The 72,089-nt window shown below is 41.8% G+C and overlaps 1 protein-coding gene across 1 annotated transcript; it reads left to right on the top strand.

Annotated features, from left to right (window-relative positions):
• Nucleotides 1-22,649: 22,649 nt before the first annotated feature.
• On the top strand, nt 22,650-40,095 carry LOC126203271 (endocuticle structural glycoprotein SgAbd-4). Its single transcript, XM_049937526.1, has 3 exons — nt 22,650-22,796; nt 37,193-37,311; nt 39,639-40,095. Exons 1-3 carry the CDS (start codon nt 22,788-22,790, stop codon nt 39,925-39,927), a joined length of 417 nt encoding a protein of 138 aa, XP_049793483.1. The 5' UTR covers nt 22,650-22,787; the 3' UTR covers nt 39,928-40,095.
• Nucleotides 40,096-72,089: the final 31,994 nt, after the last annotated feature.

Here is a 72,089-nt window from a genome sequence, read left to right as displayed (position 1 = left end):
GAACCCAGTATCCCAGGACCAAATGCAGTTAGATTTTTAGCAATATGTTTTGAGCTGTTGCCGAGTCTTGATGTGTTGCTGTTTCTACCAGTACTTCAATTTGCAGGTGAGATTTATAATACGTGATTCTTTCGTCTCCTTTGCGCGATGTGGGTTCTCTCCGTTTCTTTTTTTACAAGGGCCATATGTCAGTGCAGAAATTTGCGTATGTTCCAGGTTACATTCTTATACAAGTGACACTATAGTTTTTTCATACAGTTACGTTTTTTCCCAACCAGTTCGCACTGACTAAGTCAACTGAGCGTGAAATTATTGGTTTGCTGATTAATCTGCTTGTGAATGAGATCGGTTTTCACACTCACATAAACAGTAATGAAATCCTAAACTCAGATTGGAATGTATACCGCGGAGACAGGCTGGACAGTGAAGGGGGAGGCGTGTTTATAGCGATAAGAAGTGCAATAGTATCGAAGGAAATTGACGTAGATCCGGAATGTGAAATGATTTGGGTGAAGGTCACGGTTAAAGCAGGCCCAGACATGGTAATTGGATGTCTCTATAGGCCCCTGGCTCAGCAGCAGTTGTGGCTGAGCACCTGAAGGATAATTTGGAAAATATTTCGAGTAGATTTCCACAACATGTTATAGCTCTGGGTGGAGATTTTAATTTGCCGGATATAGACTGGGAGACTCAAACGTTCATAACGGGCGGCAGGGACAAAGAATCCAGTGAAGTTTTTTTAAGTGCTTTATCTGGAAACTACCTTGAGCAGTTAAACACAGAACCGACTCGTGGCGATAACATATTAGACCTTGTGGTGACAAACAGACCCGAACTATTTGAAACAGTTAACGCAGAACAGGGAATCAGCGATCAGAAAGCGGTTACGGCATCGATGATTTCAGCCGTAAATAGAAATATTAAAAAAGGTAGGAAGATTTTTCTGTTTAGCAAAAGTGACAAAAAGCAGATTACAGAGTACCTGACGGCTCAACACAAAAGTCTAGTCTCAAGTACAGATAGTGTTGAGGATCAGTGGACAAAGTTCAAAACCATCGTACAATACGCGTTAGATGAGTATGTGCCAAGCAAGATCGTAAGAGATGGAAAAGAGCCACCGTGGTACAACAACCGAGTTAGAAAACTGCTGAGGAAGCAAAGGGAACTTCACAGCAAACATAAACATAGCCAAAGCCTTGCAAACAAACAAAAATTACGTGAAGCGATATGTAGTGTGAGGAGGGCTATGCGGGAGGCGTTCAATGAATTCGAAAGTAAAGTTCTATGTACTGACTTGGCAGAATTTTGGTCTTATGTCAAAGCGGTAGGTGGATCAAAACAAAATGTCCAGACACTCTGTGACCAAAATGGTACTGAAACAGAGGATGACAGACTAAAGGCCGAAATACTAAATGTCTTTTTCCAAAGCTGTTTCACAGGGGAAGACTGCACTGCAGTTCCTTCTCTAGATTGTCGTACAGATGACAAAATGGTAGATATCGAAATAGACGACAGAGGGATAGAGAAACAATTAAAATCTCTCAAAAGAGGAAAGGCCGCTGGACCTGATGGGATACCAGTTCGATTTTACACAGAGTACGCGAAGGAACTTGCCCCCCTTCTTTCAGCGGTGTACCGTAGGTGTCTAGAAGAGCGTAGCGTTCCAAAGGATTGGAAACGGGCACAGGTCATCCCCGTTTTCAAGAAGGGACGTCGAACAGATGTGCAGAACTATAGACCTATATCTCTAACGTCGATCAGTTGTAGAATTTTGGAACACATATTATGTTCGAGTATAATGACTTTTCTGGAGACTAGAAATTTACTCTGTAGGAATCAGCATGGGTTTCGAAAAAGACGGTCATGTGAAACCCAGCTCGCGCTATTCGTCCACGAGACTCAGAAGGCCATAGACACGGGTCCACAGGTAGATACCGTGTTTCTTGACTTCCGCAAGGCGTCCGATACAGTTCCCCACAGTCATTTAATGAACAAAGTAAGAGCATATGGACTGCCAGACCAATTGTGTGGTTGCATTGAAGAGTTCCTAGATAACAGAACGCAGCATTTGATTCTCAATGGAGAGATGTCTTCCGAAGTAAGAGTGATTTCAGGTGTGCCGCAGGGGAGTGTCATAGGACCGTTGCTATTCACAATATACGTAAATGACCTTGTGGATGACATCGGAAGTTCACTGAGGCTTTTTGCAGATGATGCTGTGGTGTATCGAGAGGTTGTAACAATGGAAAATTGTACTGAAATGCAGGAGGATCTGCAGCGAATTGACGCATGGTGCAGGGAATGCCAATTGAATCTCAATGTAGACAAGTGTAATGTGCTGCGAAGACATAGAAAGATAGATCCCTTATCATTTAACTACAAAATAGCAGGTGAGCAACTGGAAGCAGTTAATTCCATAAATTATCTGGGAGTATGCATTAGGAGTGATTTAAAATGGAATGATCATATAAAGTTGATCGTCGGTAAAGCAGATGCCAGACTGAGATTCATTGGAAGAATCCTAAGGAAATGCAATCCGAAAACAAAGGAAGTAGGTTACAGTACGCTTGTTTCCCCACTGCTTGAATATTGCTCAGCAGTGTGGGATCCGTACCAGATAGGGTTGATAAAGGAGATAGAAAAGATCCAACGGAGAGCGGCGCGCTTCGTTACAGGATCATTTAATAACCTCGAAAGCGTTACGAAGATGATCGATAAACTCAAGTGGAAGACTCTGCAGGAGAGACGGTCAGTAGCTCGGTACAGGCTTTTGTTAAAGTTTCGAGAACATACCTTACCGAAGAGTCAAGCAGTATATTGCTCCCTCTTACGTATATCTCGCGAAGAGACCATGAGGATAAAATCAGAGAGATTAGAGCCCACACAGAAGCATACCGACAATACTTCTTTCCACGAACAATACGAGACTGGAATAGAAGGGAGAACCGATAGAGGTACTCAAGGTACCCTCCGCCACACACCGTCGGGTGGCTTGCGGAGTATGGATGTAGATGTAGATGTAGACTGTTTTCAATTTCATGTTGTTGTTGTTGTGGTCTTCAGTCCTGAGACTGGTTTGATGCAGCTCTCCATGCTACTCTATCCTGTGCAAGCTTCTTCATCTCCCAGTACCTACTGCAACCTACATCCTTCTGAATCTGCTTAGTGTATTCATCTCTTGGTCTCCCTCTACGATTTTTACCCTCCACGCTGCCCTCCAATGCTAAATTTGTGATCCCTTGATGCCTCAAAACATGTCCTACCAACCGATCCCTTCTTCTGGTCAAGTTGTGCCACAAACTTCTCTTCTCCCCAATCCTATTCAATACCTCCTCATTAGTTACGTGATCTACCCACCTTATCTTCAGCATTCTTCTGTAGCACCACATTTCGAAAGCTTCTATTCTCTTCTTGTCCAAACTGGTTATCGTCCATGTTTCACTTCCATACATGGCTACACTCCATACAAATACTTTCAGAAACGACTTCCTGACACTTAAATCTATACTCGATGTTAACAAATTTCTCTTCTTCAGAAACGCTTTCCTTGCCATTGCCAGTCTACATTTTATATCCTCTCTACTTCGACCATCATCAGTTATTTTACTCCCTAAATAGCAAAACTCCTTTACTACTTCAAGTGTCTCATTTCCTAATCTTATCCCCTCAGCATCACCCGATTTAATTTGACTACATTCCATTATCCTCGTTTTGCTTTTGTTGATGTTCATCTTATATCCTCCTTTCAAGACACTGTCCATTCCGTTCAACTGCTCTTCCAAGTCCTTTGCTGTCTCTGACAGAATTACAATGTCATCGGCGAACCTCAAAGTTTTTACTTCTTCTCCATGAATTTTAATACCTACTCCGAATTTTTCTTTTGTTTCCTTTACTGCTTGCTCAATATACAGATTGAATAACATCGGGGAGAGGCTACAACCCTGTCTCACTCCTTTCCCAACCACTGCTTCCCTTTCATGCCCCTCGACTCTTATAACTGCCATCTGGTTTCTGTACAAATTGTAAATAGCCTTTCGCTCCCTGTATTTTACCCCTGCCACCTTCAGAATTTGAAAGAGAGTATTCCAGTTAACGTTGTCAAAAGCTTTCTCTAAGTCTACAAATGCTAGAAATGTAGGTTTGCCTTTTCTTAATCTTTCTTCTAAGATAAGTCGTAAGGTTAGTATTGCCTCACGTGTTCCAACATTTCTACGGAATCCAAACTGATCTTTCCCGAGCTCCGCTTCTACCAGTTTTTCCATTCGTCTGTAAAGAATTCGCGTTAGTATTTTGCGGCTGTGACTTATTAAACTGATAGTTCGGTAATTTTCACATCTGTGAACACCTGCTTTCTTTGTCATCAGTAGTTCTAATGGAATTTTGTCTACTCCCGGGGCCTTGTTTCGACTCAGGTCTTTCAGTGCTCTATCAAACTCTTCACGCAGTATCTTATCTCCCATTTCATCTTCATCTACATCCTCTTCCATTTCCATAATACTGTCCTCAAGTACATCGCCCTTGTATAAACCCTCTATATACTCCTTCCACCTTCCTGCCTTCCCTTCTTTGCTTTTTCATGTAAGTGACTGAAATCAGTAGGAGATTTAGGTTGCCAGTTCACATTCCTAGATTTGTAACTATGATAATACACACACAAGTAAAGGCTAGTCACTTACAAACATAAAACATTTTCTTTAACCTAACGCAACGGAAACAAGCAGCACAGTATGGCCTCATGGAGAGAAAAACAATGTTTTGCCGTACCTCATATATTCCTAACTCCATTGTCTGATGCACCAGAAAGTGACCTGGAAGGCTCGAAGTAAAAGAATTAATTCAGACCTTCGGATTCATTAAATTACTTTTACATGAAGGTAATGTTGATCGTATAACAACCAGTGTTCTTAAAGGCTACTGTCCCTAATGACATGAAGACTTGACAATATCTTAGCACACAAAATTATGAGCATGGCGTGTGCCTCTGTCTATATGAACACGGAAAAGGATTTTACAAGATTGTGCGTGAGCCACCATGCTGTAACAGAGATAAGCGTTGCTGAGGGCAAAAGAACAAGAGAGAAAGTTGCTTTTTCCCTATCACAGATATTCGCAGGTCTGAAAACTTATAGTTTCCTTAACAGATTTACACGGAACAGGAGCAGAGCGAGAGAAAACTAGATGAGAGTTACAGTTATAAAATCAAGAGTACAAACATATACAATATATATAAATGACCTAGTAGATAGTGTCGGAAGTTCCATGCGACTTTTCGCGGATGATGCTGTAGTATACAGAGAAGTTGTAGCATTAGAAAATTGCAGCGAAATGCAGGAAGATCTGCAGCGGATAGGCACTTGGTGCAGGGAGCGGCAGATAATGTATTGCGAATACATAGAAAGAAGGATCCTTTATTGTATGATTATATGATAGCGGAACAAACACTGGTAGCAGTTACTTCTGTAAAATATCTGGGAGTATGCGTGCGGAACGATTTGAAGTGGAACGATCATATAAAATTAATTGTTGGCTGGCTCTGAGCACTATGGGACTCAACATCTGAGGTCATAAGTCCCCTAGAACTTAGAACTACTTAAACCGAACTAACCTAAGGACATCACACACATCCATGCCCGAGGCAGGATTCGAACCTGCGACCGCAGCAGTCGCGCGGTTCCGGACTGAAGCGCCTAGAACCGCTCGGCCACCGCGGCCGGCAATTAATTGTTGGTAAGGCGGGTACCAGGTTGAGATTCATTGGGAGATTCCTTAGAAAATGTAGTCCATCAACAAAGGAGATGGCTTACAAAACACTCGTTCGACCTATACTTGAGTATTGCTCATCAGTGTGGGATCCATACCAGATCGGGTTCACGGAGGAGATAGAGAAGATCCAAAGAAGAGCGGCGCGTTTCGTCACAGGGTTATTTGGTAACCGTGATAGCGTTACGGAGATGTTTAGCAAACTCAAGTGGCAGACTCTGCAAGAGAGGCGCTCTGCATCGCGGTGTAGCTTGCTCGACAGGTTTCGAGAGGGTGCATTTCTGGATGAGGTAACGAATATATTGCTTCCCCCTACTTATACCTCCCGAGGAGATCACGAATGTAAAATCAGAGAGATTCGAGCGCGCACGGAGGCTCTCAGACAGTCGTTCTTCCCGCGAACCGTACGCGACTGGAACAGAAAAGGGAGGTAATGACAGTGGCACGTAAAGTGCCCTCCGCCACACACCGTTGGGTGGCTTGCGGAGTATAAATGTAGATGTAGATGTAGATATGGTCCACATAAAGCAAGGCGATGTAAAGAATTTTACATTCGATACACTTGACAAAGATTTCAGCAGTTCGGAAAGCATTTAGTCAAAGAATTATGACTACGAACAAGTTCTGATCGCGACTTAATTAGCACTACGCCAGCAAGTAGTTGCGTTGCTTCTCATCGCCATTGCCACGCGGTGCAGCTGCCCAACGGGTCCCCATTGACCGTCATCTCCAACATGTCCAAACTAGCTCGTCCTGTCTTACACTGCGTACTGTTCACTCATGAGCATCACAGAGAGGACGTACTTCTTGGCCCACATGCGGACCAATCATGAGCCTAGCTTCCGCGCGCAACACAACAGTCCAACAGGCTCGAGTCAAAAAGGGCGCCCTACAGATCACTTGTTCGTCCGTTTCAACTGACAGATTTTCCAGAAAGAACTCAAACCTTCAATTGCGAACTTCTAATAACCAATGCAAGCACTCGTCACGAATTCGGCGGGAATGGTCTTTCCACCTATGCGCTCCAAGTCACGTACGCCATGACAGAGAAAGCTGGGGTCCTCTGCAACCAGTACTCTCCTTGTTCTTTGATTCCTCTCCTCCGTGCTATTGTCCTGTGCATTCCAATGGTCCAGCCTTCAGTTTATAAGCTCAGAGGGAGCAGAAAATTTCACCTTAGGCCGCATCCAAACTAACACAATTAATTTTTTGAACATAGCGAGTGTTCATGAAATAGAAGCTGTTGATCGTAGAAGGAAAGTTAGGATTAAATAAAACACATACCCCACGAATGACTTCCTATAGGCACTGGTCCGAGGATAATATGGAAAATATGGTATACAAATATGATAAAAGGCCATACCTTGTTGTTAGCATAAACTCTAATGAAAGATGTACTCAAATTAAAGTACGTCTTTTAATGTCTTGACAGGTGGTCACTTTAATGTGATGAACAGAGTAAAACATAATTTTTTAAATTTTGACTGTACCTTCTATTTAGCGATCGAATAGCCCTCTTATTTTAATCGAAGTATGGGCTACATATTTCCTGAACAGCTCTCAATGCAAGTAACTTGAGTACCGGCGTTTGACCCCAGACGTAATTAAACGGGTAAAAAGAACCATTAATGTTAAGCTATTGATGACAGCTGATAAAAATCTATAAAAAAGCCCTAGGAGTAACTGCTTATTGCTACCTAACAGCACATACAACAATAAACTTTAGGAAAGGCAAGAGACAAGCAGAGATTCTTGGGAAGACACTTAACGTAATATATCTTATCCTCGCAAGAAGTGACTTACGAAATATTTCGTCGTCCGATTCTTGAGAGTTTTTTATCATACTGGCCCACTTAATAAGTATGATTAATGGGAGAAATATTGTAGAGAAGATTCAACGAATAGCAGCGCATTTCGCCCCGGAATAGCTAAGTTGGAGCCAGAGAATTACGGAGATCCGCAACAAAGGTCAGTGGCAGTCGACACACTAGAAGCACTGTGCATTAAGGATAGGTTTAGTATTGAAATTTCGAGAACGTTTGGTCTAAGAAGGGTCACGTAACATATTGCTTCCTCTCACATACTTCTCAACAAGTGGCTTCGACGAGAAAACCAGACAATTGTTTTTTCCAAGCGCCATTCGCGAACAGGGAAGATAATAAAGAATAGTGGTACCAAAAATCCCCTGCGCCACAATCCATTAGGTGGCTTGTGGAGTATGCCCCGTTTGCCCAGAAGGTTCAGAAACTGATTTTATACCTGGTTTATGAACTATGTCAGCGCAGTAACCACGGCGGCAGCTCGAACTAAACACTGCAAACAACAGACGAGCATTCGAGCAGTTAGTTCTGATCAGGCAGTGTTGAGTAGTGAACGTGTGGCCACACGTTGTGTTTCAACGTTGTTGTATCACAAATAATCGTAATAGACTAACGAACTGAGCGTCTCTAAATCAAGCGTTCAATACATCATCCAGAATGTTTTTATGAAGAGAACAGTGTACAAAGTATGGCCCACAGACCTTGATTCCCGAACAGAAACAACGACGTGTGGTCGTCTGTCATGCTTTATTGAAATGCGAACATTTCTTTTTTGGAAAACATTGTCATGGATGACGAGACTTGGTGTTATCAACAATAACCTACCACAAAACGACCAAGTGAAGAAATTCAAATGAAGGCCCGACTCTTTTACGACATAACCGACATTCTATGGAAATTGACGCGCGAGTTAAACGCCATCCCAAAGAAAGACTTTTCTGAAAGTTTCACGTTGTTGTATGAATGTTTGGTGCGTTGTACCCAAGTGTTTGTGGGAGGATGGGGGTTGGAGGAAATGGAGTAGGGGGAAGAGAATAGGCGAAAGGCTATGTAAAACACCTAAATTACTAGAACCACCATGTTATAGGTTCTCTATTTTTTTATTGATCAAGTCTCGTAACGTTTTGGACTGATGGGCTAGATGTTGAGACAACGGATGGAAACAACGGCTACGTAAACACTGCACATCTAACGCTATGGCGTTAAAATGTGGATAACAAGAACTTCGAAAAACTATTCAAAGATAACAAAAAGAAAAAACGCTTGAGGCAAATTTTCAACGTCGTTTTTGTTACTTTTCCAGCACATAGTCTGACACAATATAAAATTTCGCATTCCCTATAATATCATTGCAGCTCATTGTTGTTAGGTTCACTCTTTTGCATCTACACCTACGGCTATGTACTGTTGGCTGCTTAACGGATATTCCACCTGTGCGAGAGGTTTTTGCCAGTCAAATAAGACCATTAGAGCGGATGCTGCTAATAAGGCGTTTCTAACGCTCATTAGCTGCAGACAGTGTTTTCTTTACCTGAGATATTCGCAACAGCCGGAGCGGTTGCGCTACGCAGCTGTTATCTCAACGTGCATTGTTTCGGCGAACAAAGGTACACTTACTTCTCTCTCCAAGACGAACGAATGTGCAGCGTCCGGTAGCGTAACTCTGCTGGATACGAGAAGTTCTAAAGCGCATTCCTGTAAGAGGGTACTAAACTGTAAACGCATGCTGCTACCTTCCAGCATTAAAGGCCAGGCTCACCTATGAGTTAACGGTTTTAGCTATAGAAAATCAGTGGGATAGCAGTTGATCTCTGAAACTGAGGATGATAATAGATGCTGTCAAGGTTTAACAACAATAATGAATGATTCTAACTATACTAAATACCACTGTGATTAACATTAATGTGAGAAACATAGTTCTGACAAATGCAGAAAGCTGCTTGGTCTCATGTAAGACCATAAGAATAGCAGAGTTATACTAGGGGCGTTCAATAACTAACACCACTTTTTTCCGTCAGTTTCGGTTGAAAAAATGAGGAGTTTGTTGTGGAGCATCGCGGAATATTCTCGCTTTAGCCCCTATAGTTTCATGTAGTTCTGATTGGTTGCGGCGATATACGAAGACTTCATAATGGCATAAGGTGCCTTCAAAGCAGAGAACTGTCGCTGAGTTCCTCTTAGTGGAAAACCGAAGCATCGGAGATATTCATAGGCGTTTTCAGAATGTCTTTCGACAATGTTACTCACAAGCGTCTTATAACCAAAGTGCGTGCCTATGGAATATCGCTTCAGTTCATCGACTGGATTCGTGATTTCCTGTCAGAAAGGTCACAGTTCGTAGTAATAGAAAGTCATCGAGTAAAACAGAAGTAATATCCAGCTTTTCCCAAGGAAGTGTTATGGGCTCTCTATTGTTCCTGATCTATATCAACGACATAGGACATGTCGGTCTGCCGAGACTCTGACTGTCTCAAGTCCTATTAGATTGTTTGCAGGTGATGTTGCCGTTTATCGTATAGTAAACTCATCATATCACCAAAATGAATGAAAAATGATTTAGATAAGATATATGTATGGTGAGAAAAGTGGCAATTGACCTTGAATGGCGGAAAGCGTGAATTTATTCACATGAGTACTAAAAAAAATTTCCTAAATTTCAATTACGCGGTAAGGCACACAAATTTTAAGGCTGTAAATTCAATTAAATAGTTAGGGATTACAATTACAAATAACCTAAATTGGAACCATCGCATAGATAATGTTGTGGGTAGAGCAAACCAAAGACTGCGATTCATTGGCAGAACACTTAGAAGGTGCAATAGGTCTATTAAAGAGACTGTTTACACCACGCCTGTCCGCCCTCTTCTGGAGTATTACTGCGCGGTGTGGGATCCGCGTCAGGTGGGACCGACGGATGACATCGAAAAAGTCCAAAGAAGGGCGGCTCGTATTGTACTATCGAGAAATAGGGGAGATCGTAGCACAGACACAATACGTGAATTGGAGTGGCAGTCATTAAAACCAAGGCGTTTAACGTCGCGGCGGGATCTTCTCACAAAATTTCAATCGCCAGTTTTCTCTTCCGATTGCGGAAACGTTCTGTTGGCACCCAACTACATAGCGAGAAATGATCATCACGGTAATATAAGAGAAATTAGGACGCGCACAGAAAAATTTGTGCTCGTTTTTCCCGCGCGCCGTTCGAGAGTGGAACGGTAGAGAGACAGCTTGAAGGTGGTTCACTGAGCCCTCTGCCAGGCACTTTACTGCGAATAGTAATCACGTAGACGTAGATGTAGATGTCTAAGGAGGTCTGGCACTGTGAGTCATTGAGCGAGGCTTCTGCCATCATGGCAATAAGGTCACGCAAACAGTTCCGATCTCTCACGTGGCGGCCAGCCGCAGACAGCTGTAACTCCTGCAATGTTGGTGCATGCGGAAACCCTCATTCGAAGTGATTGACGCATCGCAATCAAACATATCGCTGGTCAACTGGTTGTAACTGTTGAAAGTGTTAACACACTCGTGCACCAGCTGCGCTACTCAAAGGTGTGTACCCGATAGGTTCCTCGCAGCCTGACAGAAGACCGCAAAGAGTAACGAGGCCCTCTGTGAGGAATTGCTTGCACGCTACGAGGTTGATCGTGGTAATTTTTTGTCTGACATCGTCACAGGCGATGAAATGTGGGTTCAGAATTTCGAACTGGAAACAAAACGGCAATCTATGGACTGGCACGACACCAGCATTCCTCCGCAAACCTCAGCGGGTGAAGCCAAGACAATGATGGTCTTCTGAGACTCTGAAGGAGTATTCTGTCTGATGTCCTCTCTCATGATGCAACGGTGGACTCTGCAATGAAATTTGTTACTCTCGGGAAACCGAAGAAAAGACTTCAACGTATTTTCGCCACAAAACTGCAAACTAACTTCTCCTTGAAAACGCAAGGTCCCACAAATTTGCGCATCCGAGGAGAACTCGCAAAACTGCATTGGACTGTTCTTCTTCATCCATCCTACAGCCTAACCTGGAGCCATCCGACTTTGTTAGGCCCAATGAAGGACGCACTCCGAGAGAATAAGTACATGGATGACGGGAAGGCAATTGATGCAGGAGATTATTGATGCATAAAAATGTTGGCTCCAACATCGACCACACAGTACAATGCTGGCACACCGGCCATCCCAGTAAGATACCGTAAGGCCGTCGCATTGGACGGAGATAAAAAAAAATAGTGTTTCGTAGCAAAAAGATTGGGGAAAAAGATAGTTTAATGATATCATAAAAAAACCTGCTTTCAGAAGAAAAGTGTTGCATTTCTTATTGAAAGCCCCTCATATTCGATGGTACCAAACTGCTGACTGAACATTCAGCAGCAAATCATACCACGATCCATTGATATATTGATTGTGATTGTGTGCGCTTTCGTGTCGAACGTGGAATTTGGAAATTCAGTACCAGAAACGCAACCGCCAGTATCTGAAGTCGATGCCTATTGCAACTGCTATTGTCAATATTTCTGCATATGACCACTGTGGGACATGAATTAATTGGCATACTAGGTCTAGTTTAAGGTGTAATGGAACGGCTAGAAACGGAGAATGAAAACGAAGTCTGTGTCAAGCCGGAATTGAACCTGGGTGAGAGTCTCTGAACCATTCGACAGTTGCAGAAACAGTTTATGCCTATAGACAGCAAGTTTAAGCTGCCAAAAAACTTTTTACCGTTAGGTGGCCATAAAAAAATTCAGCAACAGCCGCATGTCTTTTGTTCCATCCAATACTCTTTTCGTTGGTTAAACCATTATCATAAGTGGTAAGGGGTCCCATTCCTAACTGTATTTAGAAAAAAAATTGGCAGTTTCCTGTAGAAGAACGCGAGGTAGATATGACGCTACGTTGCAACTTGCTGGTAACAATTTACTGAATTAGCCACAGAATTTATAAGTGTGGCATAGCAGTTAGTTTACAGCTATAAAAAGTACCTACAGATCTAGAAGAACTGAATGTAAGAACATCCTACGTCAGCAAACTAGTTGCTATATGACATCCATACATGTTGCTGCTAATTACTTAATTATTAACGGTAAGACGCAACACTAGGTCATAGCTACCTCGACCTGCTGATATAAACCGTCATTTCTTTCCTCTGAAATAGTGCGTACGGTTATGTAAGACGCCCCTTTAACCTCACGTTTATGGTTTAAGTACCGGTACCGTAAAGGCATTAAGTGCAACAAAAACTTCGCGACTGAAGTAGAACAGCAATTTTCCTCATTTAGTTTAGGGTATCAGTCTTCTAAACACAACCAGTAATGAATGTAATTCATAATTATTGATAGTGAAGACAAACATGACAACGTGATTTCTTGGTACAAAAACTAAGAGTATCACTTCACTAATCTATTTAACAGCACTAAGGACATGTGAAAGCTGTAAATTAGAAACAACTGTGTGATATCTTCAGCACCAAGTGAAGAAGCATAATACACACAAAAATTCTCTCCGATAGTTCAAAATATTTAACAAAGCAACGTATTGGAACTGCATTATAATTATGTACAACATAATGCTCTATTCTGAAGTATTGTGCAAAGACTTATGTAACGCAACAACGAATATGTGGTGAACATGCCAGTCCATAAAATCCTTAAAGAACAGTGGATATAATGCAATAACAAAGCAATTTATGGAGTGAGATCATGGTTTGTTTACAAGACACATCTAATGGAACGTATACATCGTTTTCAAGAAGAATTATGTTACTATAGCAAACGATACTAACTATACAATTGGACAACTATTAGGACATAAAATAAGGACTATAGGACCTAAAACTATAGAAGAGCTATCTACAAAGTTTAGTGTAGTATCTTCTACGTGTCGTATACACATTATTAGATGAAAGTTTAAAGAATGAACCCAGAGAGCTAAAAGTAGTGGTGCGATTAAACTGAGAAATTCATGAATCGCGACCATTTCGGACCGAAATCACAATATTCCAGAAATAAATAAATTATTTGACATAACGCACACCACAGCAAAATTCAAAAACCTTGTTTTACTGCCAGAGCTAAAAATATATTTACTCCAATCCCTACAACATTCTATTTTTTTTAAAAAAAAAAGAAGGAAGTGAAACGTATAAAGACTTTTAGACCAGATGGCTAAGATCTTCTGTTGCCTTCTTACCAATATTCTTCATCAGATGACTTCTCGAGTTCATATGTACAAATGTTAGTCTGAAGTTCGAATGTACTGTATTATTCAGAAAAAGTTAGATCTCTACCGAAAATAGCATCAAATGTATCACCTAGCTTATTTCAAATTTCTGCTGTGACCCGTCACATGTGGCTCAGTCTTCCTTTGAGTTTATATTATCTATGATCCGTAGCTTATTATTTCGTCTTGCGCTATCAAAGTTCAATATGACCGAATCGGACTGGCACGGGAATGTGTACCTTCTACATGAGACGACTCTTACATATTGAGAATAGAATATTTTAAGAATTTCAGTGGGTATTCCAATCGTGCAGCGCCTAGTTAAATACCTTTCTGTGAGCAGAAATGGTCAGATACGTAACAGAAATCTACCACATTAATGAAATAGAAAAGTATTTCTGTGTATTACATGGCACAATTCTCAACCTAAATCAATTTCTTTTGTGGATAATCTCATCATTAATGTGTGCATTCTTTGGAAGAACTATGGGAGCAACTATGGAAACACAATCTGATAGCTAACAAACAAGCAACACTCTTTTACTAAATTTTTGCTTCAAAATTTCTGAAGAAAGCGCATGTGTGTGAAGACGACAACTGGGACTGCCACTCTTCCAGTCTCCAATTCTTTCCTGAGGGCTATGTTCCTGCCCGGAGTTCGCAGAGGATTAAAAGAAGAATGTGTTGCCAGTCCTAGATGGCTACTTCAGTGAAAGAGATAGTATCAGACACTACTCGTATTCCACGTAACACCTCATGAAGTATTTGGTCCAGGGTTTCGTTCATTTCATGTTCCGGAGCCACTGAAGAAGGAACATCCGTATTTCCATTTTCCAGTCAAAAAAAAAAAAAAAAAAAAAAAAAAAAAAAAAAAAAAAAAAACAGATAGCAACATGTAGTTACTTGTGAGCAGAAGATTTATTTGACTATTCAATATTCTCCCCGCCTACCTATCTCCTTCGGCTCCTACGTAACCTTTCAGAGTTCACAGTGTAAGGTGAATGTGTTTTGTGAAGAACACAAACGATTATCATAGGTGGCGATATGCAAATGGAGTATGTAGTGGTCATGAAAGTACTTTTGACGCTAATGTGATTCATAATAATACCTCCAAGGTAGCCACACGGAAGATAGTTTCGTATAACTAATGCAGCTGAAGAAAATGGCCGGCATACCTCAGTCAGTGCATATTGGAAGGAATGGGTGATACTAATTTGAGCTAGCTTTTCACTTGTAATAATCCGCGTTGTAGTGGGGCTGTTTCCCTAGTATGTATTCGTCTGTTCACACTGAATGATCATCATTCAACAGAGCTCCTAAATCTCTTACACCAAAAATAAATATGATTCATTACCACACGAAACAGCTCGATGAGCAGCAACCCAGGTCATCTTAACATGTTCATTGCCCGTAAAACCCAACTACCATGCAAAGAGATTGTGCTAAATTGTAACACCTGTATCCACTCTCGTTTCATGTGACGTAATTTGATCAGTAGAATAAGTTCACTTCTGCCAATGTTCTGGTAACCTCAGGTCAATAAGAAATGAGCATCCTTTTTGTGGTACAGTCAATCAAAACAAGAATAAAGGAAATAATATGTCTAGAAATGAATGTGCAACACATGTTGTTACAAATGAATATATTGTTCCTCCAACTGTAGAAACCAATTACAGGTTTGTCATTCAGACTTACAAAACAAGATTACTCCGTCTGAAATATAATCTGGTACCATGGACCAAATTGACCGTATACCTCCTGTGAAATTTAATATGGAAGAATTTAATACAAAACAGAATTAAATGAGCTTAGCAGTGACTCAGTGACAAGCCGCTAAATTATTGATACTTGGCAACAATTAGTAACCTATACCACTGCATGCGAATACGCAGGAATATAACAGCACGTGGAAGGATACGAAACACGACAGACGGTAAGACAGAATTCAGCCAAGTAAATAAATGGGATGGATTTTATCGGTAACGTACATCGTACAAACTATTCAAAACCTTGATTCTCCGACAATCAAAGTACTTTCATCAGAACAGTCTGTTCTTTCAACTATGGCCCCAGAACCAGACGCACTTTACACTGAACAACGACTCTCTTACACTGGCAAGAACAGGTACGAGAAAGAATGGTGACCGACTCTCTTTCGAACGTTAAGCACGTGACACTCTCTACAGCCAAGGCATGTGACTGGCGGATGGCTAATGGCTCACCAAAGAAAAACATTCCGATGCAGTGGCTAAGGAAAGCTGGTCGAAGGGCTTGTTGTGGATACGCCACAATCTCGCAATGTCAGACAATTACCGCCGAAATACTATACCATAGGCCCGAGCTACACCGTGTTGAAAGTACATTCGAATTGTTCATAAATCTGTTAATGCAATATTATTTCACCCTTCGCATTACATGCATTGGTTAAAAACCAATACGAAAGTAGTAAACTCGAAATATATAGAAGTTTCCAAAGGTAATGGCTCAGAGACCGTTGTAAAATATTAAAGACCTTGAAAAATGTTAACTACGTGATAATAAAAGGAAAGAGCAAAAAATAGGAAGCAATTTGAGAAACAATATGTCATCCGTGGCTAGGCTGTAGTCGTTATGCTATTCGAGAGGAGTTTTGAATTTTTTTAACGCGCAGTTCAATTTCTTCCTTCAGCCAGCCATCATTTCTATTGTTAATATTACCATGCTCAACAACAGTAAGAAATCATGCGACTATACCATACATGCAACCGTCACATATACACCACTCAGCTAAAACGCCAGATATGCATGCCATCCCAGTAGCGTGACCTAGACAGGCTTCCTTAACGACCTGAGCCATAACAGTAACAAGAAATTATTTCAACATATTGCTCTCGAGGGACAGTTATCTGAAATTGACAGGAATTATAACATAGTAGATGCAAGTAAATTCAGAGGTCGATACTTGCTTTATTATTCTTTCAGTTTACCTTTAAAACTAATGTTAAAAAATACAACCCCTGTGTTCAGTCCCTACTTATTTCAATTATTAGTAGGTCTGATGCCTACATTATTTCCTTAATAATAAAGCAAGAATGACCAGGCTTGTTTGCACCCTTTATCTGCAGTCGTTCTTTAACCGTACCTGTGGACTGTAAGATAGCTGCAGATGGACTAAGGACTTCTTGAGGACACAACCACGCAAAGACAAACAATTTTCATGTAATCACGATACCATTTTCAAGAACTGTCTTAGTTTTCTTGCAAATGATCTGTTAAAGTAATATTACTTCAATGTTCTGATTACAAGCTGATTAATAAATCATTATCTCGAAATTGTGGGCGTGAACAGTGTATAAGCTATTTCCCCACCGCAATGCAATTGAACTGGTACTCTGTCTTCTCTTGATATATCCGTTTTTACCCCTGAAGCTGCCTTTATACAAAGTGATGCATGCAACTGTTAAGAACCCTGTTATTCATGTGGCACTGTAAACAAAACCTGGTATAATTGTGGCCTTTTTAATGCCGAGTAGTATCTAAACTCCTCATTTGTTAGTCGCTGCTATCCTTCATCGCTCTCAAAAGTGTCCTGGTTTGCATTTTGGAAGGGTAATCCAGTATAAAATACCCACAGTGAGTTCCTTCGAAGAAGAGAAAAGTTGTTGGGTTTCATGTGTAGCAGTTGCTTTAACAACACGATGCGACTGTTTTTTACAGATTTTTCCACATAAAGCTTAACCAGAATGTCGGGAAGTTTTATCATGGTAAACATTGAAGTGAGGGGTTGACAATTTTATCCCACATGCGGTTACAAGAACTGCAGGGCTGCTTATTAAATAAAACATGTTGATAGTTGCAGTCGTGAGGTGATGAAGTTTTAGAGCGTAACGGATTTCTATACGTTATGAAAGGAAAAATTGGGAAATTTTTGGTAAGTTCCTATGGGACCAAACTGCTGAGGTTATCGGTCCCTAGGCTTACACACTACTTAATCTAACTTAAACTGACTTAGGCTAAGGACAAAACACACACACCCACGCCCGAGCGAGGACTCGAATCTCCGACGGGGCAACCACGCGAACCGTGGCAAGGCGCCCCTGACCGCGTGGCTACTCCGTCTGTTCGGCCGGGCTTTACACAACTTTGTTCGGAGACCAACCACGAGTATTCCACAGATGCTGAGATATAGCTCTCAGGACAGAGAAGACAGGATATTCTCAGGGTTTAGAAATGAAATGTCATCAATGGAGCCTCCCAGAAATGCTACAGGTTGACCAAGCGTTACCTCTTGGTACTGTCTGAGTGGCTGAACCTGTGTAAAAGTGTGTCTCCACCAATACCCACTCCAACATTCAGTGAGCATTTTGTGTCAAAATCTTCATCCTTAAACAGTGAATCGTTACAGAAAGAAACATCGAACGTAATAGCGAAGCAGATTGCAGTCTGTTAAGTACATCTGAGAGAAACTCTGTATATTACACCACCATTTTTTCCTGAATTTGGCTTTAATTTCTTTCTAATATATTCCAAGATCTTGTTCATTTCAATTACACTTCAAATATTTGGTGGTTGTACATTGTTTGTTATACAGTACACAAGACGACGTGAATAACATCTTTTATACAGTGATTCCATAAAACAGAATTGCGGCGCAAAACTTGTATCGGGAAAAGTGAGAAGACGTGAAACATACGGAACATAGCATTTTCTTTTTGTTACAACAAAATAATTTACATCCCACACACCGATAATGCTTAAAAAAATTCTGAAGCCACTCTTAAACAGTGTATTTTCTGAATGTGTACCCATGACATTTAGGCTGAACTTATTCATAACGATAACTTACACTTCTGAACTGTGCAGCCGTAGTCCTGCAATATGATGGAGATCAGTTGTTGAGAGTAGTCTTTCTACATTTTGTGTTTACCAACATAAGTAAAACAGGTTTACGTATTTTATGACAACAATGTATTTTCTTTTTCTTTTTTCATTTCAATCAGTTTTTAATTACATGGCAGGCTAATGAAGAAACTGCAAAAAAGTTTTTCACAAGGGAAGATCCAAGCTAGGGAATACTGTAATTACACTTTTAGCTTGAAGTTACACCGGATAAATTACGAAGGCAGTGATCGATGTCAGACTCTGGGAGATAGTCGTACACATATGAGCTACAGTTACTGCTTAATTTCAAATTTCACTAACCCTGGTACTATCTTAATCGAGATCTCATTTTAAAGAGGGTGGCCACAGGAGTTTGGACTTTCGAGATTCAACACGTGTCCGTAAAAAGGATCGTATCTCAGACAGCAGAGTAAACAAAACTTTTTTTGCACGGCATAAGATTTCAGTTTTTCTCCTTTCCTGGCACAATTGAAAGTACATTCTTAAGTGGACTGTTTGAGTCGTTTCAGACTATCGTCTTACCCTCGTTGAAGAGCACTGTCGCGATATGACACAATGAGCGACAATAGACGCTTCTCGAGGAGACCACAATGCTGTATATGAGTTATGACCATAGAGGAAACCATTGGAAATAAATAGGAAGCATTATACTGAATGATATTCTAAATGTCGGGATATATTTCGGTTGTAGTGGAAGATTTGAAATCCGATTACCAAATAAACCGAAACTAGTTATCGCCAAAACAAAGTCTGTCTTTTGATCCAAATGGCTAATACATATTGCGTTCATATGGTTTTCGATGTAATTGACAGAAAATGTATTTCGTGGCATCCACCGAACTTGACAATTGCATTCTTCGTAACTGTAATACCAAAACTGACATTACCTTCATTAGATGCTGTAAGCGTTGATCATAAACGTGCCTCCAATTTTCGTCGAAGTAGAGTACCGTTCTCACAGGAGAAACAAAGATTATGGTTTAAGCATCCCATCAACGCCTTGGTCATTGAGGGAAATCACAAGTTCAGGTTGGTGAAGGGTAAACAAGGACGTCGGCTTTCCATTTTCAACGGAATCATCCCGGCTTTCACCTTATGCCATTCACAAAAATCACACGAAATCTAAATCTTGATGGCTGAACGGGGACTTCAATCATCAGTTTTACGAATATGAGACTATTGTCTATTAACTGTGCCAACTCGAGCGCATCTAACGTCATCCATTGCGCGAAGACAACTACATAACCAGTGGAAATATTTGTCTCAAAATTATAAAAGATATTAGACTCTGCGAAGTATGCTTCTTACTTGAATGTTGCTTGGTTTCGAACTAGCCTAACTCACTGTTATGCCCACAATCTTGAGAACTTAAAAATGGTAACCAGCATTCAAAAAGAAACAGGTGATCTGTAGTTGGTTAGTGAGTTACGTGTTCCATTGATCAATCTCACGGTAACCGTTTTGATGTAGAAATTATGTAGAAACTAATTTCCTAACACAGTAAAGCTCAAAATTATTCCCCTTATTTCCACAACAGCGGAACCCTTCATATAGCCGACGTCGACCAATGCCTTACAGAGATGGTTACGATAACTTTAGTAGCAGGTCTTAAATAAAGCATAATGGTGATGAAATTACGTAGTCAAAGCCCAAATTTCATTCAAACTGAAAATGTATAAAAATCTGAAGAGAGGAATAGGATATATTTAGTCTTCGTCAGCTAACGACATTTGGGGATTCTACATCACAAGAACTACAATGATTCTCACGGCGATAAATGGCTCTGAGCACTATGCGACTTAACTTCTGAGGTCATAAGTCGCCTAGAAGTTAGAACCTATTAAACCTAACTAACCTAAGGACACCACACACATCCATGCCCGAGGCAGGATTCGAACCTGCTACCGTAGCTGTCGCTCGGCTCCAGACTGTAGCGCCTAGAACCGCACGGCCACTCCGGCCGGCTTCACGGCGATATCTTGAGATAAACGCCCATCATTCTGTCATTGTGCCAGAATGGAACAATTCCCATATTGCTGGCATGAACCACAGAATTGTAGCATGCTTGAGACTGAATCCAAATGAGGCTCTTTTATGAATCGAAGAGAGATATTTGAATGACGAGCACTTTAGCTGATTACGATTATTTTTGTCGTCGCACAGCACCAGCGAAGAAATCGCTCCTATTTTCACAACTGACAGGCTGAAAAGAAACACCCTTGGTTCACTCCAGCAGACTTCACAAAAGTGATCGACGTCGGTACACAAACACATATGCAGGCACCAAAGTAGCACACACAATAACACACAAAACAGTACACGTATACACACAACGACCACACATTTTCGGATGGAACAGTATTATCTTCCGAAGCAGTCACTACACTACACCACAACTTCATGGCCTTTGCGTTTCGTTATTCGTCGAAAGCTGCATCTTTACTAAAAGTTACTTCCAATTACGAAAGATTGTCCTCATTTCCAGACTTTATGAATCAGACTGAAAAGAATTGAATTCTACAAAAAAGTTAGTTTTAAAAGAGCCTACCCAAAAGGTGGAACCAGACCTAATACGTCAGTAACATTACATGACAGTTATAACAGTATTTTTAGCAGAGTTCTGCAAAAACCGTGGAAAAACGAATACTGTAAATGCAGATGTTTTTTCAACGAGTCTCTTCTGGATGGGTGTGTGTATGTTAGCATAAGGTTTCTCACCCTTCGAGAACTACTCACGGTGGGCTTCATCGGTTTAGCCGGAAAGATTACAATGGATATCTGAGGCCGTCGTCATACTGATGATGCTCGCTCCCAACAGGGATATTTTATGCCATGAGTCTTCCACACAGGATCAGTAATTACACTGAATCTAATCTGCTGAAGTGCATGTACAAAAATTAGCTGATACTTTCATGAAAAACGCATAACTGATTTCGCAGACCGTTTTCGTCCCACAGGTGTAACGTACCAAGATGACGTCCAATCTTGAAGCGTGAGGAGAAATGACTATCGAATCTGACTCGCAAGTTCTAAAAGGTATGTCAATATTGACTGCTTCGGCCAAGTTGTGAGACAAACGACGCTCCACTACTGACGTCTGCTTCAATAGACTGTTACCCGCATATGTAATGTGATACTTCGGTGACCACCAAAGATTTTACCACAAACGACTACTGCCGCAAAACAGTTATGGAAAAGCCGTGAGGTCCGACAAAGTCAGACGTAGTCAGCGGGTCCAGCCACGCTGAATGGGTAGGTCTCGACGGCAAAAATGCCGGTGCCAAAAGCTTTGCGATCTGGTACCCGAGTCACGAATCGTCGCCCGTCGCCCACGGAGTCTCTGGAAGAGCTGACGGCGTCTTCCGAGCGCCGCCTGCGACTGCAACAGAGCTCGTGCCCCGAGAGGCACGTAGTAATTGCCGACCCGAGGCTAGGCAAGGGCCCCTCAGCTAGCGTCTAGCCTCTGGCGCTGCCTCTCACAACAGTACAGCACACACTAACTCATTATCATGCATCCTCGAATACCTATGAAACCGCCGCCTTCGCTGCGCTATTCTCTCTCCTACATATCTTTGACGTCTATTTCTGCAGCTCTACCACTACCCATCCTCGGCAATGATACTGCACTATGTGCTATCCTTCTACCGTCCCCACGAGAAGCTTACGACTGCCCACTTTTGCGTCTGTTTACTCTTGTCCGTCAGTGGCTTTTTTTTATTCCCCTCCGGTGTTGTCGCCTTCTTGCTAGCGAAAACAGATTTACTACTCGTTGCCTAGGACTGATGTGTGCGACCGCGCTCCTAGTCGCCGCGGGACAGCCGGTGGTAGGGAGGCGGCGCGGCGAGTGGGGGTGGCGTCGTCGCCTGGGCGACGCGTTTCCCTGCGTGCGTCGCTCCCGCTAAGTGCCCGGTAGCGGCGTCTCTCTTTTGTCGGCCGGTGGATCGGGGCCATCACAGTGACGCAACCACGACCCCTCTGCAGCCCCCTCTCGCACCGTCCACGGTCCCTGGTGCGTGGTTCCGTATATATAGTGGCCGCAGTGCGCCGACACTGCATGCACTCCCCCAGTTCCTCCCCGCTGAGCACAAGTGTAGGATTACGGGTGCCATGAAGTCGGTAAGTCCGCCGAGCGCTTTCTGTCTGGCGCTAATGGTATTTCTCATGTACTGGCGCTACTGGTTTTACTCAAGTACTAGGTTTCATGTTTTTTTTTTAGTATTTTCCCTCAGTATTACTATTCAGGACTATTGTTAGATTTCCAAGGCAGCGGAAAGTTACAGTAAACTTCAGTCGTCATAATTTAAGCATCGCCTCTCTATGAGCGTTCTTGGTTCTACTTACTCAGTTATACTATTTGTAGCACTGAAACATAGGACATGCGGCCACTACAGTACCAGCAGTCATGGAGTTTGGTAGGCACTGCACGAGGAATTTCTGCTACTTCTTGTGAGGAGGCAGAGACAATTCACTGGTGTGCTTGGATACCTGAGTTGAAAGAGCATTGCGAACAAAACATGTTTCACTGATCGTCCGGTAACTTCTCTTTACCTACCTCAAACGACTTTTATGTCCAATTAACAGCTATTCTTTGCCGGTAACTCCGCGAGCTATGTGTCAGAGTAAACTCCGAAAGCCGAGATTTCTACCGCGACTGCTCCTAATGTATTTGAGGTAATGCTTTTTTTTTTTTTCGTGAGTCTTTTGACTGGCTTGATGCGCCTAGCCACGACTTTGTGTCCTGTGCTAACCACTTTCTCACAGTATGGGGTTAGCACCCAAAGTACTTGACGATATGTTGGATGTACTCCAATCTCTCCGTTCCCCCACAGTTTTGGCTGTCTACAGCTCCTTTCAATACCATGAAAATTATTCTCCAATGTCTTAACACATGCCCCTTCTTTTCCCATCACTTCCATTCAGATTCTGTGGGGAATCTCCACACTTCTTAAATTAATCCATTAATTTTTCGTTTTTTTTTTTTTTCACAGTTAGTCATTCTTTTCCCTTCAGTGCTGTGATCGAGATATTCATTCTCCGAAATTTATTTCTCAAGGTCTATGTTTGATATTAGTGTACTTCTTTTTGCTTAGAATGATATGTTCGTCTGCCTCATAGATATTAAAAGTTCGAGCTTACAACGTTGTTCTAATGGAACATTAAATCCTGTCTCGGTATAAGAGAAGCCTGCAGACAGAGAACGGGAATGCAGGGACACGTTCCCCAGATTGATGGGAGACAAGTAGTTATTATCTACAAAGTGGCAATGCCTTGATGGCATTGTGGATGCTCACTCTCTTCATTTGAAGATTGGTTTACTTAAAGATGACATTCTACAGACTATTAAAACCATTTTAGAAGAATTACTGACTTACTAATAGTACTAGTAGTACTCGAATAGAAAATATACTTGTATCTTAGTCGCCTATCACTATTCTGTATATGCTGTGGTCGACAATTACTTCTTTTAATTTTTTGTTTCTACGTTGCTTTCTGCTACTGGCCGTGGAGACCTAGCGAGTAGAGACTCTGACCTCGGAGGTACCGGTTTCAATCACCGGTGGGAGGGCGGAGATTTTTCCTTGTCCCAGACTCGTCTACTCAACCCGCTGTCAGAATGGCGCTAGGAGCCAGCCTGTACGAGGGACCCGCCTTCAGTCGGGTTCTAGTACCGCGGCAAATGGAAGGGCCATACTCTACCTACAGCTACGCTTGTGCTCCTGACTTCCCGCCTGTATATTCACTTTTCTTCGTCACTTAGTTAAGAGAGGCTTATAGCTCTTAACAAGTGGACGACCACTCTCCGCGGAGGCGATCACGTATGAGTCAATCGGAACTTTCTCTGCCAATTACAGCATCCCGGAAGTGTGCGTCAGAAGCTATCAAGAGAGATTTACGTAAAACTTATGAAAGGGGTTTTTTGGTATTGCTCAGTTCATTGATGCCGATACAAAAACGGCAGTCTGGAGTTTCAAATCACACAGCTTTCCCGCTATTTCTAAATGGCTTTAAGGTGGTGTGTTTGATAAGACGAAGAATGATTCTCTCTCTAGAGCCTAATAACGTCGATGTAAACTGAGGAATAACATCTGCTTCTACATCCATACCCTGGACACCACTAGGAAGTGCATAGCATTGGGCTCTTCACATTGAACTAAGTATTATAGTTATTTCCCCTCCCATTCACGTACGGATCAGAGGCAGAATGATTACTTCGGAGCACTTTTGCGCGCGGTAATTAACTTAATCTTGACTTCGTGGTCCCTACTGGAGCGATACTTAGGATGGTTTGCCACATCGCCTGTTTCTCACTAAATACTGGTTCTTAAAACTTTACAATAAGGTTTCCGCTGGGTTGTTTTCGTAAGTCTTCAAGGGTCTGCGAATTTATGCTTTGCTGTTGCTCTCAACGGGACGAAGGGGAAATAAATCTTTCGCCATTCGTGCTGTTCCTTTTCTGTTACATTCAATGTCCCCTGTTGGACCTATTTAGCATCTGTTGGACACATCTGAAAAATAATCAAGGATGAGTCGCTCGCGTTGTTTATAAACATTCTCCGCTGTTGTGTGTGTGAGTTCCTAAGGGACCAAACTGCTGAGAGCATCGGTCCCTAAACTAGCACACATCCATGACCGAGGGAGGAATCGAACCCCTGGCGGGAGGAGCAGCGCGATTCGTGACATGGCTCCTCAAACCGTCATCTGTCATCATGGTCTGTCATCATGCAATTCCACGTTACCACAAACATTTACTCCGAGGTATTTGTAAGTGTTCAGTCCATTCGTGGCCCATTGACACTGCAGGCTCAGAATACTATTTTCGTTTTGAAAAGTGCACAGTATTACGTTTCTAAACATTTAAAGCGATCTGCCATCCTTTCCACTACTTTGAAATGTTATGGAGGTATGACAGTACTTTTGTAGCCATTTTCACCCTGAACTTGATTAAAGATAGTTGCATCACTTGTGGAGAGTCTGAGGTTACTATCAATATTGATTGTCATCTCATCAATGTGCCGCATGAACAGAAAGGACGCTCCATACTTACCTGGGGACAGTCTAAAATTTCTTCTACGTCTGTCGATAACTCTGTATCTAAGACAACTTTCCGCGTCCTCCCTAGCAAGAGACAATCAGTCTAGTTTCAAGTTTCATTTGATGCCACATATGGTTGAGAGGCCAGGCAGACTTGTGGTTTCTGAAGAGGTGGCAGATCGCGTAACCAATGTGGAGGTGCTGATTAGAATTTGAGAGAAAAGAAATTTTTGACATATCTTGACTAAAAGATGGGTTCGTTGATAGGACAAATTCTGAGACATCAGGGATCACCTACTTAGTACTGAAAGGAACTGTGGTGGGGAGGGGATAAAATTGTAGAGGGAGCCCAAGAGATGGAAACACCAAGCAGGTTCATAGGGATATAGGATGCAGTAGTTATTCGAAAATGATGAGGCTTGCATCAAAACAAGTCATCGGACTAAAGACCACAACAACAACACTCCATATGAGTATACATTCGTTAATAAGCGGTGATTTGGTACTTCAGTATTTCCTATTGGGGGAAAGTACTGGAAAGAAACACATTTATGAACGAATAATCGAGGAAAGTTACAAGAGCTGCGATGGTCATGAGACACATACTTAAAATGAAGGTAGTATTTGGCACACTCAGGTGTAGGAGATAAATCATTAAGCTTACGAGAAGAGTCATTGAACCATTCGAGGAATAGATTAGTTTTCCTGCGTCGAGTCGGACTGATAATGCACAGCATTTAGAAGTCTGACCTTGTCAGTTTCGTCAGATGCCGGAAGTTAAAAAGGAGGGAAGAGAATTATTATATCGTGTAGCCGATGATCTCCCGAGAGACGGACTTGGATTGGGGAAAGATAGGGGAGCAAACTGACACTGTCATTTTCAATAAACCCATCACATCATTTCAGTTAAGCACTACGGAAACCACGGTAAATCAAAATGTGGGTGGACGGTTGCACATTTGATCCCTGTCCTCTCGGATATCCAATGTCTTACAACTGCAGCACATGTATCGCTGCTGCAAGTTAGCACGGCTGGATACTCTACCAGTCACGCTGGGCCACCATTGGAACCCGCAGGTTGGTCAAAATGGAAAAGAGATTAAAGCTAGAAGATACCAACCGCTTCATCATAAATCTGAAGTCTTCCATAGTTCAGGCAATTTTCAGTAGGCATAGGGCAAGTGAGGACTCTTCACTGCTAAAAACCAACCGGTCGGAACTTTGCTGTGCGCCGTACAAGCGTGTCTACGAACCTTTCGAACCATTTTGTCAACGGTGGCGAAACGCGTAGAAAAGAAAAACATCGAACACTATGAAGCGCAATGTCACAATTGCATGGACAGCACCACCGTTAACTGTTGATGCCTTCGCACGAGTTAAGCCTCGCACTTTCCCTGCCGTCCGCAGGTGTACCCTCTCTCCACCAGCCAGTGACAAATGTGAGGTCACTTCAGACGACCTCACGTGTGTGTCACTACCTTCCCTGTGGTGTCGGTCCTTTTAAGGGTTACTACAGCTACGCTACAAGTGGGAGGCGGTGGCTTTGTTGCAGATCCCTGCCTTAAGCGAAGCTATACGAGCTCACCTTAGTCTATTATAAAAGGATCTAGTTAGCATATTGCTGTCGAAACGGCCGGTGCTGGCTTCACCGGTGTTGTACAAGAAGCAGTTAGGGTGGTAATTGGAATAAAGTAAAGTGAAGACAATGCTGTGTTCCTTCAAAGTATATTGTGGAGAGTACAGTAACGAGTAATTTGCATTCGTACTGTGCACTTCCATAATGCAATGTTGGCCATTAAAGTACCTAGAAACATAGCAAATAACGTAGCATTATTAAACTATTTCATACCAACTGTCGCAGCCACAGATTTATTAAAAGAAAATCTCGTTTCCCACCTTAGCTGCATTACGATTCATTCACTTATTTCCCACGACCAGCTGATTTCGTCAATGCGCAATTTTCATGTGCTTACTCATATCCTAATTTTACGGTCACAGCTGTGGTTCTGCATTCTGCACAGGATGCCAAGAGCAAGCATTCAAAAATTGCACACCACCGAAATCAGCTTATAGTGTGAAATAATGGTAATAATTAATGAAATCCACCTCATCTGTATTATTTCACAGTAATTGTGTTACTACCAATTTCGTTCGTAGAATATCTTAAGGTTGCCGAGATGTGCTAAAGTCTTGATACAAATATCGTTACATTTTCACAGCTCAGTAACTTCAAGATGTCCTATGAACGAAACCGGTCGTAATGCAATGATAATGGAATGATACAGCTGTGGCGTTTAACATGTTCAAATGTATAAGACTAGGTCATAATGGGGCTAAGGTGGAAAATGGAACTGTCTTTTAACAATGTATTACTTATAATAAACATACACCACAGAAGGAAGAACGTTTGGTTAAATTTGTAGGTGAGGTTTGGGTGTGCAGAGTGAAAACTTTAATACCCACAGCCGCCACCTCTGGGAGTAGCAATGGCGCTAATTTTGCTGGGTATCTAGTCGAATTGGGTTTGGATGATAGATGCGGTTACGTCATCCGATGAAGCTTCATCTTTCCTCCAGAACTCATCAGTAACGATGGCTGATAAACGGTGGCGTACCAGTGAGACGACAACCTATGACCAAATATTTTCAATCTCAAAGACCTGCAGAGCGTACTACCTATGCCAACAGTCAAGCACCCTCGTTTTCGAGGTAGGTCAGGGCAGCACGGGCAGTACGCGGTCTGCCGTTAACTTGTTGGAAGATATCGTCACGGAGACCACAGTGATGAGGCACAGCCACTGGTCTTGTCAGAAATGTCCAAATTACCGGCTATACAATTCACGTGGATACTAATTTCATACTAAAACCAATTTCCTGACACTAGGTACGTCACCTGGCGAAACGATTCTGCATGACCTATCGGACGCTACTCGCATGTTGTCATTTGGTCCTCCAGAGCCAATCAGTTCCACTTTCCACTACAGTCGATGTATTAGTCGCGAGACAATTTAGCAACTCTATTGATATTCAAGAACCTCATAGGTCGCTTATTTCCCAGTATCAGTTGTATATTTTTATACTATAACTAGTATCGACCTCCCTGGATCATCTTCTTCATATCAATGTAGCTACAGCAGTAATGCATTATGTCTGTGTCAGAAATACGTGTCAGAATCAGAATTCTGATGTGTAGTTCCGATGCATACAAGGTGATTTGCTGCCGAAATTACTTTGATCTGAAGATGATCCAACTAACTATTCATACTGTAATAGCAAAATGACTGGGTTACAGGCAACACACATTATACTGGCACGCTGCCGATAGCCTGTACCCTCCCGGCTCTGAGTCATAACCAATACAGTAGTACGCCTGCGTCACCGGGAAGCATCAGTCAACTTTTCGTCTACAACAAAATTTGTTCCACGGGATGCTATTTATCACCCCCTACAAGTTTAATGCAAGAAATTTGAAACACACTGCATGTCTGCAGGCTGTCATGGCCATTGTCGTAGACGGTAAAATTTTATAAGTCGTTATGCTACGTGCTTCTGATGAGACCCAAATGTTGAATATTGAAGAAGTTTGAAGGGGAATATGACATGGCGTAACAACTAAAAAAAAAATTTGCCATCAGTTGACTGATTAAGTCTGCTGCAACGACAGGCGCAGCTACGTAAGCAGAGATAAGGGTGAAGCTACCAGAAAACCACCTATAAATGGATCAATCTGGTTGTGGTAATACACGTTTACTGTGAAATAACCTGGAATAAACTATACTTGAACTATCTGATGGAGATCAAAAGATGATCACAAACCTTAGTCCGAAGAGAAAGTACACTGTGATGTGTTCATTCCGGGAGCAGTTAGTGACGTTTCAATTAGTGTCAAGCGTATTGCAGCAAGCAGAGTAATAATGTTTCGGATCTGTAGACGGGGCAATAACTTACCTCTAAGAGAATGGAGGATCAAATTGACCAAAGCATTATTTATCAGAGCTGTTAACAATTTAAGAAAGCTAATGAAGAATTAGAATAGCATCTTGTGATGGGCACTCCACCCGTTCACACGTCTGAATACTTTTGGTTCTGTTTTCAGCATATTTCGAACTCTAGGAAATAGTTTTAGCATATATGTGTTGAGAGTCAATAGTGAAAATTTAAGTCTTCACCGTAATGCTTACGACTTAACGTGTTTATGTTTTTGTAATAACAACTGTATCTGTTGATAATCATCTAAATTTTTCTTTTAGCTTAATCTTTAGAACACTTGATTCGCACAGTTTTCTGCGTCTTGCATTTCTTGATTGAATTTTGGGCACTTACCTAAGATTCAGATAATACTCACGAAGTATGAGAGTTGTCTCGTGCTACTGGCGTATTCCGAAGGTGTCGAGAAAGTTCGCGATCTATCTGTTTTCTTTCATCTCTCCTCTCTTTTCTCTACATTACAGAGGGATAACGCATTAAAAAACCCTTGGCCATTCTTTCAAACACTGTGTCACCTGCTGCAGAGATCAACTGCTGCGTGTATGCAAAGAATGACATTCAAGGAAGTTCGATACCATACTCGAATCTAGCAATCACTCACAGCATTATCCGCTGTAGTGTTTTAGAAAACAAGGAAGTAAGTTTAGTGTGCTTACGTACCTTCTGATAGTCTGGACAACACCACTGCATCACCTATCTCGGGTAGTGCATTTTAATTGCTATAATTATACATACATCTGCTTAAGGCTACACAGAAGGACCATTGTGAGTTAAGGGGGGAGGGGGGGGGGGTAGAACGTTAAATTCTTGAAACTGGAGTTTCTAATTCTATTCCGACAGTAAAATATGGTATGAAATGCAATTTAAGTTGGTACTAATAACGTATACAGACCAATATTCCTAAGTTCGCTTGCTGTGGAATCCTTGTACGTATTCTCAGTTCGAATATACGAAACTTCCTTGAGACTGAGAAGCTTATGCCCACGAATTAGCATGGTCTTAGAAATCATCGCACCTGTAAAACTGATTTTGACCTTTCTCACATGATGTAGTGTGAACCATGGATGAAGGGCGACAGGCAGATTCCACATTTCTAGGTTCCCGGAAAGCATTTGTCATGGTGCCTCACCGCAGTCTGTTAACGAAGGTACGAGCCTATGGCATAAGTTCACAGATATGTGAGTGGCTCGAAGACTTCTTAAGTAATAGATCCCAGTATGTTGTCCTCGACAGCGATTACTCATCAGGGACAAGGGTATCGTCAGGAGTGATCCAGGGAAGTAGGTAGGACCGTTGTTGTTTTCTATATAAATAAATCATTTGGCTTATGGTGTGGGCAGCAATATGCGGTTGTTTGATGATGATGCTGTGGTGTACCGCAAGGTGTCGAAGTTAAGTGAATGTAGGAAGATACGAGATGACTTAGACAAAATTTCTAGTCGTTGTGGCGAATGACAGCTAACTTTAAATGTGGGAAGATGTAAGTTAAATGTGGATGAGTAGGAAAAACAAACCTGTAATGTTTGGATACGCCGTTAGTACTTTAGTGCTTCGTACAGCAACGTTGTTTCAATATCTGCGCGTAGAGTCGCAAAGCGATATGAGATGGAATGAGCATGTGAGGACTGTGGTAGGAAGAGCGCAGTGTGGTTCAACTGTAAAGGAGATCCCTTATAGGACGCTTGTGCGACCTATTCTTGAATACTGTTCGTGTGTTTGGGATCCGTGCCAGGTCAGATTGAAGGAAGACATCGAAGCAATTCGGAGGCAGGCTGTTAGATATGTTCGAACAACTGGTAAGTGTTACAGAGACGCTTCGGGAACTTAAATGGGAATCCTTGGAGGGGGGGCCACGACCTCTTAGAAGAACTGCTGAATGTCGAATGAATCCGCTGCCGCCATCACATATGCGCTTACGGACCACAAAGTTAAGATACGAGAAATGAGGACTCTTACGGGGGCATATAGATGGTCGTCTTTCCCTCGCTCTATTTGCGAGTGGAACAAGAAAGGGAAAGTCTAGTAGTGGTACAAGGTACCCTCTCTCATGCACCGTACGGTAGCTTGCGGATCTTCTATATAGATGTAAACAATATTTAATAGCTATCCGAACCTAATAACTCGACTGTTTGGGATGTGGAAACGCGAAAGAACAAATACAGACAAACCAAGACCATCCGGAGCCCACGGCCTTGCCAGTTCCCGTCAGATTACCGCAGTTAAGAGCTGTCGGGCTGGGCTAGCACTTGGATGGGTGACCATCCAGTCTGCCGAGCGCTATTGGGAAGCGGGGTGCACTCAGCCCTTGTGAGGCCAACTGAGGAGCTGCTTGATTGAGAAGTAGCGGCTCCTGTCTCGGAAAGTGGCATACGGCCGGGAGAGCGGTGTGCTGACCACATGCCCCTCCATATCCGCATCCAGTGCCGCCTATGGGCTGAGGATGACATGGCGGCCGGTCGGTACCGTTTGACCTTCAAGGCCACTTCGGGAGGAGAGGAAGACCAGCCGGAGTTTATGTACTGATGGACAGGGACCGTCAAGCACTGGGGAGGTTAGCTGTAAAAGTACCGTACGAAACCGGCAGGAGGAATCACTCGTGAGTCCAAGACTGCTACCACCAGTCCAGCTAGCGCAAAGATGGCGCGGTTTCAGTTACAAAGAAAGGGGCACAGCGGTCGACTAGGTCCTCATACCCCATATATTTCTGTAGTCAATAACCAGCGAAGCTTGAGGTTACATCACATGAACGCCGCTGGATACTGACTGACTGGAAACGAGTGATATGGAGTGGCAATGGGATGGACCGGTTAGGGTATAGTGTTCAAAAATATTGAAATGTGTGTGAAATCTTATGGGACTTACCTTAACTGCTAAGGTCATCAGTCCCTAAGCTTACACACTACTTAACCATAATTATCCTAAGGACAAACACACACACCCATGCCCGAGGGAGGATTCGAACCTCCGCCGGGACCAGCCGCACAGTCTATGACTGCACCGCCCTAGACCGCTCGGCTAATGCCGCGCGGCTCGGGTGTAGTGAATGCCTAGAGAACATTACCTGGCATCATGCGTGGTGGCAACAACAAAGTACGGAGCCGGTGGCGTTATGGTGTAGTCCCCACATTGCGCTTAAGAAAACAATAAACGCACAAAGCTATGAAAATGGCTCCGAGCACTATGCGACTTTCCTTCTGAGGCCACCAGTCGCCTAGAACTGAAAACTAATTAAACCTAACTAACCTAAGGACATCACACACATCCATGCCAGAGGCAGGATTCGAACCTGCGACCTTAGCGGTCGCTCGGCTCCAGACTGTAGCGCCTAGAACCGCACGGCTACTCCGGCCGAGTACAGTGGAGGAACAGCTGTTTCGTTAGCTGTGGGGCAATGGTTCGTCAACAAAAATATTCCTAAAATGGACAGGCCTTTGCAGAGGCGCAACCTGGACCTAAAGAACACCTTTGGGATGGTTCTACTTCGGTCTAGACGCCAGCGTTCAGTATCCCTACTTTCTATGGTTTTGGGTCTTGAGGATGCCTTTCCTCCACTGACGATCAGACACCTCTTTGAAAGTGTCGTCATCATTGCCTAATCTATCAAAAAGGAAAAGGGTGTTAACGCACTCCTCAGATAGCGTATTTTACCTTACGGAACCTCCCCTGTGTTATTCAGTGAGAAACCAGTCATCTGCGAATAAATGTACATGAGAGCTTTTGGTAGTTCAGTGATGCCGTTCTCCTCAGAGGACAACGAAGTGTCACAGATCGGTCTTCTGTCACAGACACGCCACTAGCTTCGTGGAAGATTTCACAGGCGACGCGGTCAGCGCTAGACGCTAATCTGCGCACATGTTTGTTGTCACACGTCGCCCTCCCGCGGTGTTTGCTATTCCGGACGACGCAGTGGGGCCGCCAAGGTCAGTCCGGTGCAGCTCGGCTCACCTCGCGTCGCGTCACGTCAAGTCACGTCAGACGGCCGCCGCGGCGCCGGTGCACCCAGCGGCCGGAGCTGGTGCTGGCTTGCAAAACAGACACGGCAGGCCGCGCGGGATGCGAAGAAAAGGACGCAGGCCTTGACACCAGCCGTCGGCTCAAGGACGCACGTGCTTCCCCTGCCGAGCCGACCACGTAACACCACTTCCCATCAGCGGAGATTATTAGCGGAAAATTTCCCTCTCTTTCTTTTATAACTTCGATTTTTTATCATTTTTGACTCGCTAGTCTTTCGACTTGTTTCACACGGTTCGCCGTTACTGTCTGTGGCTCTGCATTCATCCAAAGTATCCTCAGTAAATGACAATCCACATAATCCTCAATAAATTTTCTCAAAATTCGATTTTCTTCGACTTCACTTTCCTTTTTAACCAGCCCTCGTTGGAGAGCTAACTGTACTCGGTGTTACTATATCATTTAAGTTTCAGCAGCTGTTCTTCTTGTCTTTTCAGCCTCGGAAATTTTCTTTCGTTTCTTCCAGAATTATGTTTGCACCATTTGTCACTCGTTAATAGTTCGACTTGGATGAAGCCTTTCACTAGTTACTTGTCTTTTGTGCCAATTTTCTTAGCCCTCCATCCCACAGTATCCTCAATAACCTACGGTGAATGCTTTCGAACTTCAGTTCTCACGCCTTTCTTCCGCGCCGGCCGCGGTGGTCTCGCGGTTCTAGGCGCGCAGGTTCGAATCCTGCCTCGGGCATGGATGTGTGTGATGTCCTTAGGTTAGTTAGATTTAAGTAGTTCTGAGTTCTAGGGGACTGATGACCACAGCATAGTGCTCAGAGCCATTTGAACCATTTGAACTGGCGGAACAACTTGGCCGTACTGGAACAAACACCATCGCATCTCTCTAAGCTTGAACGTATCGTTTCCTTGTAAGCTCTAAAGCACCCGCCGGCCGGGGTGGCCGAGCGGTTCTAGGCGCTACAGTCTGGAACCGCGCGACCACTACAGTCGCAGGTTTGAATCCTGCCTCGGGCATGGATATGTGTGATGTCCTTAGATTAGTTAGGTTTAAGTAGTTCTAGGCGACTGATGACCACAGAAGTTAATTCCTATAGTGCTCAGAGCCATTTGAACCATTTTGTAACGTAGCCTTCTGTAAGATCGCAATGCAAATTTCCCTATCATCCCCTTTCTTCGACGTCTACGTTTGAACAACGTTTTTTTCTGTATGGGCGCCTTTCTGGTGTGGTACATGTTTACTCCACCCCGGGCACACTTTCAGTTCACGCGTCACTTTCCGCTTATAAACACTAACAGATCGTAAATAATGATCTTCAAATAAAGCTGTTTGAAATCATTTCAAAATAAAAAGGGTAAACAGATACCCTTAATGTTTTTTACAAGTGATAAACATGTTATACAAGGTGCTGTATTTAAAGTCCAACAGTCAGTGTGGTCTTAGAACGAAACGTGTTCAGCAAGCTACTAAACAAGATGTGTCTACTTGTGATATCCTGATAGCATCATAATCAATGAGACACATAAGTAGTTACTAGTCTTTCTCAATGACTGTATTGCTCAAAATTTTGCATTATTTCCTCGTCTGCTTCCAAAAATTGATCATATAAGAAATAATGTAACATTTAAATCACTGGTCACAAGAATTTGGAAAAGAGATTCGCACAGAAGACCTTTCGCTGACGTTGATTTGAGATTATGTTCTTGCTACATCTAGCATAACACTTTCAACAGTTCGAGACTTTGCGAGCAGTCATTGGCATCCGCACAGTGCACTCTAGTTAAACTAGCCTTCTGCATTAGTGGACATTGTCTGCTAGACGTTTCTCTGTAATACAATGAATTTGACGAAACTGGTTGTCTTTGCCAAAAATAATGAAGCTGATGTTACCTATTAAAATATTAGATTTACTCTAGGAAGTGATCTAAGAAAATCCAATAACGGACTGCGGAGAAAGAGTGAATAACTGAATTGAGTTTGTCTATTCCCTAATAAATATGGGGACACGCACACCTGTTACTTAAATTCTAAAATTTCTGAGTGAGCTTTGCACCATTACCTTCTATGCGTCGGACTTTTATATCTGTGGTGTATTTGTGGCTTTTATTTATGAAATGTTCGGAAAAGCTGAGTCCGGTTTTTTTTAATCTCCAAGTTCTATGATATTCTCTCAGCCGAGTGCATATTGACCTTCCAATTGGACCAACATGTCGACGGCGTCACTATTGGTAGATGATCCTGTAAACCCATCTGTAATTTGTGAAAAGTGTCGACACACAAAACATTTTCAGTTTAATTTGAGACTCGTCAGATTTAAAAAGATTTTTGGCTCTCACCTTTCAGTTCAGTTATGTACCAGAAAATAGTCTTATAACCCGAAACATAGGTCGTAGAGTAATTATAAAATTTGTGAAATAGGGTTAGGTTTAGTTGACACAACAAAATATTCTTTACAAACACGTATTGCTAACCTCTGTTAAGAAACATCACATTTTCTGGTGAATATCGGCTTTCTGTCACAAGACTAACTAACGATCACCACCTTAAAAGAACACAAAGGTCGCTTTGCAGCGATGTTGATGCTGCAGACCTGCCACCAGGTAGTGATGTGAACCTTCACCGCTGACATACGTCATGGAAGGAAGTGCTTGTATCTGTCATGTATCAGCGCTATTAAATCGGGCGATGTGTAAACGTGAGAGTCTGGCAGAGGGGTGCAATCGCATCTGGACGAACCCATGCCCACTCCATGTATGATGTGCTAGATTTGTGGTTTATCAACGCAGACAGTCCAATGTGTCTTTATGGAACAGTATAATACTCGCAGTCACTTAACGTGTAACATGTGACATGGAATACTGGTCGTCAAAGTTCCCTAGTCGAAAGGGATCTGAGACAATGATGATTGGTTTGTGAGGCGCTCAACTGCGCGGTCATCAGCGCCCGTACAAAGTCCCAATCTTTACACAGTCCAGTCTAGCCACTTTCACGAATGATGATGAAATAATGAGGACACCACAAGCACTCAGCGCCCGGACAGGGGAAAAACCCAACCAACTGGGAATCGAACCCGGGATCCCGTGATTCAGAGGCAGCGATGCTAGCCACTAGACCAAGAGCTGCGGGCTGGATCTGAGACGGATGTGCCCGCTTTGGTCGTGATAGTTGGTTTCAAAACCGGCAGAAATTGTTACTAATAGTGAACAGAAGTACATCTCAAACATTTTACGACCCGCATGCACTGGCCATTTGGAGTCAGCGACGTCATAAAAGGCCATTGCTTACAGCGGCAAACAAAGCTCCTCGTCTCTCACTGGTAAACAAAAAAGAAAATGATCTAGAGGTTCAGTGTGGTCCGACGAATCGCAGTTTCACTTTCTTTCTCAAATACTGCAAGGCAGTTTGAGGGTGATGTGTCTTGAGAGACCGGGGATGGGGAAAGGCACACCTTTCACAGTAAACCATAGGAAGTTACTTAGGCATGTGATTACGATTTATTGTTAACGTGTTTCACTTCTCCTTCTTTTCCAGTGTATCCTGTGGTTGTGTGCGCTGGTGACAGCCGTTGTGGCGCAGGCGCCTCCGGACAAAGTGATCCCTATCATCAGTCAGAACGAGGTCCGCAACCCGGACGGCAGTTACCAGTGGAAGTAAGTACGCTGACAGTACCTTCAGACTCGGTCGTGGTAAATAAAAACTGAAGAATCACAAAAATCCACTAGTTGCATTAATTTTCGGAAATCTTCTATATATCCATCCAACGGTCTGTGGAATTTTACTCCGAATTCCGAAAGGCACTCGCTAGACATTAGCACTCTACAGATATGTGATATAGTTGTCCCAATACTCAAAACTACATATTACTTTGGTAGGACATAAACAGCCCATCAGCTACGGAAAGGTTAAGTATACCTTGACACTACAGAATGCGTCCTATCAGTCCATTCCATTTTTGGTTAAACTGTACCATCAAGCCCCTTTCTCTCCATTCTGATTCAGTACATCCGCAATATTTAATCGATTTGATGTCTAAATAAACAGAATAGGCGTAGAGCGGCTATGGGGTATTTGCCGCCCACATCATATGTGTCGCTTAGGGTTAGTGAGGGCAAGCTAAGGCAGATTATGACGCATACACAGGCAAACAGGCAGTCCTTTCTTCCTCGCACAGAATGCAAGTGGAATAGGATACAAACCCCTTAAAATAACTGAAAAATACTGTTTACTTCCTTGCGGGGTATAAATGCAGACTTAGAAGCAAGGGTAAAAGTAGAACAGCAGGAAAATCCTATTTATGCTTCATAGGTGATTGATGTCAGGAGGGAAATATATGGCCTTAAGATAAAAGAATAGAGAACCGGATTAGAAAGTTTGTAATTGTATTCTGCAGAGTTTGAAAGCGTCGGAAAGATAGCGTTAAGTCGTTTGAAGAAGGGAAGAACAAAGAAATACATGAGGTCTATTTATAGAATCAGGATTTTCACGAAAAAAAAATTGAAGTGGGAAGAGAGTCATATATTTAATGAGGACAATGGTGTATGGAACACGATAATATTAAAAAGGAACAAGATACCGTTCATTACAGTAGCGCAGATAGGTAAGATGAATTTAACCTCTGAACGCCCCGTCCACTACAGGATTTGATGTTATAAAATAAAAAAAGTTTATCCTTTAATCCCTTAATGTCGTTCGTGGTCTACATTAATACAAACGTTGAGCTATGTCTCTGAATCGAAAGCTTTTCACCAATAACCCTTGCACTAATGATTAAAGCACTGAAACATCTTATTTCCCGCTTCTTACTTTTCCAGCTATTTTTCAATCATCATCAGTACTTCGACTCATTTTATGACTTTCCTTCCGTCACTCATGAATATTAAGCAAAAAGTATCCCTGACGGGTATTAAAATCACAATCTGCCTCCACAAATTATTCTACCGATCTTCCCTACGTATTTAACTACATCGCACACTTTATTTCACAGTTGACCAGCTGATTCCTAACTTCCAAGAAATTTTTCAGCATAAGTTCGGTCTTCAATTTACACCTAAACAAATCCATCTTTTTTTTTTAACTACTTGCCGGCCGGAGTGGCCGAGCGGTTCTAGGCGCTACAGTCTGGAACCGCGCGACCTCTACGGTCGCAGGTTCGAATCCTGCCTCGGGTATGGATGTGTGTGATGTCCTTAGGTTAGTTAGGTTTAAGCAGTTCTAAGTTCTAGGGGACTGATGACCTCAGAAGTTGTCCAATAGTGCTCACAGCCATTTGAATCATTTTTTTAACGACTTTCTGTTCCAATTCTATAGAGGGACTTCCAAATGTTTCTCTATCTCAGTATTCAAGTTTCCTTATAGTCACAAATCTGTGAACTCAGAATTCCAAAATCATTGTCTATAGCTACAGGTCAACGATCAGTTCGGCGTACTGATTTGTAAACTGAGAACATTCCTCTGCTCTCAGAGTCTTGCTAGTTTAGCACGATACCCATATCCACAACGACAGTCCATTATTGAACGAGTCAGTGGCACAGAAAAGTACATCTTGAGTTACCTTTTAGTTAACAATATTAATGTCCCTGAATTATGATGTTTGCACACCCGTGTCTTTCTTGTGCTGCTGCCACCTCGATCTTCGTTCCGGGCGAGTTCGTATGCAGGTTGACAATTAAGATCATACTCGGCGGAGCAGGGCTAAATTTTCATCCACCCGAAACCATTTATGTTTTAGCAGGTAGCTTCAGAAATGCTTGGGTTTTTCCTGCACTGTGGTCTCGGCTGGCTGACAGATTTGCTGCCCAATACTATAACAGTTCTCGCTATCGTTCTGTCACTGTAGGACGCTAAAAACTTTCCTTCCTACTTTCATGCCAATTTGAGTGCTATTTATTTGTTACCTTCTTTGTACTAAAAATAGCACTTAATTTTGTATGGTGGTTTCTAAGCTTATAATTGTTTTTTCACTACTTTTGCCTTCCAGTTACGAGACAGGCAATGGCATCAAAGCTGACGAGACAGGCACACTGAAGAAGGGGTCCAAGCCGGACGAGGGTGACTTCATCGTCGCCCAGGGCTCGTTCTCGTACACGGGGCCCGACGGGACGGCATACTCCGTGCAGTACCAGGCCGACGACGAGAACGGCTTCGTGCCCCAGGGCGCCCACTTCCCCACGCCCCCACCCATCCCCCCAGCGATCCAGCGCGCCCTCGACTACCTGGCGACGCTGCCGTCGACGCCCGAACCCCGCCCGGGCAGGAGGCGCCGGTAAGGCAGAACCCCACTGCGCCGACGACGCCGCTCGCCGGTACGGCAGCGACTCCATTTATCGGCCGACACAACCGACGACGGACACGCTCAACACAGAACAAGGAGAAACATGTCTGCTGCCAGTTGCTTGCGATGATCTTGTAAATGCTAATAAAAACTTTTCACATTACTCATTTCGTCGTTATATCTCTCATAATGAGAGCTTACTCCATTCTGTAGCCTGTAGTTGGTCTATAAAAACAAATGTTTATAACCTACCCTGAAGCAAATACATCTACTTTCTTCATTATTAAGTTATCGCTGTTAGGTATTCCCCAGTAACCTACTTCATCTTTAAGGTTACAGCGAAACGCTTCAAAGGCTTCAAAGCACACGCAATAACGGTCATGAACTGCTGTTGTACAAATCTTCTAGATTAATTTCTTTGCTTACTACGGTGCTGGAAATTAAATTTTGATGCTGATAAAGTGTAAATTGTGTCATCCTGCGTTCAGCATACTGCACGAGCCGAACGGTACAGGTAGCGACATCTAGTGGCGGGGCGTTGAACTACCTGAAGCGTCACACGTAGGTTTTGCGTCTCCCCCCCCCCCCCTCTCACTCTCTCTCTCTCACTTCTCTCTCTCTCTCTCTCTCTCTCTCACACACACACACACACACACACACTATCTCGCTCACAGTGATTTTCAGCGTTGTTAGAAGTGCGTTGCAGTTTTGCAGTCATATAACAGTCTCCGCACGGCAAAAGCCTGCTTTTTTCTTCGCTGTCAGCATTGGAACACATATTTTTCTACATAGAATCAAAGATTTGTTTCCTATCAGCTCTATGCACCACGCCGAAGCACAAACGCAGAGAAAACTTGAAAAAAAATCGTTCATAGCCACGAAATGTTAATTACTGAACAATAACATAGTGTAGAAGCCATTGCTTGAAAGACTGGTAAAGGCACTCTAAATATAATAAAAATGAGGGATATAATTTTCAGATGCCTTCATCCATAACACTCTTACTTAACGAAGAACATAGGTATCCTTGTGTTTCCTGAGTATAAAGTGTATTAAATACAGTTGTAAAAGATAACTAGACTAACAGTTACGCACTGCCTATTAAGTTCTGTAATATTCTACTGTAAACTGTTGTACGTTTGGTCACATAAATAAATGTGAAAAAAGGAATTAATTTGTCTCATATCATTGCTGAAGAACAATTACCCTCAAGAGAGCTTTAACTAATTTAGGATAATCTGTACTACATCCTTCGAATAAATCGATATAAATATCGCCCGAAGCTTTTGCATCTAGAGCGCGAAGTACTGACATCAAGTGGGACATGCAACTACTAGGAATTTTATGTTTTAAGTTATGATTCATTTACGGTACCGTGGAACACAGACTGTAGTTATTACTCTAAACACCGTAATCAGTGCCATTTGCTTTTGTTGTTGGTTATTTATAACAAATAACTGCTGTAAAATGGGTAAACATCTGAAGACGATTGGTTACTCGTAAAGACGGTGTACGTTAACGAAAAAAACACCAAAAAGACCATATTAACGGGTTACGGTAAATATCCTAATATATAAACCATGACTTCAGCAGTTTTCAAAGACGGCTGCAATTCATGGGTGATCATTCTTGAATGCATAGCTAAATTTGATGAAATTTCTGAAACGAAGACTGATGCTTTACTTGATTAATTTCACTCTCCTTTTTGTTAACGACCCAATCAATTCTATAGCTAGACATTCGAGATAATGTAGCATTGTTTTGCGAAGAAAATGAAGTACTTTACATAGTGGCGAATTAGACAGATACCGACAACAGCTTTAGATGCCTGGACTATTTAATGATCGGCCGCGGTGGTCTAGCGGTTCTCGGCGCTCAGTCCGGAGCCGCGCGACTGCTACGGTCGCAGGTTCGAATCCTGCCTCGGGCATGGGTGTGTGTGATGTCCTTAGGTTAGTTAGGTTTAAGTAGTTCTAAGTTCTAGGGAACTGATGACCTCAGATGTTAAGTCCCATAGTGCTAAGAGCCATTTGAACCATCAGTAATCACTCTTTAAGATGTTCTCATCTTCTGGTTATTTGGCTGGCACAAACACTTTCCATCTACAAAGTAGTTACCAGCTGCGGAAGCAGCTTACCTCCAGACCACAAACATTACAAGGCACGTAACCCATTAGAGGAACTAGCCACCAGGGACTTCACGCCATCTCTCATCCCCTTACTGACCAAACATTGACTACGAAAATTTCTTCCTCCATCACCAATCAAACTCACTGCCCCCGGACGGCAGTTACTGAAACTTTCGGCAATAACAACCACCCATGCCGTTCAGTGTCCACATCTACCGCTGTCAACAGCGTTCTGTATCTACTTTCTCGTTCCTTCATGAGGATGTCTGAGATTTAACACAGAACATTTGAGAAGAATCCAGTGATGACTACCGGCATGGTGCTGTCCTTGCACAGGCACCTAATTACGTTTCTCATTAGTCGTCCACAAAAACGGAACGGATGCATGTCGGTAGCATAAAACTTGCTCACTCCTGGTCGAGGTCCGGTGACTTTCATGCAAGAGGAATTCTCGGTAACTATTTACGTAGACATCTAAGAGAACAGTATCTCTCAACTTTTCTTTAATAAGTCCACTGTAGTGTGACATATTCGTATGTAAGGACATACTGTAGTAATTATTGTTTAATTTATTCCAATAACGGTGTCAACAATTCAGAAAATTTATTTCGATGTTAAATTCATATAAAATCGATTTTATAACTAATTAGTCTCATTACAAGGTACCACTCTTGCCTAAAATATCGAGTGCCATACCTAACGCGAGCCTTTGTCCAGAATGGGATTCCACCTCAAGGAAATCAGCCAAAGTGTCGAATTCAGAGTGCCGAACGTTCCAAGGTATCATGGAGTCAAATTCTGGACGACCGCCATGGTACTTACGGCACTCAATTTTTGACAAAGTTTGGCATTTGATGATGAATTTAAATTGTCACAGATCATCTGTAGACCACTTTAACGTCAAAACAGATTGTGTTACAGAGACGTAAGGAGATATTGCTATATTTGTGGGATAAAACGTCATACGTAGGAAAAAGTTTGCACACAAGAGAAATTTAACTGGTAACTTTCTTTGTTTTTTCTACAAATAGACAAAAGCAAAATTACAGAGTGACTACCTTGTTTTACAATACAGATTTTTTTCAGTAATACTTCAGCTCTTCGTTTCTGATACTTATTTCTGGTTAGCTTTATTTTTATATACGTATTTATTATCATTTTATGTATGAAAGTGTGTATGTACCTTCACCATCTCCTCCTAAACTACTAGATCAACTTCAACCACACTCGATACACAATTCACTCAGTATCTGGAAAGAACCGTCGTGACTTTAAGAATCGCCTACCTCCTATTGGAGTGCAGTATGGGACGAAAAAAGGCACATAAATAAGGAGCGTTTGGGGCGAACTAGATTTTGTATACGCCTGGAGCAGTTTCTGCCAAACTTGGCTCACGTATCACTTGCTATTTTTAAAAACTCGCTGTGACAACAATACGGCCCCAGCACCCTTATCAGTGCAGATGTGGGTGAAAAGGAGTAACTTATAACTCAGGGATGCTCACAGGAATTTCAACCAACTTCAGTCTAAGCATCACCCATTACGAGTACAAAACTACTTCAGAAATAAGACACCACTATTATTCCTAAGGGTGGGGGTTATGGGGGAGATGATTAAGAGTAACATGAAAACATTGAAAACAACCTGCTGGTGTTTTATTCCTTTATCAAACTTTAACTGTAAGAGCGTAAAAGTATGACATACAGTGTTTCTTCTATGACAAATGAAAACATGGTCCGTTGTAGCCTGTATATTAATGTTCTTTATTTAATTAATGCGATTAGCTAGTTTCGACTTTGAACGATCGTAATAGTTGTTCGTAGCTGGCAGGCTGCAGTACTAGTAATAAACAGTTACCAGTGTGTGACATGTTACGATGTAGTATTATGATCTGTATTCTGAACACACACATTTGTTCATTATGGTGTGTGATCATACATGATTAAGACGAATTCGGTGCATACGTAATGTAAAACGTGATGCACATAAGCTGATACTACATATTTGCTTGAAAATGACGCAAAGTCGAAATTAGCAGATCGCACAAATTGAATAAAGAACTCTTACATACAGCCTACAACGCACCATGTTCTCATTCGTAAAATACTTACAGGTCGTGGGCCAACACAGAACAAAATCTTAATTTCTTATTTGTGTTTTTCATTGTGACCACCAGGTTGCGCTAATGTGCACTACAGACCCCAATAAGTTTGTGAGCCCGTTTCGTGGCCAATGATGAAACCATAGAGGCGAATCCTACACAAACATTTAAGGCTTTCCGTGGACTAGTTTGGCGTAGAAGAGCGCAAAAAACAGATGAATGCCAGCCAAAGATTAAAAATGTGTGAAATATGTTACATTCGTGTGAAATATACGCTGAAGAGCCAAGGAACTGGTACACCTGCCTAATATCGTGTAGAGCGCCCGCGAGCACGCCGATGTGCCGCAGCACGACGCGGCATGGACTGATTAATGTCTGAAGTAGTGCTGGAGGGAACTGATGCCATGAATCCTGCAGTACTGTCCAGAAATCCGTAAGAATAAGAGCGGGTGGAGATATCTTCTGAGCATCACGTTCTAAGGCATACCAGATATGTTCAATAATGTTCATGTCTGGGGAGTTTGGTGGCCAGCGGAAGTCTTTAAACTCAGATGAGCCACTCTATAGCATTTCTGGACGTGTGGGGTGTCGCATTGCTCTGCTGGAATTGCCCAAGTCCGTCTGAATGCACAATGGACATAAATGGACGCAGGTGATCCGGCAGGATGCTTACATATATGTCACCTGTCAAAGTCGTATCTAGACGTATCAGGGGTCCTATATCACTCCAACTTCACAAGCCCCACACCTTTAAAGAGTTTTCACCAGCTTGAACAGTCCCCTGTGGACATGCAGCGTCCATGTATTCATGAGGTTGTTTCCATACCTGTACATGTCCATCCGCTCGGTATAATTTGAAACGAGACCTGTCCAATCAGGCAACATGTTTCCAGTCATCAACAGCCCAATGTCAGTGTTTATGGGGCCAGAGGAGATGTAAAGCTTTGTGTCATTTAGTCATCCGAAAGGCCCCATCGATGATGTTTCGCTGAATGGTACGCACGCTGACACTTGTTGTTGGCTCAGCACTGAAATCTCCAGCAATTTGCAGAAGCGTTGCAGTTCAGTCACGTTGAACGATTCTCTTCACTCGTTATTGGTCCCGTTCTTTCAGGATCTTTTTCCGGCCACAGCGATGTCGGAGATTTGATGTTTTATCGGGTTCCTGATATTCACGGTACACTAGTGAAATGGTCGTACGAAAAATCTCCTCTTCATCGATACCTCGAGGAAGCTGTGTCCCATCGCTCGTGGGCCGACTATAATTCTACGATTAAACTCACTTGAATCTTGATAAACCGCCATTGTAGCAGTAGTAACCGATATAACAACTGCGCCAGACACTTGTTATCTTATATAGGCCAACCGCAGCCCCATATTTTGCCTAATTACATATTAGTATATTTGAATACGCGGGCCTATACCAGTTCCTTTCGCGCTTCAGTGTACATTTGTGTGTGAAATGTATGTGACATTTGCATACGTGGGAGGTCCACGGTAAACAGAATAAACTCTTTTCAAATTTTCAGCAACATTACTAGACGCTTCCAGTTTGAGTATAAAGCTCCCTTTTTCAGTATTGTTATTAGGTGCTGCCCAATAACTGTGTAAATTAAATGTCCCCTCCGTCGCGGGACATAATTCAGTTGTAGTCCTTCAGAGTACACTTTGACTTCGGCGTGTCCAGCGCGTACCGGCTCTCTTACGAAAGAGCTCGGTGATGCGTCCTCGCGAATATGCAGTACTCTCGGCGTTCAAAAAGAACGGAGGCGGCCGTACAAGGAGAGGTGGGAGTGGGCGACCAGGGCCCTTGACGGATTACGTAACGGTCTCCGCCTAAGACGAGAGCTTCTTCTCTCCGGAGGCCACACTCCTCGCAGGTGCCTCTGGCAACATTACTATACGCTTCGTGGTGGAGTTTCAAGCTCCCTTTAAGGTAGAACACTGTAAGCACGACCTACCATTTTGTCTTCTGTGCAGATGTGTCAAAGTCACAATGAAGATTCGCCTTTTGAGATTACTGGAAGAAGACGTGTGTATTCCTGGGTTGTATGTGGAAAGACCTGTCCTCAGTACCTGGCTAGAGGCTTTCTACGCAATGGTCCCCTAGTTTCCGAGACATCGATGAAGTTTTATGCGTACCTTCTTTACCTTTAACGTTAGTCGTGTTTCAACAACACACAAGTAGCGCAGTGGCGGATGTTCCTGACTGTCACGTTGTCGGTACAGGTTCAAGTAACGCCCTTGTACAATTTTTTCAGTTTCATTGTACAATGATATGAAGTGATCGTATGTCATTTCTTGGCCGGGATATCCCATTCGGAGTTCGGTCGCTGTATTGAAAGTCTTTTTAGTTGACGCCACTTCGGTGACTTGCGTGTCAATGATGATGAAATCGTACAATTATTAATTAGTATGTGTTATGTAAAATTACTGAAATAGTCGTTTTCACCCTCTTTCTTCAATTTCTTCCGTTAGTTACAGAATAGATAACAGAATCGTCTTTCTCGCTATCACTTGCAATCGCTTGCTGTGCTAGAAAAGACTTCTGGACCTTATTTGCCATAGAAGTAACCGAAACACAAATTCGCATAGCACCATAGACATTTAATGAAAATTCTAACTTGCAGAGAGAAGAATTTTTGAGAAGCGGTACTGAAAAACATAGTTTGCTTTTGATTCTCTTACTTTCGAAACGAACGATTGCTTCAGCTGCTATAAACTGAGACAGACATAGGGAATGCATTTTCACGTAATTTTCAATAGGAAGTATTTATTTATTAGTCTATTAGCAGATTATAAGTATTTCGAATTTTTTCCTGAAAATTTTATCCATAATCATCATCATCATCATCATCACCATCATCACCATCATCTTCCTTTCAAGGATTAGGCTGGTGCCTCTTCCAACCTCACAAAGAAAATCATTCCCAACCCTTCCTAGGCCATCCAATATCACTTTTCCCATTCTCCTTGTACTTCAGGGTCTTCTGACGAATTCTCTGACCTGGCATTCTCACGAGGTGTTGTTGCCAATCCTCACAATACTTTTGAAAATATGTCTCTCTTTTCTAATATCTTCGTTTCTAATCATATGTCTTCTTGTGCAGCCCGTCGTCTTTCCTAGAAACCTCATCTCCGTGTGTTAATTTTATATTCTTGTGGTAACCCAGTGTATTGAGTTCACTTGCAAGCCTCTGGTCCTGCATTTTTCATTTAAGTTTCCATCACAATAGTTAGACGGGAGACAACCCGTTTGATATTTAAACACTTTACTCCATATTACTTTACAGATGCTGTTCAGAAATATCTAACGTCAAGGTGCCCGCGAGCTGCGGCCCTTAGCTGGACGACACATACACTCTGTGATCAAAAGTATCCGGACACATGGCTAAAAATGACTTACAAGTTCGTGGCGCCCTCCATGGGTAACGCTGGAAATAAATATGGTGTTCGCCCACCCTTAGCCTTGATGATAGCTTCCACTCTCGCAGGCATACGTTCAATCAGGTGCTTGAAAGTTTCTTGGGGAATGGCAGCCCATTCTTCACGGAGTGCTGCACTGAGGAGAGGTCTCGAAGTCGGTCGGTGAGGCCTGGCACGAAGTCGGCGTTCCAAAACATCACAAAGGTGTTCAGTAGGATTCAAGTCAGGACCTCGTGCAGGCTAGTCCATTACAGGGATGTTATTGTCGTGTAACCACTCCGGCACAGGCAGTGCATAATGAACAGGTGCTCGATCGTATCGAAAGATGCAATTGCAATCCCCTAATTGCTCTTCAACAGTGGGAAGCAAGAAGGTGCTTAAAACATCAATGCAGGCGTGTGCTGTCATAGTGCCACGCAAAACAACAAGGGGTGCAAGCCCCCTCCATTTAAAACACTACCATACCTTAACACCACTGCATCAGAATTTTAGTGTTGGCACTACTCACGCTGGCAAATGACGTTCACCGGGCATTCGCCATACCCACACCCCGCCATCGGATCGCCACATTGTATACCTTGATTCGTCACCCCACACAACGTTTTTCCGCTGTTCAGTCATCCAAAGTTTATGCTCCTAACACCAAGCGAGGCATCGTTTAGCATTTACCGGCGTGATGTATGGCTTATGAGCAGCCGCTCCACCATGAAATCCAAGTTTTCTCACTTCCCGCCTAACTGTCATAGTACTTGCAGTGGATCCTGATGCAGTTTGGAATTCCTGTGTGATGGTCTGGATCGTTCTCCGCCCATTATACATTTCGACCCTCTTCAACTGTCGGCGGTCTTTGTCAGTCAACAGACGAGGTCGACCGTTACGCTTTTGTGTTGTACGTGTCCCTTCACGGTTCCACTTCAGTATCACATCGGAAACAGTGGACCTAGGGATGTTTAGGAGTGAGGAAATCTCGCGTACAGACGTATGACATAAGTGACACTCAATCAATTGACCCCATTCTACTCTCTCAAGATGTCTAATGACTACTGAGGTCGCTGATATGGAGTACCTGGCATTAGGTGGCAGCGCAGCGCAACGTATGTTTTTTTTTTTTTGGGGGGGGGGGCTGTTCGGATACTTTTGAATATATAGTGTACGTCTGTTCGCTGCAGCGTCTCCGGGCTACCTGCTGGCCGCTTACAACAGCCGACCAGCATACCTGGGTGCACAAAGGACCTGGAAAACCCGCTTCCGCACACAAAGCCACAATATTTCCCGAAAGGGAGCAGATTGTACCGCACAGTCTGACCTGCCCAGTTCTCTAACTGCCGCTAGATGGCTCTTACAGCGGCAAGTGAATTATGGAACTGAAACCCAGCTTCCGCTTCCGTAGGATAACACCGGAACCTCCATTGCTTGGAAGAATTTGGTGATGGTTTCTTTCTGTACTTCATGACCAAATGTTCTGCTAACGGTACCATAGAGGGCGTGGAATTTTTGTATTTTATTTTCAATATCAGGGTCCAAGTCAAAATTTATAGCGCAGCCTAAATAAGAGATTTGAGACACCTGTTGTAAAACTGAATTATCCAAAACTGTTTTTGATCTGACTGGGTATTTTCCTCGGAATGCCATTATTTTTGTTTTGTTACTAGAAATTTCAAATTTGTTCTTCTTGCAAATTTCGTTTACCTGGTATATTGATATTTGGAGGCCATCTTCATTTTTTTAATAATAACGATGTCATCAGCGAAATAAAGTACATTCAGGTATTCCTCATTCGTTTTCTTACTTACTTTGTTTACTTTACATTTGTCAATAATGAAGTGAATGTAGACATTAAAAAGGGTAGGTGACAGTCTACATCCTTGTCTAAGGCCTTGGTTAATAATTACATACATTTATAATAAAATTATATAAGATAATAATTATATAATTTTCACATGTCTGTAAAAATAAACATTGTAGTGTACTCAACGTGGGGTACATGAGTGAGAGGTGCATCCCTGTCCTTTACCTACAAAGATCTGATCGTATCACGTCTGATCTTTCTGTGTTCCCAACGAATCCAGGAACTTTGTTCAAATATTTGAAATTTTGACTACGAACAACAAACGGAATACATATTTGAGGAAAGTTTGCTGTAGCGATCGAACTATTAATGACATTACTAAGGCGAAAATGACTATCCTTATATAATTTTGCATGCCATGTACTTTTTATTATGAAACTGAAAAAAGAAAACAGTACACAGGCAGTATCTGAACCTGTACCGCACGCGTGACAGCCGGGAACGTTAGCCACAGCACTACATTCGCTTTCTCGAAGCACACTGAGCTCGTATTCGGGAAGACGACATTTCAAACCCGCTTCCGGCCATTTAAGTTCTCCGGATTTCCGTAAATCGCTTAAGACAAATTTCAGGATGGTTCCTTCTAAATGGCACGGCCGCTTTCCTTCTCCACCCTTCCCTAATCCGAGCTTGTGCTCCGTCTCTAATGACCTCGTTGTCGATGGGACGTTAAGCACTAATATCCTCCTCCTAATTTTTTTAGTAAACTAAGGGATCTCACATGAAAAGCCACTAGCCAGGTACTGAGGTGTCTCTACAACTCGTATATGTCTCATCAAAATCCATGTTTAGCAGGTCTGATGGCCCCTTTGTTAGTCAGCCGGTGATCTCCACTGCTGGCCGTTACAAAGATAACAAAATGAAGGTGGCGTGCAAGAAATATCATTAACGTAGATATGCAGCAGGATTTTAGAACATATATTGTGTTCGAAAATTCGTTTGAAAAAAAAAAAAAAAAACAACGATGTATTGACACACAGTCAATACGGATTTAGAAAACATCTTCCTTGTAAAACACAACTAGGTCTTTACTCGCGTGAAGTGTTGAGTGCTATTGACAAGGGATTTTAAATTGATTCTGTATTTCTGGATATCCACAAGGCTTTTGACACTTTACCACACAAGCGGCTTGTAGTGAAATTGCGTGCTTATGGAATATCGTCTCAGTTATGTGACTGGATTCGTAATTTCCGGTCAGAGAGATCACAGTTCATAGTAATTAACGAAAAGTCCTCGAGTAAGGCAGAAGTGTTTTTTGGGGTTCTCCAAGGTAGTGTTATAGGCCCTTTGCTGTTTCTAATTTATATAAGCGATTTGGGAGACAGATTGCTTGTAGATGTCGCTGTCGTTTACGACTGTTAAAGTCATCACAAGATCAAAAGAAATTGAAAAACGATTTAGAAAAGATATTTGTATGGTGCGAAAATTGCCAATTGACCCTAAATAACGAAAAGTGTGAGGTCATTCACATGAGTGCTAAAAGGAATCTGTTAAACTTCAGTTACACGACAAATCAGTCAATTCTAAAGGCCGTAAATTCAACTAAATACCTGGGAATTACAATGAAGAACAACTTAAATTGGAAGAAGCGCATAGAAAATGTTGTGGGGAAGGCTAACCAAAGACTGCGTTTCATTGGTAGGACATTTAGAAAATATAACAGATCTATTAAGGAGACTGTCTACACTACGCTTGTCCGTCCTCTTTCAGACTACTGCTGGGCGGTGTGGGATTCTTAACAGTTAGGATTGACGGAGTATATCGAAAAAGTTCAAAGAAGGGCAACAAATTTTGTATATCGCGAAACAGGGGACAGAGTGTCACTGAAACGATACAGGATTTGGTATGGACATCATTAAAACAATGGCGTTTTTCGTTGCGGAGCAATCTGCTCACGAAATTCCAATCACCAGCTTTCTCCTCCAAATGTGAAAATTTTTGTTGACGCCGACCTTCACAGGGAGAAACGATCACCATGATAAATTAAGGGAAATCAGAGCTCGTACGGAAAGAGATAGGTGTTCGTTCTTTCCGCGCCCTATACGAGATTGGAATAATAGAGAATTGTGAAGTTACGACAATGTTGGAAGCTGAACAATAATAATAATTATTATTATAATTAAATTGTGAAGGTGATTCAATGAACCCTCTGCCAGACACTGATATGTGATTTGCAGAGTATCCATGTAAATGTAGACATGTAGATGTAGATCAACAAGTTTGGATATACTAACGATTAGCATTTCAGAGAAATTCTACCTGCGAAGGGACGTCACAATGTAAGTTACACAAGTCCACGCTGGTACCATCGTCCAACAAGAGCGGTGCATTGTCAGAAGTGATTACATGTTCTTAGTTTCCTGCAGCCGCGTTTCTGCTGCACTACGGAAAACTGGTGCATCGCAGTGTGGAACTGAAATGGAGGGGCAGCTGGGAACGTACTCCAAAGGTGAATCATGTTGGACAGTACGATTATTGTAGGCAAAAGTCTAAATTGCACGTACATTGGTACCGACATTCGATATGTGGACGAAATGCAGTGCCGCGTCCAGCTGTTGTTAAACTCTACCAAAAATTTCACCAATGTCGCACAGACATGAATAATGCTTATTAGAGATACATTCAGATTTTGCACCATGGGTTTTTCATCTTTTCGGCAAAAAAAAAAAAGAAAAGAAAAATAACATCGGGGAGAAAACAAGCTTTCCATCGACGAGGTCGTTCACCAAGCGTTTCACGAATGGCTTCGTGACGAACGAGCGGTTCTTTAAAGTGCAGGAATTTAACGATTTGTAGAGGGTCAGACGAGTGATGGGTAATACAACAGCAGCAGAAAACATTGTAACGGGAGTGACATTCGTTATTAGTAGGCCGATAGGGCAGAGAGTGAGTTACGATGAACAGTTCAATGATAGGATTTTTGTCATCAGAACTGACAGCAAACAAAAACCGACAACAGTAGTTTAATTACACATGCCGGCGTAGAAAGCAGAGGATGAAGAGAAAGAGAAAGTACATGAGAATACTGAACAGATAATTTAGTATGCAAATGAAAATGAAAATCCAGAAGTCATTGGGAACTGGAATGCGATTGTAGGGGAAGAAGAAAGGGTAATGGCAGAATATGAGCATGGTAGTAGGAACGAGAGAGGAGATAGACTGAGCTCTGCAATAGATATCAGGTACTAATAGCGAATACTCTGTTCAAGAATCACAAGAGAAGGAAGTATACTTGGAAAGGACCAGGAGATGGGGGAAGATTTTAGTTTGACTACACCGTGATGAGGCAGCGATTCCGAAGTTAGATACTGGATTGTAAGGCGTACCCAGGAGCACATGTAGATTCTGATGGCAATTTAGTAATGATGAGGCTGAAGTTTAGGGGGCTAGTCACGTAGAATCAGTGCACAAAGCGGTGGGATACGGATACACTGAGGAATGAATAAACACGCTTGAAGATCTTTGAGGCTACATATACTGCGATACGGAATAGCTCAGTAGGAATTTGAGTTGAAGACAAATGGACATCTCCAAAACGGGAAATCACAAAAGTTGGAAAGAAAACTGTAGGTACAAGGAAGGTAACCGTGAATAAACCATGGGTAACAGATGAAATACTTCAACTGATCGACGAAAGAAGGAAGAACAAAAATGTTCATGGAAACTTATAAGCTCAGTAATAAAAGTCACTTAGGAACGAAATATAAAGGAAGTGATAGTAAGCTAGGGCAAAATTGCTGCATGAGAATTATGAGGAAATCGAAATACAAGTGATTGTTGGAAGGACGCACTGAGATAACAGAAAAGCCAAGAAAGCCTTCGGTGAAATAAAAAGCAAGGGCGGTAATATTTAGAGCGAAATGGGAATTCCACTATTAAATGCAAAGGAGGCACCTGGTAAGGGGAAAGGGTACATTGGAGTCCTGTACGAGGGTGAAGACTCGTCTGATGATGTGATAGAAGAAGAAACAAGAGTCGACAAGGAAGAGATGGCGGGAAGAGATAGGGGATCCGCAGGAATAATATGATCGTGTAGCGCATAAGAAAAACTTAAGATATTCAGTGGAGGACAAGGCGCATTTGTTACACAAACTGGTGATCGCGCGTTTCAGTGATGCTCTATGCTACATACAGGATGTAAAAGATGTGACCTACTACGTTATGCACATCAAATTTTGCTTGACGTAGATTACAGTGATTACAAGGGAAGCAGTCGATGGTTGCATAACTTCAAATAGTGCTACAGAACTGGACGAAGTAAAATTATGAAATTTCAAACAAAGCTTCAACCTGACGATGGACAGCAAACTGTGGATCAGCCTCAAAATTATTAGATGAGATAAACAAACTTATTCCATCGTTTTGTAAGGTACTGGCGTTCGACTCCGACCAACGAAGGTTTTGAGAGGAAATGAATACGAAAGGAACCCTGGAGATCACACGTACCTGGAGAATTGTGTCATGATCAAATAACATCCAGGACTTAAAACATTCATACATTCATATACAATTGTGCCGAGTGTTAATCTGGTGGTATATGTGCTGGAAAGTTATTTTATGTTCTGCGAGAAAGTTATTTATTGTGCTGAGAGAAGCTGGAGGTGCTACTGTATGTCCCCCGTGTGTGCGTGATCTTGCAAAGGTCGTAAGGAATATTTACGTCACAGCAAGGAAGAGTGGGAAAATGGCCGTAAGTGAACTACCACTATGGTGTGAATTTTAAAATTTTCCCGGCGAATTGACTGTTCAAACAAATTTCGGGCTTGCAGCCGGTCGTCGTTCAATACTTCGCATGATATTTCAACTGGGCACCTGCTAGTCATCTTCAGGTGAGCCAATTTGTTTGAACTACCACTATGGTTTTGGCCAATAGCTGGTCAAAATAACTTACTTTTACTTGATTCATGGTCTGTGTATAAAAATCATACTCCTTTAGATCTAACTGCCCCCCCCCCCCCTGAAAAGTGTGTGTCATTGCTGTTCATTTCACCAGCAACCACTGGACAAATTCAGCCTCTGGCTGCCTGTTTTTCCCGTGTCTATAAAACATATTATCGCAGTATCTGCAGCTACGCCTTAAATGATAGCCAGTTTCGTGATAAGCTCCAAGACGGACTGTTTCCCATTCGCTTGCATGCCATCTCGTTCCACCAGTTCTCTTCAACCGATTATACCCGTAAGATTCAATATGCATTCCTTACCGAATGAACGTCCCACACGGTTTGTAATTCCCAAGGAGTTCAGCTACGATCTTGATAGTGCGAGCCTTTGTGATGACTGTGGCCGGCCATTTTTCATTCAGAGTTCATGGTTCTAGTTAATGGTCTGTTTTGAATATTTCTTGAATGTCGCTGATGTCCATTTTGTGTAACACATACATCACACAGAAGGATGATATCTGTACCTCCCGGACAGTCATTTGCTGTTGTCTTTGTGATGCACACGGTGAGTCATAGCACCTGATATTCTTCCTGTCATGATTGTTAACACATCACTTTCAAATGAGTCTTACTAAAGACTGAATTTGCTACCTTGCACTTAACAGATTCCTTGTTAGATGTAAATCAGTAAATTCCTTACCTTTAAAGCATCGTTCTCACAGCTTCGAACTTCCGATTACTTTACAACAGAGTTAAGGTGTTAAATATCTTACCTTAAGCGTGCAAGCAAAAGAAAAGTTTGGAAAAGGTTTAGGGCTATGCTAGAAATTTATTGAAACTCGCTAAGTACCCTCATTATGAAACACTGGATGAACAAAGTCTGTGTAATATGCGTTGTATTTTAAGAGAAAGCAAGTTTTTAATGCCTTTAAGTACTTACGACGCCATATCTTCTAAAATATGTGTCATACTTTCATACATTTTTGCAGTCAGTGACGTGTGTTGATACTGTTTCGAAAGCGAGTAGCGAATAGACTTAGAGGTTAATAAGTAATAAAACGTCTTGCCTGATGTTGAAGTTTTACTGCGCGCCATTTAAAGCAGAATCTAGTTTTTCACGCATCTAAAGGTGTAAGACGTCATATCTCGTGAACTATGGGGCATAGAACGATGTAATTTTGTAGGTACCTTGCGAACTGTGTTGAGAATAACGTCTGTAGCAAAGAAGTAATAAATTAAAACCTCATGTCTGACGCTGAAATTTTACTGGACGATCAGCGTAAATGTTGTAAGCGATTGTCTTGTTTCAATTCATCTTTTTGTGGAGGGTGTCAGAAAAATTCCTGATCATTTGAAACAGTTCGATTTAGACGCTAAGTCGAATACCGGATTAATATAGTCTGGATATTTGCCCGCCGTAAGCTACAATGCCTCAAAACACATACTCGGTTTCTATCTGTAGTACTTGTCCTACTGCGTTAAAGTTTTAACATGAGATTATATGTTGTAATGAGTAGGTTAAGACGGCGTTCTGAAGTTTTAAAATGGATGACTAGTTACGCCAAACACTGAAAATCAAATTTTAGTTGTCCGTGGAAGCGGTTAAATAGCCAACCTGAAAATGGGTCTTTGTTCTGTATTCCGTGATAGTCTCTTACTAATACAGACGGTCATCCAAATAACTGATGCAGTTATTGGCCACTTCACCTTGAGTTCAGTCTAATATGAAATATCTTCTTAGAAATATATTTTGTTCGGCTTGCAATTTGGATCTATTCTTTCAGCAGGAATTGAAAACAGGACATCAAATGTGAAGCAATGAATTGCAGACTATAGGCCTACCTGTATACAGTGTGCCCCATGAGGAGTAGTTAGTATCCAGGTGTATGACAGAAACGATCATCTGAAGCAAAATTCTTCGTACCGGTCAGAATGTTTCCCTAGATACAGCACAATTAATGTACATTTGTTTTTGAGCTAGTAGCACGTACGTATGTGTCTTACGCTATGAACCGCTTTGACTTTGAATTCTAGCCCACCCTTCCTCTGCGGTTACATCACCTTTGCTCTGGATGTCTTTCTGCCATTAAACTATACCGAAGGTGCAATTGGTGTGTTGCGAATGGAGTAGTGCGAAGGGCTGAGTGTGTATCTGAGAGAAGCATTGGTTAACTGTGTCTGTACTCGCGCTGGATAAAATGCCGCACATCTGCGCTAATGAAGAAAGTGCAGATAATTTATGTTTACGACTTCTACGTTGGTAGTGCTCCTGCTGTTAAAAAATGCCGCCGGCGCTTTCCGGGGTATTGAATTGCCAACTGTATAGCATTTACCAGAGCGTTCAGCATATTGCTTTGTAAAATGCACATTCTAATGTTTACTAATTGTTTAACATTTGTAAAACTAACAATTTGTTGAATTATACAAAAGAATAACAATTTACGTAAGATTTATTCTACTTCTGAAACCATTCGAAATAAGACATGTGCCAATATGACGCATTTTGCTTTAAATGATCGTCCCTCTCTCATGCCTGAATGCTGACAGTTCCACCTGGACCACCTTGCATAATTTAAAGTCCTATACGTCTTTAGATTTAAGAGTGTGTTTTAGATTTCACACTTCTGTGTGGTCATCTGAATACGAGGAAGTAATTTCACCTACACGTTGTAGCGTAGTATAGAACTGTTAACTTCCTTATACAAGTTAGCAGTTAGAAAAAAATATTAGACCACTGCTGGGTCATTTCTCTACCGGTTAATGGACACCAAATAGCCATCACAGCCGCATGTAGATAGCAGCGGTTTCTTTCAGTCTCTCAGCAAATTGCCACAATAGCTAACACATAATACCGCACGGTCGCTGTCAAACTAGGCCTTTCTTACAACCTTTATGCCTTATCTTAACTGTCACACGAAAATGACATTCTGTAGATCTTGAAAAAGTTACCACGTGTTTTGCAGTTCATTAAATCTTTTTAATGGTATACGTACCTTAATTTCTGATACATCCGAAACTACGGTACAAATTATAAAGTCATACTCTTAAGAAGACCAGTATTTTCCAATGTTGTGGTTGTTGTTGTTGTTGTTGTTCTTGTGGTCTTCAGTCCTGAGACTGGTTTGATGCAGCTCTCCATGCTACTCTATCCTGTGCAAGCTTCTTCATCACCCACTACCTACTGCAGCCTACATCCTTCTGAATCTGCTTAGTGTATTCATCTATTGGTCTCCCTCTACGGTTTTTACCCTCCACGCTGCCCTCCAATACCATATTTGTGATCCCTCGATCTCTCAGAATATGTCCTACCAACCGATCCCTTCTTCTAGTCAAGTTGTGCCACATTCTCCTCTTCTCCCCAATTCTATTCAATACTTCCTCGTTAGTTATGTGATCTACCCATCTAATCTTCAGCATTCTTCTGTAGCACCACATTTGGAAAGCTTCTATTCTCTTCTTGTCCAAACTATTTATCGTCCATGTTTCACTTCCATACATGGCTACACTCCATACAAATACTTTCAAAAATGACTTCCTGACACTTAAATCTATACTCGATGTTAACAAATTTCTCTTCTTCGGAAACGCTTTCCTTGCCATTGCCAGTCTACATTTTATATCCTCTCTACTTCGACCATCATCAGTTATTTTGCTCCCCAAATAGCAAAACTCCTTTACTACTTTAAGTGTCTCATTTCCTAATCTTATTCCCTCAGCATCACCCGACTTAATTCGACTACATTCCATTATCCTCGTTTTGCTTTTGTTGATGTTCACCTTATACCCTCATTTCAAGACACTATCCATTCCGTTCAACTGCCCTTCCAAGTCCTTTGCTGTCTCTGACAGAATTGCAATGTCATCGGCGAACCTCAAAGTTTTATTTCTTCTCCATGGATTTTAATACCTACTCCAAACTTTTCTTTTTTTTTCCTTTATTGCTTGCTCAATATACAGATTGAATAGCATCGGGGATAGGCTACAACCCTGTCTCACTCCCTTCCCAACCAATGCTTCCCTTTCACAGCCCTCGACTCTTATAATTGCCATCTGCTTTCTCTACAAATTATAAATAGCCTTTCGTTCTCTGTATTTTACCCCTGCCACCGTCAGAATTTGAAAGAGAGTATTTCAATCAACATTGTCAAAAGCTTTCTCTAAGTCTACAAATGCTAGAAACGTAGTTTTGCCTTTCCTTAATCTTTCTTGTAAGATAAGTCGTAGGGTCAGTATTGCCTCGCGTGCTCCAACATTTCTACGGAATCCAAACTGATCTTCCCCTAGGTCGGCTTCTATCAGTTTTTCCATTCGTCTGTAAAGAATTCGCGTTAGTATTTTGCAGCTGTGACTTATTAAACTGATAGTTCGGTAATTTTCACATCTGTCAACACCTGCTTTCTTTGGGATTGGAATTACTATATTCTTCTTGAAGTCTGAGGATATTTCGCCTGTCTCATACATCTTGCTCACCAGATGGTAGAGTTTTGTCAGGACTGGCTCTCCCAAGGCTGTCAGTAGTTCTAATGGAATTTTGTCTACTCCGGGGGCCTTGTTTCGACTCAGGTCTTTCAGTGCTCTGTCAAACTCTTCATGCAGTATCACATCTCCCATTTCATCTTCATCTACATCCTCTTCCATTTCCATAATATTGTCCTCAAGTACATCGCCCTTGTATAGGCCCTCAATATACTCTTTCCACCTTCCTGCTTTCCCTTCTTTGCTTAGAACTGGGTTTCCATCAAAGCTCTTGATTTTCAGGCAAGTGGTTCACCTTTCTCCAAAGGTTTCTTTAATTTTCCTGTAGGCAGTATCTATTTATTTTCCAATAGGTGACAGAAACTTCTGGACCCATGGACATTCACACAACTCGTGAAAGTGAGAGAGATTACACGTGAGTAAAAAATAAATCTACAGGATTGGGATGGAATATTGTCCAGCCACGAATATTATAGACAAAAGAAGGAAGTTTGAAAGACTGGCACTTGCACTATGGGGCAATGAGAGAATATATCAGGTAGAAAAATCATTCTGGCACCTACCTTTAGTAATTTAAGGCAATCGCGGAAAACATACAATGGCTTGTCGGATGAGGACCTCAGTCCCATCCATTCCAACTATGAGTTTAGTGCCTTATATCATACATATATTGTTGCTATCATGGAGCTGGAAATTGGAGGCATCAAATGTGAAAATTTTTGTTATGGAGAACAACGACTATAATCCCTTACTACTTTTCCGTTCAGATATCATTATCGCTTCATTTTACATTTAATCGATTTCTATGTAATTACGGGTTTGAGGAATTTTATCACTGTCATCAATGGAAGTACATCGTGTTAATGCACCCCAGCTTACTATAATATGGTAACTGCAAAGCTGTCAAGAGCGTGGAGACTAAGCCGTAGTTACTTCGAAATGTGTGTGTGTGAATTCCTAAGGGATCAAACTGCTGAAGTCATCGGTCCCTACTTCGAAATCTATGGCTAATAAACTAAACCCATAATCATTGCTCCGCGCGAAAGACCTAACAGAAAACATTGGCTTTGATCATCTTGGCCGTGGTCCTCAGGTGTCTCATTTTAACTAATGCAGTAGTATGCCTGTCGTAAAATTATGCGATTCACTTGGTATTTACATTGATAAGTGGAAAACACGTGAATTGTTGTGGAACAGCTCGAAATACGAAAACAAAATGCTGCATTGGGTAGGAAGATACGTAACTGAAAGTCTTTGTTTGTGGCTATTTCTATAATAAAAAAAGAATGATGCTAAGTCAGTCCAGATGTAGCAACTCCGTCAATGAATACGAAAGTTCATCACAGAAATTACTAGATGAAACAGGGACCGTAGTTAGAGCCATTCCAGTATATTGACTTAAAACGCGGTAAATACGTAAAATTTTCCCTTAACGTTTCGTCTCTGGCAGCCCAGAGTATATTAAGTGTAGGATGTAGCACATATTTAATTAGAGGCATGGGCTTCTCCGCAGAATCGGCAAAGAAGGTAACATATAAAAAAAATTGATAAGAAGCAGGTACAGGATGATAGGACATGTTTTAAGACGTCTAGAAATAACTACCATGGTACTAGACGAAGGTTCATAGGGTAAATGAGTTAGCAGTGATTTGAAAGCATCCAGCTCATATTTGAGGACCCAGGTCACAAGGGCTACTCTAAGATGAAAAAGAATCACCTCACGCCACTTCACCCGAAGTGTTGTAAGGGTGTTAACAATGTAGTACTTGGTTTTTTCCGTTATTATTCTCTGCTTCACTTAACCATTATGCGTCATTATAACTATAGAGCATTGCCTACACTCTGTAGTTAACTCGCAGTAACCCACAACAGAGTAAGCCAAATCCACACATGCGGACAGTTTCTCCGCATGACATTCTACACCAGTAAACTGTTTCCAAGGTCTGCGTGGAGTAACTAAGTGGCAGTAGCTTCATCAACAGTATATGTTGTGGTTATCTGATCGTAATGTGTGCCAAGACAGAAACAGATTCTTGAAAATGAGAACAATTTTGTTTTGTTCCCTGCGCCCCCGCAGTTATTGGAAATAAAATTTGGATTTTTAAAAACATCTTCAGATATACATAGACAACAGTGGAAGAGGTAATAATCTCCCTACTTTCACGTATGTAACCTATGTGATATAGCCATTTATCACGCCGTCTCCTTGTGTTTCTATAGCGCTGCTCTTGATTGTTGTCTGGACTCTGATATAAGTTCGAATCAGCTGAGGAAACGGATAGGAAAAATGTTGCAGTGAAAAAAATGCAATACTGAATCGGATGTAGAAGCAAAAACCAAGTGATTCTCGACAAAATTTGTATGCCTTTACAGAAAGCTAAATATATTGTGGAAATGAGTTATCATCTTCCGGGTACAAGTCTTTTGTTTCAAAAACTGCTCCAGAGGTTACAAGTCAAGTGTTTCAAACACTGCTCCGCATACTAAAATATATTTGCTACAGTAGCTGATGAACAGTATTGCATGTACAGCTCCGATTACCTGCGTCTGCAATTTCTTACTACGTAACTGTCTACAACAATTTATACGAGGATGAAAACGTTTATCAGCATCTCTCATTAAAAGCTTCCGATATTTGATCTATTGCCAGAAACATTTACTTCCCTTTGGAAGCAGGGTCCTGAAAATGTTTTCTCTTTTACAAGTGAGGTGATGTAATGATCCGAAATTTCGTCTCCTGCACTTCTTTACGTCCTTTCGAATCAATGATGATCCAATATTACACAAGTTTAAGTCACTGGAAGCTTCGTTTAACGGTTTAGCAACAACATGCGAGAGGTGTGCCATCTGAATCAAAATGTACGGATGTTCGATTCGCTGTGTTGCTGCGGTTTGGATGAGACACTCAAGGTATCAGGTGTAGAAGTATGAAACCGGAATTTGGTTGCAATAATTACACGTCTTTTGTTTGAAACTGATAAATAATATTTTATTCACAATAATCTCAATTAATATTCATACATTTCTCCCACCTCTCCGGCATCCTATGAATGCCATGCCAAAAGAACTGTTCTTCTTTTGAAACGAACCAGTCGGCGAGCCGTTTTCGCACGTTTTCATACAAACTGAAGCGTTGTTCAGCATGAGCGTGCCCCAGTGGTTCAAATAGATGATAATCGGACGGAGCCAAGTCTGAAGAAGAAGCCGCATGCCCTAGTGTTTCCCAACTGAACGCCTCGATCGTTTTCCTGGCCGGTTTTGGTGTGTGTGATGGGGCGTTATGAAAGAGCAATATGACTTTGTGTTGCCTTTTTCCATATTCCCGTCGTTTTCCATACAATGCTTGATGTAAATCAACCATTTGGAGTTGGTAGCGATCAGTGTTAATGGTTTCACCAGATTTTAGCAGCAAATAGTAGATGACACCCATCTGATCCCACCAAACACAGAGTATTGTCTTCTTTTCAAAACGCTTTGGTCTTGTGGATGTCGATGGTTTGCCTGGATTCACCTATGATTTACGAGGCTTAGGATTCTCAAAATGTATCCATTATTCATCACCTGTCTCTATTCGACGGAGAAACGACTTTCTTTTGTATATGGCGAGTAGTATTTCACAAGTGGTCTTTCGATTTGCTAGCTGTCTTTCATTCAGTTCACATGGAACTCATTTTCCCACTTCCTACACCTTTCCCATAGCTTTCAACCGAAGAGAAACGGCTTTGTGCGTCATATTCAATTGCTCCGCGAGTTCCCCCAAGATTGAGTATCGTCTTCAGCCAATAAAGCCTGCAGTTCGTTGCCTTCGAACTTTTTCGGTCATTTCCTGCGCTCATCGCTTCTCGCGTCCAAATCACCACTTTTGAATTTTTTGAACCACACGAAACACTGTGTTTCTCCCAGAGCATGTTCGCCTAAAGCTTCGACAACCATTCGATGCGACTCTGCAGCAGTTTTCTTCAAATGATAACAGAAAACCAATGCTGTCCGCAAATCGTAGTTCGTAGGCACAAAAGTCGACATGTTTCGGGTTTGAAAGAGATACCGATGTGTGGAACTTGGGTTACTGTGTGTTGACATTCGTTGTAAGCCGTTACAGGAAGAAAATGGCGCTAAAGACGTGATCTCACGGGCCCTACACTAAAGACTAGCATAATCTATAGGGAAATGCGGTTTCATATTTCTACACCTGGTAAGTTTATGCCCTAATTCTATAATCTCTATGTCGAGGAGCTTTTGTTTTCCAACCACAGAATAAAAACGTAGATGTTTTGTGTCAGGAAACCATAACTGTATAGACTGAAAGGATTCCCTTACGAATGCCTTATTAAGTGATACAACAGAAACATACGAACTGTCCACATGATAACGGTAACGAAAGTGTTATAAATCACACAGTTGTATGCAGAGTGCTGATACGTATCATGCTTGCGACGGTACATAGAATCTCTCACATAATGTGTAAAATATTGCTATCGTTTACGGCATTGATCCACTGGAAAATGATCTTGAGACAGTTTACTTGCTACGCAACATTAATGTTTCTTGCTTTCCGCGTTATTTTCGATACCATTTCACCTGATTTCCGCTGCTCGTGGTCTTGCGGTAACGTTCTCGATTCCCGCGCACGGTTCGATTCCCGGCAGGGTCAGTGATTTTCCCTGCCTCGAGACGACTGAGTGCTGTTGTATCGTCTTCATCGTCATCATTCATCCGCATTACGGTCGGAGGAAGGCAATGGCAAACCACCTCTACTAGGAGCTTGCCTAGTCAACTAATCAGGTCTCCCACATCGTCCCCTACGCTCTCGGAGTACGGGACCTCATTATCATTACTGTAACATATAGGAGGTGTTAGAGATCATTTTTGGAGCGATACGATACGTTCAGATTACCAATTTCCTACCCCAAAATTCAGACAAATCATTTCAGGATGGGTTTACATCAGGCGACAGGTCTGTTTTTATTACTGCTCTCTTAGTTTATTTCATTACATAACATTTTATGGAGCTTGCTAGGGTGAATGTTCTATGGTTTTGTATCGTCTTATCGTCCCATTTTACCAATTCTCTCTTTTGGCTCCCTCATTTTCTCGCAATTACTCCACCCCCCTCCGCCCCCGCCTACCGATACCCCTCTCCCTTCCATGCCCCCCCCCCCTCCCCCTCGTGCTTTACGAGAGTTGTTCCGTTCAGTACCTCCCCTTGATGACTGCTACCCTTTGTTTAATCGTCAATATACCTCACGAATCCCTGTGATTATTTACATACATCGACCTATTACGTTCCGTTACGGGCCCTAAAATATGGTACAGTATTAGAGACAACTTAGCGTTTTAATTTCTGTATTTGCTTATGAAGTGTGTTTAAAAAGCGTTTTTATAGTTGTATGTTGTGTTTGGTTTAGTTTCTGTATCGGTATTTTACGATTATGACACATTTCGAAAGCTGATATTGATTCAATGTTATACTATTGTGGGCCGTTTCCATACTATTCTATGGTCACAGTGAGTACTGTTGCCGGCCGAAGTGGCCGTGCGGTTAAAGGCGCTGTAGTCTCGAACCGCAAGATCGCTACGGTCGCAGGTTCGAATCCTGCCTCGGGCATGGATGTTTGTGATGTCCTTAGGTTAGTTAGGTTTAACTAGTTCTAAGTTCTAGGGGACTAATGACCTCACCAGTTGAGTCCCATAGTGCTCAGAGCCATTTGAACCATTTTTGAGTACTGTTACGTGTCGCTTTAGAATACGACTTTTGTTTATGTACGACACATGCTGCAAAATCCAAAGAATTCACCCACCTAACTGAATCGTCTTCAACAACATATAAAAATGCATTTCAACAAACTCATTACTTTGCATTAAACTGCAATTGCGGTTCAAATACACTATGCGATCAAAAGTATCGAGACATCCCTCCAGAACATACGATTTTCATATGAAGTGCATTGTGCTGCCACATACTGCTGGGTACTCCATATCAGCGACCTCAGTAGTCATAAGACAGCGTGAGAGAGCAGAATGGGGCGCTGCGAAACTCACGGGCTTCGGACGTGGTCAGGTGATGGGTGTCATACGTCTGTACGCGAGACTTCCACACTCCTAAACATCTCTAGATCCACTGTTTCCGATGTGATGGTGAAGTGGAAACGTGAACGGACGCTTACAGCACAAAAGGTCACAGGCCGACCTCATTTCTTGCTTAAAAGACACTGCCTACAGTTGAAGAGGGTCGTAATGAGTAATAGGCAGACATCTGTCCAGACCATCACACAGGAATTCCAGACTGCATCATGATCCACTGCAAGTACTATGACACTTAGGCGGGAAGTGAGAAAACTTGAATTTCATGGTGAAGCGGCTGCTCCTAAGCTACACATCAATCCGGTAAATGCCAAACGTCGCCTGGCTTGGTGTAAAGAGCGTAAACTTTGGACGACTGAACAGTGGAAAAACGTTGTGTGGGGAAGACGAATCAAGGTACACAATGTGGCGATCCGATGGCGGGTTGTGGAAATGGCGAATGCCCTGTGAACATCATCAGTCAACCGTTAAATTCGGAGGAAGTGGTGGTGTGGTCGTGTTTTTCAAGGACGGAGCTTGACCCCTTGTTGTTTTGCGCGGCACTATCACAGCACAGGCCTACATTGGTGTTTTTAGCATCTTCTTGTTTCCCACTGTTGAAGAGCAATTCGGGGATGGCGATCGCTTCTTTCAACACGATCGAGCACGTGTTCATAATGAACGGCCTGTGCCGGAGTGGTTACACGGCAATAGCATCCCTCTAATGGACTGGCCTGCGCAGAGTCCTGACCTGAATCCTAGAGATATTGGGATATTTTTGAACGCAGACTTCGTGCCAGGCCTCACCGACTGACATCGCTACCTCAGTGCAGCACTCAGTGAAGAATGAGCTGCAATTCCCCAAGAAACCTTCCAGCACCTGACTGAACGTGTGCCTGCAAGAGTGGAAGCGGTCATCAAGGTTAAGAGTGGACCAACACCATACTGAATTCCAGCATTACCGACGGAGGGCGCCACGAACTTGTAAGTCATTTTCAGCCATGTGTCCGGATACTTTTGATCACGCAGTGTATGTGTGTGTTCTGCAGCTGAGAGCATTTGAAAGGAGTTGATACACCATCCACCAGGCATTGTTGGGTAAGGCATATGATGCTAAATATCGTATCGAAAGGGAAAAAAAGTCTCATTGCCATTACTAAGCTGTATTTGACCCTCAAAAATTTCAGTTACTACGTATTCACACGTTTGAATTATCTGAAACATGTAGTGTGTTGCTTGTATATCAAATCTTGTAGGGAGCAAAATGCGAAACAGCAAAAATCCTTCCAGTGAATGATAATGGTTCACTCTACTGAAGGCGAAGACTTCTCCATATTTCTTTTGACAGGCCCTGTTGTTGCCGGATGTTTTGTGTACCCTGCAGTACGAGGCATCTGTGAGTGCAGCTAAGAATTATTTTCTCTCTAAAGAAAATAAATGAGAAAAATGTCGGGATGCTACGGGCATTTATCTGTTCGGGATAATCCCGACCCTGATGTAATTTCACGCCGTTCCCGGGAATCGGAAACAAAGGCGCGCCCATCACGCCGTTGCAATAAACGTGGCTTAAGGGACGGGTCGCCTCCGCCACCTTTGGCCTCGGCTTCGAAGTCCGGCACGTGAGGCTATGGCGACCATGGCCGGCTTTAAAACGGCAGCGATCACGTTTCGTGTGGTGACAATTGACTACGACCACTAGCTAACAAGTGTAGTCGCGACGTTCTCTGATAGGAAAGTTGTTACCGTTTGTGATCTCATGGGTTTTCTCCGTGTGATCGATTAATAGTGAGCTTCCTGGTAATCAGACGTGCTGTTATTTCCATTTTCTGCTCAACATTTCGACAAATCACCCAGCCGTCTTCCTCAGGTGTCATCTCCTGGTGTCGTGTGCACTCGCTGCCTGGACTCCAAGCAGACTCTGAGTTATTGTAGGTATCGTGCCCCTGTTCGTAGTCGAGTTAGAATCGCGACCTCCACTGCGCGCTTTGATGCTCTTTTGTTTATAAGAGTACGCACTGACACTCCGTGAAACGCAAATTCCCTCAGCGTTTTCCATCTCAAAAGGGGGGAATGGTCGGCGAGATCTTAATGCATTGAGAGCCGGACCGCAAGCATTATTGAAATTTAAACCACCGTCTACGTTATCCTACATCTTTATTTCGAAAGACTCCTTAATTATGGTTCAAATGGATCTAAGCACTATGTGACTTAACATCTGAGGTCATCAGTCCCTAGACTTACAACTACTTAAACCTAACTAACCTAAGGACATCACACACATCCATGCCCGAGGCAGGATTCGAACCTACGACCGTAGCAGTAGCGCGGTTCCGGACTGCAGCGCCTAGAGCCGCTCTGCCACACCGGCCGGCCCTTAATTATGCTGCCCCAGCAACATGGCGTCTGCACCACTTACTGGTCTCATCGTATTTCATTTCCGTGATTGTATTCGAGGCAGTGCTGTGTGGCAGGTGATTCACTTGGATGTTTTATTCTGGTGTGTCGCTGATATTTCTTACATATCTGTTATGATAGGCTGCCCGATACGAGAAATAGCATACTCGTTTTTCGGAGACCGAGACCGTCTTCAGTATTACAAAGAATACTTTTATCTCAGCTGAAGGGAATGGAGTACACTGCATGTCATTTTTCCATAGGAGTCTACCGTTCTTTCCGGATACTGGACAAGTATAAGTCAAATAAGCGATTTCTGGCTTCTCCTCCTCGGTCTCAACATCTTTCTCATGCGTCCTGGATTTTGCCTGCATCGCCCGTTCAGTTTGATGCTCTGAACGCCCATTCCTTCCATGAACGAATCATTAGCTCTGATTTATTAGTGAAGGATGGTGACGGCTCGAGGAGTGGAAACAGAGGTCAGTCTGTGCAGGTTATATATATATGTACTGTGACCCAGGGAACAGTACGGTCTTCTTTCAAATAATACACCGAGGAAAGGTAGCTGGTCTTCTTTTTATAGCTCCATAGTGTATTTTATATTACAATGGATAGAGTTCAAATGTTTAAATGATCCAGGAACTCCTGAAGCTTTTCCGCTCCTTGTGGTCACACCCAAGCACAAGGTAGAAGACGAGGTACTGGCAGAAGTACAGCTGTGAGGACGGGGCCTGAGTCGTGCTTGGGTAGCTCAGTTGGTAGAGCACTTGCACGCAAAAGGCAAAGATCCCTAGCTCGAATCTCGGTCCGGCACACAGTTTTAATCTGCCAGGAAGTTTCATATTAGCGCAGACTCCACTGAAGAGTGAAAATGTCATTATGAAAAATACTTACCTCATAGCCGGCCGTTGTGGCCGAGCGGTTCTACGCGCTTCAGTCCAGAACCGCGCTGCTGCTACCGTCGAAGGTTCGAATCCTGCCTCGGGCATGGTTGTGTGTGATATCCTTAGTTAGGTTTAAGTAGCTCTAAGTCAAGAGGACTGATGACCTCAGATGTTAAGTCCCATACTGCTCAGAGCCATCTTACCTCATGATGGTGTCGCCGGATATTGTTTTCTATATATCTGCTCGTGAATGGCACAGCTTAGTGCAATGCTGACCTATCTACTAATACTAGACAACATTTGTCTGAGATCTGAATTATCAGAAAAACTGACTTTGCTTACTGACAGCTGGTCGTCTGATTACTAAAGAACACATGACTATTATCTAAGAAAATTTCTGAAATATTTAAATTTAAATTAATGACTGGATCGGGACTGGTAATGACTTAAGGCAACATTATGCCTTCCTTTTTTTGTTGACGTAAAAATTATATTTTGAAAATCTTTTGCATTATTGATAAGCATCTTCAATCCATTATATGAAAAATTTAATCTTACAAATCTGGGTCAACAGTTGTTGAGGAATCACAAAAAGATTGAAACAAATTCATATTAACATCTCAGACAAGTGACTTAACTACGCACATGCCAATAAAAATAATAAAATTTACCTTACAATACATGGCTATGAACTGCGGTGTACCAGCGACAGATTACAACTGCCCTGTAGCAGCGAGCGACTGCCACAACTGCCGAGACTGCTCCGACCTGCGACTCTATTTCAGCAAAAATATTTTCTGTCGCAGGCAGTGGGTAAGCAATACATCGAAATTACATTTGCTCCTGCAGGGTGGTGAAAATCTTACATAACACCTCATTGGAGGGTAAAAATTTGGCAGCGATGGTGAGTCAACTGGACTTGCCATGAGCAAAAAATTTTTCTAAAGCAAATATATATGAAATATTTAGTTTACTAAGTCAACAGAATGGGTTTTGGTACTTAATATACATATGTTTTACATAGTTAAAGAGTATAGATGAAATAATTGACAATTTATATAAGTACTGAGCATACAAAGGTAGTTATCAATATTAAGAATTAGATAAATTGCCCATTCACTGTCAATTCAAAGTCTTTACTATCTTTTGTAAGAAGAAGGTGAGGAATGGAAAGGGTAGCATCATGGTTGTTCCACAGTGGGTTGCACATAGCTGCATTGAAAAGTCCGTATGTTTTCACAGAAGCACATCAGGCGTGACAATCTGAAGGTCTCTTTCCCGAAGCATTTATCAATGTAGCCAAGTCACTGAAATGTAGTATCAAAATTGTATGTTGCTCTTTTGGTAGTACATTAGGTAGACCAAGCAGTAGGCCCATAATAACATCTCCGTTGGTCAGTGTGGTGGACAGCTTTATATGTCTACAGCACATTCTTGTAGAATCCATTATCTGCACATCAACGCAGAATTAGGGCAAAAAGTCCTAATAGAGTGGACCATGACCATGAGGATGGGCAGGATATAGGAAAGTCTCATTAATTGGTGATAATTGAGTCAGAGGTTGAAGGATACTTTTAGTCTTACAAGATTTTGTGAAAATTACATTATTGACATCAGTTCGTAGGTACAAGTATAAGCCGAGTTTCTGTCCCACAATATATGTAAGGTAAGCTCACATGAGGTCACATGAGCAGTTATATATATATATATATATATATATATATATATATATATATATATATACTTGATGTCACATAATAAGTAGATCAAGAAAAAAATTTATATAACTTATGTATGTGACTTTTAGGAAGCTTTACATTACAATATTACAAAATGTTGTGGCGTTCAAAGGCCAAACAATAAAAATAAAACAAGAAATAAGTGTAAAATAGAAATCATCAAGTAGTAATCTTATATATTCTTAGTTGGAGGAGCGTTGGCCCTCAGTGGTCTGTCAAAATTTCAATAACTGATACAGATGATACACAAATCATTATCCAGAAATATGTGTTATTACATCATTAATGTGGTTACGAGGAAGCTTTACATGTCAATTTTACAAAAATGTTGTGGCGTTCAGAGGCCAATCAATAAAATTAAAACATTGAATAAGTATAACATACAAATCATCAGTAGTAATCTTATATATTCTTAGCTAGAGAAGTGTTGGCACTCAGTGGCCTGTCAAAATTTCATTAACTGATACAGGTGATATACAAATCATTATCTAGAAATAAGTGTTATTACATGTAGCATTGAGCTGCTAGTAAGTACATATAATATTGTGCAAGTGATATAAGAGATACCTAAAATGTATGACATTTAATGTAGCGATCAAGGTGCCTAGCCTAATGATACATGCAGGTAATGGACTCTATACATAAGACAAGAACGAAATTTTGAAATATATTTTACACTAGCAATGCACTGCTTTAGGATTAATGGTTAATTGCTGGAAATAAAATGATTAACGTCATTTGTCATTCGTTATGAGTCAGCTGCAGCAAGGTTATCAAATAAGTAAAGTATATGTGATCACATTCATGAATGATAGAAAGAAGTACGTAAAATAGAAGTAGTGGAGCAGTGTTAATAAGTAAGTGTCTATAGGATATAACGCAAAAAACATATTTCAAAAATGATTCTGATGACATGAAATGTTATTCCTGGAAAAAATACAAAGTGTATTATTAAGATGAGAGAAGAAATGTATGCCTGTTATGCAAAAAGTAATAAACTCTGAATTAACAGGTAATGAAAAATTGTGTTTAGTATAAATGTATTCTAGCAGTCCCTCCTAAAAATATTCCTTCATTATACTATGCGATATGTGACATACTGTCAGAAAAAACTACAACAAATACTTAAATAACTACATAGCATCTCATAACTAAAGGGAGAACTTCATCATTATCATCAGATGCAAAAAATAAAGTCTTCAGTATTCTGCACCATTATTTGTTTGTGTCAGCCCAAGGCATGACTTCTCTAGTATCATTATCTTTGTATAACATTATTACTATCATCATTCTCTTTCACATTATTTCGTTCTCATCATCATTTCACATATTTTAGAGTTTCTTACATCTAACATACCTCATCACTAAAATTAACATAAATAGTTTTACTTGCTAGTCAGCCATAATCACGTCATAGTCTCAAAGAAAAATAATTAGTGAAGACTGCTATCATGTGGTATGTGTAGTATATTCTTGTTACTGGTTGTTAATTCCTGTCCAATTCTTTTTCATAGCAATGTGTTGTATTATCTCTCTTTCTTCTGATGGTAACATATCCACATCAGTTTACAGTAAACACTGTGGTTATTTATTTCTTTTACAGGGTATTGCTTTCTGAAAATGATGAATATGGATTAATATCTAGCATTTGCATTATATACACACTGTAGGAAAAGAAAACTTATTTCTAATGATATGATCAAATATAACAGCAAAATTATTTTTGTTTTATAACATACAACAAGCTTCTGCATACAGCATAGCACAATAGAAAAATGTGGTCGCTACAAATACATAGACAGGAATATTTTCAATTTCTAATGATATGATCAAATATAACATAGCATTTTTTTTATAACATACAGCAAGGTTGTGCATACAGGTACAAATACAAAGACAAGAATATTTTGAAGCGCAGAAATGCATACACAATATCGCAATGTAGTGGCATAAAGAAATATGCAGTAAAGAAGATAGTGGGATATCATAATGCAAAAATCTGAAAGGGAACTGGTGTGGGTTATATCTTAAAAACTACATAGTATACACAGAGAATATTCAAGGAAAACCATCATATGTACATTATAAAGTTGATGTGGTACATCTGTGATTACAGTAAGTGAACTGACCTACTAAGATCAAGTTACTGGGAATTTGCCAAGAAAAGTTACATTATCTATAAAATGTGCACGGTTTTTGAAATTACAACAAGAAAAGCGA

This window comes from Schistocerca nitens, chromosome 9 (assembly GCF_023898315.1).
Source record: "Schistocerca nitens isolate TAMUIC-IGC-003100 chromosome 9, iqSchNite1.1, whole genome shotgun sequence".
In the NCBI taxonomy this organism is placed as follows: Eukaryota; Metazoa; Arthropoda; class Insecta; order Orthoptera; family Acrididae; genus Schistocerca; species Schistocerca nitens.
The sequence above is the reverse complement of the archived record's forward strand: the minus strand, read 5'-3'. Positions and strand labels throughout refer to the sequence as shown.

Bases quoted from the DNA above. Each gene is read 5' to 3' on its own strand.
- LOC126203271 (XM_049937526.1), top strand. The intron at 37,312-39,638 runs GTAAGTACGCTG...TTTGCCTTCCAG, and splicing joins GACGGCAGTTACCAGTGGAA to TTACGAGACAGGCAATGGCA.